This window comes from Engraulis encrasicolus, chromosome 17, assembly GCF_034702125.1.
Source record: "Engraulis encrasicolus isolate BLACKSEA-1 chromosome 17, IST_EnEncr_1.0, whole genome shotgun sequence".
NCBI classification, from domain to species: domain Eukaryota; kingdom Metazoa; phylum Chordata; class Actinopteri; order Clupeiformes; family Engraulidae; genus Engraulis; species Engraulis encrasicolus.
Genome location: NC_085873.1, coordinates 52,302,027 through 52,374,115, shown reverse-complemented (window position 1 = coordinate 52,374,115; position 72,089 = coordinate 52,302,027). Strand labels below are relative to the sequence as shown.

The window sequence follows — 72,089 nt, the reverse complement described above, 5'->3', positions numbered from 1 at the left end:
GAGACATTAGAGAATCGGTAAGAAGACACACACACACACACACACACACACACACACACACACACACACACAGACACACACAGACACACACAGACACACACAGACACACACAGACACACACAGACACACACAGACACACACAGACACACACAGACACACACACACACACACACACACACACACACACACACACACACACTATATGCACAATATGCATTTGTGATGCAGCAGTGTACAAATGTTTTGAGCCCCTTCTGCTCTCGTTCTTCCTCTTGCCCCAACAGGTTAAAGTCCCTCATCAACAAGCACTCTGTCATGTTGTTCATGAAGGGCAACAAAGAGGTAAGTACATATTACACACAAAATGTACAGTATATACGGCCAAAGATACTGTATACCACTGGACCAAAGCTTGTGTTTAGAAAAATGTAAATGTTCTATTGCCTGCTGCCGCCGAGCTCATTACATATTTTTTGTTAAGTTCAACTTCTCTTTTAACGCCCTATGCGTTAGAACAACTTTTGCCACTTGCTCTTCCATATAAAGTCAATTACTTCAGTCACTTTCCACGTCTTCAAGTCCAGCTCTCTGTCCCTACACTAATCAAATACAAGCTGAGTTCACAAACTTTTTAATCGAACTTAGAAAATAAGCCATTGATGCACAAGGGGCAAACTGACATTATGTATGTATACATGGGCACTTCCGATCAGGAATCCCCTTGTATACGGCCCGATCGGAGTAGATTTCTTTTATCGGATCAGAATTCTAATAGGACTGGAAGAGGTGGTGTAGTCTGAGCAGATGGTCCATGTATACACTCTATTCCACTTGGTTGTTTGTGACGCTATCGTGTCACATATTTTAACAAATGAAGCTCTGGTTATCCTAACATTTTCACGCCACATTGGTCACAGAATTCCTGTAGAACAACTCTCTCCCACCAATCCTGGCTTCGTACTCTCATCCACCGACTTCTTTCTTGTTTGTGAGGTGTTTTAAGTGAACCGGTGACAACAGCACGTCGGAGTGCCGCTGTTACGCACCTCCCCATAATCCCAAGATTAAGTACAGCAGTGTCGCTTCCCACTACACTTTCAGAAAGGCTAAAAATATAAATAAAGCAAGCGATACTTTCATGTTTATTGCAGTTTCAACCATATAGCCCGGCCTGTTTCTAAGCACGGTCCCTGGTAACCGCGCGTGGCAGGTATTCGAACGTTCTAGGTCAATGTAATGTATACACTTCATTCCGATCAGACTAATCGGGTCAGATCTATTCCAATCTGCGAAAAAAGCGCCATATATACACAGCTATTATGGCAAATGTAAGAATTAGCCCTCTGCCAAAGTGGCTAATGGCAGTGGAATTATTACAAGCCACAGCCAAGTTTTATCAGTATTTGGCTGGTTGGTAGTTTCCCCTGTCAATGGCAAGCCCTGTATACTGCCAAACAGGGCTATAAATTAACTTTTTTCATCACCAGCCAAAATGGCAAGTAGATGTTACACATTCACTAATGCGCACAAAGTTGACAGGTAGCCTGTGATGATCAGCAGGGGGAAATAGACGCGTGATGCGACATGTGTCGATTCAGCATGTAGAAATGCTTCGCAAGTTTTTGTTTTTAAACCATCCCGCCGTGGTATTTGCCTGGTTAACACCAGACCTAATCACAAGTGAGATCGAAACGATTGTGTAGAACTAAAGGCAGTGTGGGAGTTCCCAGGCTACCGTGGTATTAGGGCCAAAGGAAAATTAAATAATCACAGCGTCGGCAGGCTACCAAACGAAGATTCTAGGCACGTCAAGTTGGACGCCCGCACAGCAACATTCTATCTTGATAGAGCATGGTTCCTACAACTTTACAGACAATAATAGATTAAAAAAGTACCCCACCATAACGGCAGGTAAGCGGGATAACGGCCTTCGAGGTCGACCGGTTATAGAAATTAATGGTTTGGCGGAGGCTGCGCGCGTCGCCGAAGTTCGGAGCCGCAGCCTCGCCATTAATTTCTTATAACCGGTCACCTTGTCGGCCGCTATCCCTTACATATTTACCTTTATATAGCCTAGTCATTAAAATAGTAAGAAGTCATTTTCAACAACAATGCCGTTATTGCGTTCTTACTTTGTAGCCCTGTATAGAGCTGAGATGTGTGGCACACTAATGCAAACTTGGGAGTGGAGTAGTTTCTAGACATGGAGAACTAGAAAAGAAATATGGACAGTCATGCTGGTGCATGAAAGAGCTGTCCTTGTCAGAGATGGGCTGTGTGTGTGCGTGCGTGCGTGCGTGTGTGTGTGTTTGGAATGAGAAGCACGGTACCCATGCCTGGCGTGCGCATCCCACATCCCGCCTTCCATTTTTGTTGAGTGACTCACTCAAGCATAGAAAGCCATTGTACTTCATGAGCTTACATTGAAGTGTGTGCATGTGTGTGTGTTTATTGGTTCACAGGCGGCCAGATGTGGCTTCAGTCGACAGATTCTGGAGCTCATGAATGGCGCAGGGTGAGTCTGCACCACACACAAACACACACACACACACACACACACACACACACACACACACACACACACACACACACACACACACACACACACACACACACACACACCTCATCTCTACGTTGGGGTGCTCATGTGAACAGGGGTGGGACTGGGGAGGTTCTAGTCTGCACCGCGCACGCAGGCACGGACAGACAGACAGACAGACAGACAGACAGACAGACAGACAGACAGACAGACAGACAGACAGACAGACAGACAGACAGACAGACAGAGACAGACACACACACAGACAGACAGACACACAGACAGACACACAGACACACAGACACGTGTCATCCCCATGCTGGGGTGCTCATATGGATATTTGGGGGGAGGGGGGACTGGGGGGTTCTTGTTCAGCAGATTTAAATGATTCTCTTTCCATATTTCTCTTCCTGTGTACAGAGTGGATTACGATACATTTGACATTCTATCGGATGAAGAGGTAAGATAATGAGATAATGTTTCACTTACTTGGCATGTAGCTTGGTTTTCATGTGAGGATTTTAAAGATGCACTGTGTAATATTTTTAGTAGTTTCTCCAGAATTCATGCTGCCCATTCACAAATGTTACTTTTTCCATGAATACACCATCAAATTCAAAGTATTTTATTAGGGGAAAATTGCACTTTTCATACATGAAGACGGGGACCTTCTCTTTGGTCCGCCATTTTGAATTTCCAGAAATAGACATTTCTAGCTGCAAAACTAGTAAATGTTAGTTTATCACTTAGTAAATATTCATGACAAGTTTTTAGCTATAGGTAGCAGTTTCAATGAGCAGCATAGCTGCAATACCTACTCTGGCCACCATCCTACACAGTGAACCTTTAAGTCGTTTATGACTCCGTTTCGGACATGTGGGCTGATTACGACTCCCTATTTGAAACACCCCATACAATAACAGCTAGTCTTCCATTTTGTTGTAAGGAGAAGTGCTTTCCAAGGACATATTTGATCTTTGAAGTGAATCATAATTGCCTGTTAATGTTTTTTTTTATTACTATAATGGTGTTGTAATTGATTTGTATTGTAATGGTATTACAATATAAACATGACATGCTGCAAATGTTAGAATATCCAGTAAATGTGATATGCTGGTTCCCCTGCCAGGTTAGACAAGGACTCAAGACCTTTTCCAATTGGCCGACGTATCCACAGCTGTATGTGAAAGGGGAGCTCATTGGAGGGTTGGACATTGTGAAGGTAAGAGTCTCCTGTTAGAATGTTGCATGAATTTTTCACAGCTCTTGTAGTTCTCAGCAATGACAGTAGAGGGTTCTGGTGTATTGTATACATTTTTTGATTTGGCATCAATTCTTTGGATGCATTGACCCGAGGTGTGTGTGTCTGACTGTTTGTGTGTTTGGGTGTGTGTGCGTGCGTGTGTGTGCGTGCGTGTGCGTGCGTGTGCGTGCGTGTGTGCGTGCGTGTGTGTGTGCGTGTGCGTGCGTGTGTGCGTGCGTGTGTGTGTGTGTGTGTGTGTTTGTGTGCGCGTGTGTCTCTGTGTGTGTGTGTGTGTTGTCGTGTTTCCTCTATCTCTACGTCCCCCAGGAACTGAAAGAGAGCGGTGAGCTGGCGTCTGTGCTGAAAGGAGAGTGATGATAAGTCCAATGTAGCCCATCAATCAGTTTGGAAAACACACAAAAAACACACACATTGGTATCCACAAATGTTTCCCGGTTGGGTGGCACAAGTACCTTTTTCCCCATTCCGGCCAATAGTGGGTATCTGTGATTTTCCACTTAGAGCCGTAAGTCTTACCCTACCAATATTACGGACCAGGAAGTGAAGGAGATGCAATATCCAGGTTGACGCCAGGGATCAACGTCCAGCTGATGCTGAGGAGCAAAGCTGCAGCTGAAATAAAATCGTCCATGTTACACCCTACAGTATGTGTGCTGCGTCTTTGCTTGAGTCCTTTGATATTTGCATTGTTTTGCAGGGGAGCAGACATGGGTGGACAAAAGGAGTCAGTTGTCCTGGGCCCAGGGAGAGAAGGGCTACATAATTGTGTCAAAAGGAGAAAAAATATTCACACTCCGTAAAAGCTCCCTTATCATGATTTTAATGTGAGAAATGGCACAACGTTTCAACCAGCAAGGTCTTCGTCAGTTGTGTTGACATTAAAATCACGACAAGGGAGCTTTTGGGGTGTGCGAATATTTTTTTCTCCTTATACGTTTTTTGATATTCTGCACGCTAGTTGTTATTTATTGGATGGGCGAGCACCTTGCACTTTTTGATCTACATAATTGGGTCCTCATTACATTTTATGTATTGGCCCTTTCAGATGACTTTGTCCTGGGCCCAGCCAAAAGCTCTCAGCGGCCCTGATTCAATACCAAGCGCTATGTTTTTTAAAAAATTATTCTTATTATTTTAATATACATTATATATTTTCATATATATATATATATGTTTAAATCTATTTATATTTTGGGCCTTACCAAGCCTGTATTAGTTATTATACAGGACGGTGAAGGAGAGCCAGGAAGTTAATTGGGAGAGAGACACGGGGACCCGGGCCGGAAATCGAACCTGGGTTGGCCGCATAGCAGACGAGTGCCCTACCGCTAGTGCCACGGTAGGGCCCCAAAGTTAAGTTCTGTGGAGATTATAAAGTATAACTCCTAAAACTTGCAAGGCAACCAACTATACGTGTGATAAATATTTATGCTAGTGTGTATTAAGCTAAACATCAGGGTTGCTGGCAGAAGGCCAGGTGCCTGCTACCTGTAATGGAGAGAGTGATGCTGAGAGGAGAAATGGACCACCTGAAGCTCTGAAGGTAATTATCACTCTTCTCTACCCAGATGGGAACGCTGCCCTTGGATCAAGACTGCTGGACTGGCATTTTCCCGGTGGACTGGTAGTCTGGCATACAGGGCATTTTCCCGGTGGACTGGTAGTCTGGCATACAGGGCATTTTCCCGGTGGACTGGTAGTCTGGCATACAGGGCATTTTCCCGGTGGACTGGTAGTCTGGCATACAGGGCATTTTCCCTGTGGACTGGACTGCTAGTCTGGCATACAGGGCATTTTCCTCGCCTTAAATACCGCAGGTGATGCTCTGGACCATTCTCTTCTCATCCATCCTAGTTGGGCTGCTCAGCTCATGCTTGGTTACGTACTGTATACAAGTGGCTCTTGGCTATGGATGTTTTATATACATTGGTATATACGGCACCACTACTACATCCTTCTTATGGTCGCCTGCAAATCTGTTTGTGCACAAATTGGAACTGTTTGCACAGCCTAGAGGTGTGTATGATTGAACTGGGGAATTCTCATTTATCACACATCGAAAATAAATAGGTTAACACGTCGCTCACAAACATGGGCTGAGCTATTTAGTATATTGCGCTCACAGACATGGGCTGAGCTGTTTAATATGTCATTCTTTAAGGCAGGTGTAATGGGGTCAAAATCTTTGGATGTACATGGATGGCGTCGCCAGGCTAAGTTGGCCCCTATTTTTACTGACATTTTTAACCTTTCTCTTACTGTAACTTGTGTAAAGCCCTTTGGAAGACATCCAAGTTCCCGTTCTAAAAACAATCAGAACCCAATGACTTCAGACCTATGGGAGCATGCCTATGTTTCCCCGGATCCTATTCCCCTGTCTTTGTATGGGACCGGGGAACTTAGGACCCTTTTTCTAAAAAAGGGTTCTATGTTCCCCGCATTGTATTTTTTCCAAGTTTTCAAATTGTGCCCTTCCCAAAACCTAACCTGTCAATAATGCAATGTTTCTGAGTTGTAAATGTGTGCCCTGACCGAAACTATCCCTAAACCTAACCTACAACAACAACCCCAGACCTATAGCGCTGATATCCCTTGTCATGAAGTGCCAGGGCCGTCTGGTGAAGCGGCACATTGTCTGCCAAAGCCACAAGCTCATGGACCCCCTGCAATTTGCCTACCAAGCCTCCAGGGGGGTTGATGATGCTATTTTAACACATACTTTTGCACACACATCTTGAGAACCCCACGCTAAGATTTTATTTGTTGACTTTCCTACTGTAACACCATGCTACCAAAGACTCTTTCAGTGATTCTAAACCCTGCTTTCGAACAAGGGGTTTTCAAGGTACTCATGACACACTGAAATGTGTAAAATAAAACTGTTATTATAAAATCACATTTTATTGTACAAAAAAAATATTTTTTCTTCTTTCATTCCAATTAATTTTGTAAAAGGATCAGAAAAAAACCTTAATATTTGTCAGAGTGAAGTGTTTTCCAATAAATGGTCACTGCTCTCATACAGACCTTTCAGGACCAGCTAAAAGATGGGAACCTGCAGTATTTTGTGTGACCACAGGAGGGCAGTGTTACTCCAGTCTTAAGAAGCACAGAGTAGCACAGCGCTGTGATGAAGTGTTCTCTGCCACCATACAGGGGTGCCCAGATTTTTTGGGACTTTGGATTCTTTTGGACTTAAGTTAGGGTGACCAGATTTTTGTAGTCTGAAACCGGGACACTTTGTGCGTGACTGAAGGACAATATTTGGCGGGCGGGTCTGGGGGTCCTCCCCCAGGAAAATTTGTACTTTTTAGATGCCATTTCCTGTATTCTAATCAATTTTAGAGGGAGGAATGACAAATCGCAACTGACTCCTTCAGACTTTCTATACACGCGCTGGCTGCCATTAATTGTGGCCGGTAAACATGTCATCTTTTCCATATATTTACCCTGATAGACATGGCGCAATGTAGTGGGTGGCCAAAACCGGGACATATTTGTGTCCCGAGAGGGTTTGCTCGGGACCTGGGACACACAACTCCAAACCGGGACTGTCCCGGTCAAACCGGGACGTCTGGTCACCCTAACTTAAGAATATTTCCTTAACCCCCCACCCACCATAGTCTTAGCCTAGTAATACATTTCTAGCAATATTAGAGGCCAAAAACTAGCAACATTAATGGACATCAATACTCCATTCTTTATTTTTCCGTAAATAGTTTGTTAGCTAATATTGCTAGAAATCCACAGTACAGCAAATACATCTATTAACCCTTAACCATACAAGTGGATACAAGTCCCTTTTGTCCGCACCCTGTCCCCCGACACCATACATTAACCCATTGTGTCCTGAAGCGACATATATGCTGCATTCAAGTTCTTGAGATTTGGGCTGTTTCATTCAAATCGTGGGTATGTTAGAGCTGAATGAACACATTCTAGTGCAAAATGAAGGTTCTAGCTTTTAAATGCAACTCATTTCGTGTTTTTATGTGCTTCGGAGGCTGAGATATTTAGGTTTTAATAGGGAGAGGGCACCTTTTCCCAAAAAGGGCTTAGGCTAAAATGGGTTAAGGATGTCCCTAATGCTGTAATTCCTGAAGTATATATTATCTTGGAATTTATTACGAACTGTCCAATATTGAACCATGTTGTGTTGTCTTGTTTCGACTAAGCCCTGATGAAGACCAATCATGCGGTCGAAACATGTTGGCTCTTTTAATCATGTTTTAGCCATTAGTTAGTAATAATAAAGGCTTTTCACTTTCTAATTTATTCACTCGGAGTTGCCTGGATTCTCCTTTTTGTTGTCCATGTCTTGTGTTGTGTGTTGTGAGATAGAAGGGTTCAGCTTTGTGTTTCTGAAGACACACCCCCCCTTCTGCTGCGTTATCCAGACAGTGTTGTCTCCAGTCAGGGCTGCTGCTAAGGTTTTGGAGGCATAACTGGTCAGGAGCCCCCTCCCCCTCATAATAAGGTTGTGGAGGCCCTAAGCATAATTGGTCAGGAGCCCCAGTGCTTAATTTGAGGGGGAGCAAGGGGGAGCTAGCTCCGGAACCTCAAATGAGAGCTCCGGAACCTTGGATGGAACCTCAGGGAAAGACATCACAGACCCTCCCTCGGGGGGGAGCCACCCATCCTCTGGGCTCCGGGACCTCCCACTTGACAAATTAAGCACTGAGGAGCCCCCCCTCATAATAAGGTTGTGGAGGCCCTCAGCATAACTGGTCAGGAGCCCCTGGCCACAGTGACTCTGACAGTTAAAGGGACACTGTGTGAGATTTTTAGTTGTTTATTTCTAGAATCAATGCTGCCCATTCACTAATGTTACCTTTTTCATGAATACTTACCACCAGCATCAAATTCTAAGTATTCATTATGACTGGAAATATTGCACTTTTCTTACATGAAAAGGGGGATCTTCTCCATGGTCCGCCATTTTGAATTTCCAGAAATAGCCATTTTTAGCTTAAGAAATGACTGTACTTGGGCCATGCTAGAAAATATTAGTTTATTACTCAGCAAGCTTTCATGAAAAGATCAAATTTTGCAATAGGCAGCCCGGTTTCAGTGAGCAGCATAGTTGCAGTACCTTTTTGACCTGCACAGTGTACCTTTAAGGCCCTTTCTCCTCTCTCTGGTCACTCTCACATCTCAACATTCAGCCCATCCGGCCCTACCGTGGCTGATATGGTAGGGCACACATTTACCACTCGGCCGACCCGGGTTCGATTCCCAGTCCGGGTCCTTTGCCGATCCTTCCCCATCTCTCTCTTCCTGTCTCACAAAAACCAATAAAGGCTGAAAAGCCCCCAAAAAAATACTTAAAAAAAAAAAACATTCAGCCCATCCCCCGTTGTTTGTGAGATGTATTGCATTGTTGTTGTACTGTATTATGTCATGTCTGTTTAATGTATTGTCATTTGTCTGTATAGCGCAGTAGCTCTGTAGTATGTTCACTCATTCTCATCTGTATGCAGCATTTCCATCACACAGTACATTTGTTCAGTAATGTGCTACTTTGGCGGTGTAGCGTTTACATTTCAGTTTAATGCATGCTCTGTGTGCCATGCCCCAGCTCCACACAGCTACTGTAGATAGCTGTGTCATGTTCCCCCCTTGCTTAGGATCTCTGCTGTAGGCAGTTATCCTCATGTTTCTCCCTTCACCCCATGTGTATATATGTATATAATCTGTATGTGTATCTTTTACCTTTTAATTTTCAGTAAAACCACAGTTTACAGTGGTTTACCTTCAACTTGTGTGTGTGTGTGTGACTTCTTGGGGAGATCTATTTTTGTTCTGGCCGGACAACCTGTGTAGCTTACTGTATTCCTGGACCAGCCCTTATTATGCAGTCCTTTTCCGGGTGCACCACTTAGCCCCATTTTTTTTTTTTTTTACATTATTCAATATTTTTTTCCATGTTGTTTTTTAGTCAATCGCAATTTAAGAGGCCCCAATTTTGGGGGCAAAGTGGTTGGTGCCCCAAGCACAGGTTGGTGCCCTAAGCCCTCTGCGTACTCAGGTTATGTCTAGCGGCAGCCCTTTCTCCAGTGTCAAATATCAGGTAACATTTCCACACAGATCAATCATGCCCATGAAATCACAGCTTCATTGCTTGGATGGAGAGGTGGCGTGCAGTGCACTCATAATTCCAAGCAGCTTTTAGATCGTCTGGGGAGCAAATTCCCCTCTCCATGCACTAGCACCAGAGAGACTGGATAAGGTCATGAAAGTGAAAAAGTGAAAGCCCATTGGGAAACTCCAACTCCCATTGTCATTGTGACACAGCACTCCACAGCACACAAGTGAACACTGCACACTGCACACAACGAAATTGCATTTATGCCTCACCCGTGCAAGGGGGCAGCCCTCAGTGGCGCCCCATGGGGAGCAGTGCGGTGGGACGGTACCATGCTCAGGGTACCTCAGTCATGGAGGAGGATGGGGGAGAGCACTGGTTGATTACTCCCCCCACCAACCTGGCGGGTCGGGAGTCGAACCGGCAACCTCTGGGATGCAAGTCTGACGCCCTAACCGCTCACCCATGACTGCCCTATAATACTCCTGCAGTCTCTGCTAACACTCCACGCCTGTCTTTCCATACAAAACGACCATCAGGGCTGGACTGGCATAGCAGGCATTTCCCGTTTGGGCCCTCCCATATGAAAAAGAATGATATGATTCATATACTGCAAACATGCATGTTCCTTACATGAAATCGTATAGAAAAAATGTGCCAGATTTGCAAGAGTCACTTATGCGTTTTCTAATATATGTCTATCATGATAGTCGATTATGGCCCCTTTTCTAAAAGAAATACTATATGGAACTTATATGCATGCCGTATAACATGACTGCATGCAGTATAAATTCTTATAAGAGTTTGACATGCCAACAATGCATAATACTATATTATATTGACTAAAACATAGGAGAAAACTACTATATTCCTATAGAAATAATGCACGTTTTATGTTAAAATCATATTGAAGTCTTATTCACAAACACCATCATTAAATTTGCTGACGACACAACCGTGATTGGCCTGATCTCTGACAACAACGAGACGGCCTACAGAGAGGAGGTGGAGCAGCTGGCACGCTGGAGCCAAGACAACCACCTGGCCCTGAACTCCAAGAAAACGAAGGAGGTGATCCTGGACTTCAGGCGGTGTGGCCAGGGCAACCACTACCACCAACCCATCAACATCGGAGGGGAGCCAGTGGAGGTTGTACAGAGCTTCAGATTCCTGGGTGTGCACATCAGCGAGGACTTGTCATGGAGCGCCAACACCTCTGCAATGGCTAAAAAGGGATCCCAAAGGCTATATTTCCTTCGCACTCTAAAGAAGGCCCAGCTACCACGAGATCTGCTCACTAACTTCTACAGGTGTACAATTGAATCAGTAATTACATACAGCATTACATCCTGGTACACCAGCTGCACACACGACAACAAGAAGATGTTACAGCGCATCATTAAAGCAGCAGAGAGAATAATTGGATGCCAACTACCCACACTTGAGGAGATCCACCATACACGCTGCACAAACAGAGCATTAAACATCCTTAAAGATCACACACACCCTGGTCACAGGCTCTTCACCATGCTACCATCTGGCAGGCGCTTTAGGACTCTGCGTGCCCGCACTACAAGAATGAAGGACAGCTTTTACCCTACTGCCATTAGACTCTTGAACTCAATTCGTCACCTGCCCCCCCTCAATACTTCAGGACTATCGATACTGTGAGATGCACATGGATTTTTATGGATTTTATTTATTTATTGTTAATATATTTTTTATTTTGTGGGCATTTGTGGGTTGCTACTAAACATAATCTCGCTATATTTATATAGTGACAAAGTCTACTCTACTCTACTCTACCTTATTCAATTTACGTATTGTAGCGAAGGGGAGTAGAGTTGCCCAGCTGGGACTTGAACCCAGACCTTCTGGGGTAGTAAACCGGGGCTCTGACCGCTCGTTGGCATGTTTGTCAGAACACACCCACAACCCTAGTGATGGTCACTCCATCACATTGCACCCGTGCGCTTCACACACTCATGGTGTCCCTCACGCAACTGCCCATCATGCTTCTCCCATCCAGTGTGCACCATCACCTATGCTTGACTCATCACTGGAGTCCCTCACACGGGGGTCACTCATCCTGGGGGTCCCTCACATGGAATTACGGCTCATACACCATGGGTACGCTTCCGATGGCCTCACGGTACCATCCCACTTCTGACACCATTTGTAGCGAAGGGGAGTAGAGTTGCCCAGCTGGGACTTGAACCCAGACCTTCTGGGGTAGTAAACCGGGGCTCTGACCGCTACACCAAAGAGCCCGGCTCGTTGGCATGTTAGTCAGAACACACCCACAACCCTAGTGATGGTCACTCCATCACACCTATGTTCCGTACATGTTCAGTAGTTGGATTTTACAGACTTTCTATATTAAGTTTATATGAAGTTTACAACTTGAAATGTAATATTCGTATATAAATTTTATAAAGTTTATACATTTAATTATATGCAAACCTTATTTAATTTGTACATTTCTTAAACAGTTTCTGACACCAATATTTATATGAATTCTGCACATTTCTCATATGAAGCATGAGACTTTAAATGTAATATTTGTATATAACACAGGCCTAGACAGTCTAAATAAGCTTCCCGGAAAAAAAAACAACCTGACGAAGAACTTCACTCATGATTTTTTATTTGTCTTTCTTGACTGTCATGTTGAACAATCGCGTGCCGTGGCTGCCTTCCTCCCCTCATCAGTCGACGGGGAAACATCACACCAGCGCTTCGATCTGAAAAGGCAACAAGTGTAGAGCTAAACTTACAGCTTTCATGTAAATTTCGTAGGATGACAGTCAGACATTGCATCACGACATGGAATGGACAACGCTCTCTTTCACATCTCTATCCCGTGACAGTAATGATGTTGAATATTATAAGATGTACAATGTCCTACTTACTCTTGGTCCGTAAAAGCCGGGACTGAAGGCAGCAGCCAGGCAGGCATCACCGTAGCAGGGTGGGTAGCTGGCTAGCCCTGTCCGACCCAGAGGTAATTCCACAACATGGCACAAATACAGCACACATCTGATTGGCATTCATCCAAAAACAGCACTATTTTCCAATCTTTTTACTTATACGAAATATATAAGCCCTTAGTAACATAAATTGTGTATGGCATATATGACTGAAAATGAATAAAAAAATAGTTAGATTTGTATATGTGGGTTTGTGCCTTGTATGACCCTTATAATATTCTTATGGAACATATATAATCCATATGCGTTTTTAATNAGACTTTTTCATATGGGCTGCACCCTCGTGGGTCCCTATTTTCAGAAATGTCAACAAAAACAAAATCTTAAAATAGGGGCCCACGAGGGTGTTGGCCCCAACGGTGAGTCAGTTCTGTGCTGCTAATTATTAGTGGCCCCTTTTAGCCAAATTTGTGAAAGAATAGGCCACTCTCAGGAGCCCAGTGAATTCCAGCATGGAACTGTCATAGGATGCCAGCTGAGCAGCAAATTGAGTAATGGAATTCCCTTGCTCCTAAATATTCCACATTCAGCCGGCAGCATTATGATAAGAAAATGGAAGCGTTTGGGAGCAACAGCAACTCAGCATGAAGTGGTAGTAGCCATGTAAACTGATGGGGAGGGGTGGAGAGGTGCGTAGTGCAAATAGGTGGTCGAATGTCTGCACTGTCAATTGCCACAGAGCTTTAAACTTTATGTGACCTTCAGATTACTCCAAGTACAGTATGCAGACAGTAAGCAGCTGCATCCAAGCCATAGCCATACATCACTAAGTGTAATGAAAAGTGTATGATGCAGTGGTGTAAAGCATGCCTCCACTGGACTCTAGAGCAGTGGAGATGAGTCATCTGGATTGAGGAATCATGCCTTTCCATCTGACAATCTGATGAGGAATCTGGGTTTGGAGGTTGCCAGGAGAACGGTCAGCCTGATCTCCAAAAATTCTGTGCTCCTGGACACGGATGTTAAGGACACGAAATCCGTGTCCAGGAGCACGGATTTTGCCAAAATTCCGTGCTCCTGGACACGGAATTGTTTTCCGTGCTCCTGGACACGGAATTGTTTTCCGTGCTCCTGGACACGGAATTGCTTTCTATAGGCTATTACCACAGCACTGTGTAACTCTATCATTAGAAAATACATACCAAATGCCAACTCTAAACAAAATAATGCTATAGCAATTGAAGTTGTGCCCTGACCAAAACACTACCTAACCTTAACCTGTCATTAAAGACATATTTTTGAGAAATACCTTTTCCAGTTGGTTGCTAGGCTATAAAATTCATATAATGAATGAAAGAAAACTAGCTGTGCCCAGACCAAAACAATCCCTAACCCTAACCTGTCAGTAGGAAATGTTTTTTTTTTAGAAAAAATATTTGAAATAAAAAAAATCCTGAGAAAACACAAGACTGTGGAAACATAGAGCTGTGGGAGTAGCTTATAGAGAGAGCACTTCTCTGTATCACGGAAACAGTTCCGTGTCCAGGAGCACGGAAAACAATTCCGTGTCCAGGAGCACGGAATTTTGGCAAAATCCGTGCTCCTGGACACGGATTTTGTGCCCTTAACATCCGTGTCCAGGAGCACAGAATTTTTGGAGATCATGTTGGAACGGTACATTTTGGACTTTGGATTTTGGTGTGACATTTGGTGGAGGCGGAATGATGGTGTTTTTAACGAGTTGAGATTGGCCCTTTACCAGCCTCCAGGATACCAAAACATTTTGGACAATTCGCTCCCAACCTTGTGAGTCCAGTAGTTTGGAACAAGCCCCTTCATCCCACAACTGAATGTGCACAAAGCAAGGTCCATAAATAATGATAATGTGAATGGTAAAATATTCCCTAAACACACTCCTTCCCAGATGAGATGAAGCTCTAATAGCTGTGGACTGATAACATATTGAAGCCTATGGGTTAGGAATGGTAGGATTAGGATAGGATAGCAGTTAAGTTCATGTGAGTTAAGACAGGTTGACAACTCTTCTCATTTCAAGTACTACATTACCCATGATGCCACATAGAAACACATCTAGCAGGATGGAAGTGAAACACATCTGGAGAGTCAGACGCGTAACGCAGAATACCAACTAGAAGTCTGCGCAGACAGTTGAGCTTTTCAGTTGAGATCATTAAGCTTGTTATAATTTATAGAAAACCACGAGGTACACGTTCGCTTCGCACAGCCAACGTTGCATTGTAACAGCAGCTTTTTCCAGCAGACAATTAATTGTTGCAGACCTGGGCATTCAAGTTAATGACGCATCTCTGAACTGTATCTGACACCTGTGGGTATCTGAGGTCTGAACAGATACAAAGTCTTGGTACCGGTAAGTAAAGATGTTAAATGCGACATGATAACTGATTGCGCACACAATTTAAGTAAACAATCAGTTCTGAAAGCGAATAGACTACAGTGAGCTGAAAGAGGAAGTATAGTTTGTCGCCCACGCAACGGAAATGTGGCACAGTGCAGCGTTGGTGCACAGTGAAGCAGATGGGGCTGTGTTGCTGTTGTTGCTGAAAGGGTTTGGTCGGGTTGGTTCTTTGCTGATCTTGAAACTCTTGGGTGGGTGCATGGGGCATCTTGGCATCTGTGCTTTATCAAGAGCTTACTGTTATTATCAACAGTGTGACTTTGTGTGATTTCTTCCTCCCTCAGTGTCCAGCTGCGTGCATGAAGAGCCCATGGATAAACCAGAGATCGGAGAGACGGACCCTCCTCCTGAGGAGAGGTGAGCGCACATGACTATTCTTCTAGGCCTACTCAGAGCCATACAGTGAACAGAGTTACGCGATTGGAGGACCAGGAATTAAATTGCAGCCCCGCCTTTCAGCGAGATAAGGGAGTTCCTAAAGCTGCTGTCTTCCCATAGACTCAACATAGAACCACCACATTAACAGCCAAAAATAAAGACTAACGAACTATACTGCGGGGTAATCACCACAAATATGTAAACTATCAACTGTCTCGGTGGTGATAATCACAACACTTTTAGCACCTGTGATGCTTATCTGAAGTTATTACTACGAACAGCAAGTCTTGTCATATTCCCTGCATTGAGTGCTGTGTGCTACGCCCACTACTAGGAACTAACATTCGCAACGCTGAGCAGTACTGAGAAGCTAAAACAGCTAATTTTGCTAATGAGGAAGTCGGCCTTAGGGCACAGCGGAGATCGCCTGACTCTGTTCACTGTATGGCTCTAGGCCTACTTATCATACATGAAAAGTAGCATAATGAAAAACGTAAATACTAGATAAAAGTAAATACTAATAAAATGTACACAACATAAAATGGAGGAAATGTAACTGGACAAAATTATTTTTGAAGATCAAGTTCACAAAACAATATTTACACATTTCTTGAACATTTGCTGAAAAAGTCTTTGAAAACCTTGAGGAGATGCATATCTGCCTCCAGATCACGCCAGTCTGGTCTGTAGTTGAGATTGTCAATAGCTTGCTTTCCAATTTTTACTTATTATTACCATAGGGTGACCAGACGTCCCGGTTTGACCGGGACAGTCCCGGTTTGGAGTTGTGTGTCCCAGTTCCCGAGTAAACCCTCTCGGGACACAAATATGTCCCGGTTTTGGCCACCCACTACATTGCGCCATGTCTATCGGGGTAAATGTATGGAAAAGATTACATGTTTACCGGCCACAATTAATGGCAGCCAGCGCGTGCACAGAAAGTCTGAAGGAGTCAGTTGCTATTTGTTATTCTTCCCTCTAAAATTGATTAGAATGCAGGAAATGGCATCTAAAAAGTACAAATTTTCCTGGGGGAGGACCCCCAGACCCGCCCGCCAAATATTGTCCTTCAGTCACGCACGAAGTGTCCCGGTTTCAGACTACAAAAATCTGGTCACCCTATATTACCATTCTGAAGCTGGCTGTTGGGGGACTTAAGTCTACAGCATTTAGGGGTGTGACAAGATGTGTGTTAACCCCAACAGCTGGTTAAATATTTCATGTACATATCATATTGCTGCCTGTTGAAAACGAATGCAGTATAGTCTAAGCTGAAAGACAAAGTTTTCTTTTTTTTCTAAACAGGAAGTGGCTGAGATAATAATAATAATAATAATAATTGTATTTGTATAGCACTGTGTCATACAAGGCATGTAACTCAAAGTGCTTAACAAATGGGAAAAAACATTGTTAGAGATGGATTTAAAAGGAGAGGTATAGAGGAGAGGCAGAAAAAGCAGGAAGGCAGAGGAAGAAGAGATAGACAGAGAATGTAGAGTCATAAGGTCAACGTAGGTTAGGACCAGGATTCTTAGATGTGTAAGGTCCATAGTGGCTGGGCCTATCATAAGTCATAGATAGTCACACAGAGATTGGGCGTTCAGGTGCGGCCCCTGGTGGCATCAGGGGTGAGGAAAAACTCCCTTTCGCTTGATTCATAGTTAGGAAGTGGTTTATCACACACAGAGCAGAAATGTGCTGCCTCTTGTAGTGCATAGTCAGCTGATTGGGTTGTAACAGCCTTTTGCTAACAAAGTAAAAAGTTATAAGTTAATCTTACTGTGGTAGGTTACTGCCCCCCCTTATGATAGAATGGTGAGTATTGGGCCTTTATTACTGTTCCCCACTCAACCGTACATGGCTGTCTCCAGATTTCTGCCTTGCTCCAAAGACTATGCCATATGCTTAGGTCTGCGAAGGTGAATGGGTTCCAGAGCGGGTTAATCTGGAACTGTGCGCCATATGCTTAGGTCTGCGAAGGTGAATGGGTTCCAGAGCAGGTTAATCTGGAGCTATGCCATATGTGTAGGTCTGCTTAGGTGAGGATCTATCAAGAATCCCTGTACGCAGTGCCAGCCCCAGTCTTTATGGGGCCCTAAGCACTACATTTCAGTAGCTCCCCCCCCATACCACCACCTCCTCAGCCTAAAGCCCCCATAGCAGTACATTTCAGTAGCTCCATCCATAGTTGGGTGCCTTGTGTAATTCAGATGGATGTTACTGTAAAAAAAAATTTTTGTTGTTGTTGCTCAAATTGATAGAAAAGGGGTAGAGAAAGACATTCCACATTCCCCCCATTTTTACCTTTTTATGACATAATCTTTGTGGCGGAGCCTAATTGTCAGTATAGACTTAGACTTAGACTTCTTTATTGTCCATTAAACGTACATAAAATGAACAAAAATGCTTTGGTGGTGGCATAAGGACACACAAGACAAACACACATCACAGTCAACACAGCAAAGAATATATATATATATGTGTGTGTGTGTGTGTGTGTGTGTGTGTGTGTGTGTGTGTGTGTGTGTGTGTGTGTGTGTGTGTGTGTGTGTGTGTGTGTGAGACAAAAGATAGATAAAACCTGTGGAATAAAATTCAATCTCCTTACTCAATTAAAAATTAAGAAACAGTCTATTCAAATTTACCATATTACTTACTGCTAGAGCAGCACACCGAGCTTCCTACGCTGAATTACGAAGCACTGTGTTACTGTATACAATTTTTAAATTAACAGAATACTACTACTAAAATACTATTGAGGAGCATAGAGCTTATCTACTCTCTGTTATTATAACCAGTTCTTTGTTAAGAATAGCCACAGCTGATGGTACAAATGACCGCTTGTAGCCATTCTTCCTTGCCATTGGAATTTTCAGTCTACGTCCAGATGGCAGCATCTGGAAAGCACCGTGAGGAGGGTGAGTAGGATCCAGATAGAATTGATGAGCCTTCTTTGTTATGGCCTGCGTGTGCAGGTGTGAAAGTTGCAGCTGTTTGTATCCAATGATCTTTCCAGTCTGGCTGACGATCTGTGCCAATTTGTTCTTTTGCTTGACAGAGAGGTATACCATGACACGATGTTGAATGTCAGTACACTCTGTCAGGTACGGAAGCCGAGAGCGGCCTCAGTATCATCTTTTTAATTCACTTCGTTATCCCGAGATAACGGTATAATTAATTGGAGATCTCGATAAAACAATAATGTCGTGTCACCAGGCGGAACTGCATTCACTTACGTTGTTTCCGAGGGGAACAATAGTTACAGCGACACTTGAGGTGCAGGTAAACAACAGCTCATTGGTAAACGCTGGCATGCCAATTCAGTTTGTTAATCAATGTAAAGCAAAGCCATGAGAGCCACTTTAGTAATTAACCACTCTAGCGATAGGCAAGAGTGCAATTTAAAAGCATCAGCTATCCGGAGAGGAACATAGCCGAGAGGGAACAGTGAAGAACTGGAGGAGTTGTAAACTGTGAAATCGCTGTGGAGGACCCCATCACGGACGGGAAACGGTGGACGGAGCCCCCCTTCTGCCCTTTGGGCACGGTAAGTGTCTCTTTGTGCGATATACCCCCCTTGCCACTGCCTGCCTAATGCTCTGTTGGCCCTTGCTCGCTACACCGCCACCGTAGGCTTACCATTGTGCTTGCAATTGCCTCCTTGCCTTCGCTTGCCCCTGGTAACCCATCGTTGTGTTGCTGTCGCTACCCCCGATACCTGCCAGCATTATAATAATGTTGCTGGCCCATGGCCACCTGAACTGCTGTGCTCGCCCTGTTAACTCCTTTCTGTGTGTGCTGCTATCAAGTCAAGTCAACTGTAGGCCTACTTAATTGTCAAAAATCTATGTAACAGTGTTGGCACAGAACCAGTTTGAAATTGCGTTTGACCAGTCTCCAATGTGCAGTCTCCAATGTGCAATACACACACACACACACACACACACACACACACACACTCTAACCTACTCATACATGAATTTACTAAGCTTATTCTTTCTCTGACACATTCATTCACAGCATGTGCAGTACACAGACAATACACACTCACACATGTGCAATTTTCAAACTCTGTCATACTGATATAGACATGTAGGCTACAATACAATACACGCACACACACACCCAATCGCTTCCCCCAACCCCTGCTTGCGTTAATGCTGCTACTCCCCTAGCCACCTGAGCTGCTAAAACTCTGAAGCGCTTGCCCACTGCATGTGCTACTGTTACTATTCCCGACCCTTGCCTGTATGACTGTTGCTATAGTTCCCCAACATGGCTGTAAATTGTGCTGTGCTTACCATTACTGTCCCCTTATTGCAAGAGCTGCTGCTATCCCCCGGGCCCCTCCCTTTGCATGGGCTACTAACCTAGTCACCTGAACTACTGCAACCGTGCTGTGCTTACCCCTCTTGCCCCTCTGGCGTAACTACCTTGCTAACCTCCCCATCTCTTTTTCTCTAGCCCCAGCCCACAGGAAACCAGGCGGCTCCGACCTACTGTACCCCGCCCACTCCTGCCGGAACGCCACCACATCTCCCCAACGTTGGTCTGTCTTCACGTGTGAGTCTGTAGTGTTATTATGCTCCCTCTCCCCACCTTAGCCTATCAGCTGTGCTGCTTGAGCTAAAGCAGGGGTGGGGAACCTTTTTCATTCGAGGGGCCACTTCAAATTCCTCCAAGGGCCGTAGAAGTTCTCAGAGGGCTGTACTATGAACACAAACCAGCATATTCCCCTGAACTTCATGTCTATATTGAATGCAGCAAACTTTAAAAGAGACCACACCTTCTCTAGGCCCCCTTAATATAACATGATTGTATTGCCAATGCAGTTTTACAATGTCATATTTCATGTGAAGGATGCACAACATTAAAATTATATCGGGGGCCGGATAAAACGCTTCAAGGGCTGCAAACGGTCCTCAACACATAGGTTACCCACCCCTGACCTTAAGTGTGCCATGTTTATACATGCGGGTAGCTGACCAGGAGACCCCAGCCCTACTTGGACAGTGACTGGAGCCGGCCTGATCCATGCTGCTGTTGCTGCCCCGATCTCTTCCAGTGCAATTGTTGCTATCCCCCAAGTGCCAATCCCTGCCCCTATGCATGCTGTTAACCCTTTAACCACCTGAACTGCTGCAACAGTGCTGTGCTTGTCTCTGTTGCTCCATCAATGCATATTCTTTCACTACCCCTGAGCCCTACCTGTATGCATGCTGGAAATAGGAACGGCAACCTGCCCTGGCCCGTTGTACTTGCCCTACTCTGCTGCTGCCCAGGCTTTGTCCCTCTCCTGGCGTGGGTTTGTCATCATGCGTAAGTTTGTAATCATGCGTAAGTTTGTAATGACACTTGTGCATAACCTGATTACAGTGTATAGGCCATGGGACATTATTTCAGCTTGGCACCTGGCAGATTCTGGAAGTAGACACTCTAAAGATACAAAAAAATCAGGTGGCGTAAAAAAAGCCGGGGGGTGCGCGTGGACCCCCCTTTCCAACCCTACTAATACTTTTGTTTGTTTTTGTTTCAAAGTTTCCCTTAGAAACAGCACCACAATTTAGATGGTGTGGCCCATCGGTGCATCATTACAGCAATATACAGAGGACTGAGCCCATCATAGGTGTAGTATGGGGGTGGGGAGTGCCTGGGCCATTTAGTAGTGGTCCCAGGCCAGCCCTGCTTGTTACTTACTTCTCCATGGCTGAGACGTGTTTGGTTTCGATGGTCCCCCGGGTCAGCAGCTCGGCGGTGATGCGTCCCTCGAACAGCAGCCCCTCCTTGGCCATCTTGACGGGACCTAACAGATCAGACTAAGCTGCTTTCCCCTCCCCCAAAGACGGGGACCTCATCGGGCTCCCATCCACCCCCTGACCTGTGGACTAGTGCTGTTCTCTCCTGCCCCTTCCAACCAGCTCGCCCAAGTTGATTGACCTACAGTGTGCTGTGTATACCGGTAGTTATTCACCCTACTTACATGGATTGCTGTGTTCTCATTGTGTGGTCTCATTTTAAATAAAAAAAAATCAACCCTTTAATTCTGTAGTCCCGTGTGTCTTATTGGTGGTGTGTCCCAACTCCTCAAGGTTGCTAGGGTAAATTCCAAGTAGGCATTTTTGCCTGGTGACACAGCAGTGCTTTCCAATATGCGACCCTGCGTCCTCCACTTTTCCCCGCTGTCAGCCTAGCCAAAACAATTTTTGGGGGACTATTCTTCATTTACCATCCTGTTTGAAAATGAGAAAATGACTTTACAATTGAGTTTTGCGAGATATTGAAATATAATGCTGTTGTTTTTGATGTCATTACAATGTATTACTTCCTGGTACGAGGCCACAAGCACAAGTGGAGGACACAAGGTCACATATTGGAACGCACCTATAGACCCTAGAATATCAACATTTGCCAGTATATGCCACTTTAGTACTGAGAATAACCACTGAAGTATGCAAGCATGAGGCACTAGAGATGTCAGAGTAACAAGGTGGAAGTAGTAGGCTACTACAATACAGTGTCTGAACTTTTGGGGTAGTGTTTACACCCATTTCCACTTTCATATGATGAAATAACTACTTGATAAGGACAGTTAAAAGACAAATCTGAGTAAGTTAACCTGGAGGCAGTGGTTAACTGTTTGAGATCCCTTTGCCTTGATGGCAATTGTGCATCAGGGCTGTTTTATTACTTCTTAACTTTTCCTTTCAGTAGTAGAGTTTTTCTTTAATATTTAAAGACGCACTGTGTAACATTTCCAGTTCATTTCCAGAATTCATGCTGCCCATTCACAAATTACCTTTTTCACGAACAAGCCTGCGTATCACAATCTCGCATTGTCAGCCTTATTCATTATGATTGGGAAAGAGCACTTTTCATTCTTGAAAAGATGGATATGCTCCATGTCTGCCATTTTGAATTTCCAGACATTTTCGCTGCAAAACTTATTTTTATATAGTGCTTGTTGTACTTCTTCTCCAGTCCTGTGCTCCAGTAGTACTACATTTAAATTACGGTATACAATAATATGTACAATGATACATTTTCAGCCCTGACCCTGTGATTCAGTAGCACAAAATGCTGTGTGACTGTATGATGGTAGCCTAGAGCAAGTAAGGCAGTGTAGTGATTAAGGCAAGAGTCTAGCATTAGGAACAATGAACCCAGATGATAACAGTAATATGTTTGATCAGTCATCCGCTTCTTCCAGGAGTGCCCTTATCAATGGCCTCAGGTCTTTGTAGAGTTTAATGGCTCCTTCAGCTCCAGGGCGGTGAGTCAAGTTGTGTTCCTCCATCACCATCAAGCACAAGTCATGTAGGTCAATGTCACATGAAATATCTGTTTTCCACTGGCAAATGTCTTCACCTAGGATTGTGCTTATTTTGTCCAGTTCAACTGGATGCAGATAATTCTGTGCATGATACAGCTCAGGTACGTTGTACATCATCACTGGCTTGCCATGGTAGACATCACGTCCATTCCTTCCCGGACGAATGCGATGGTTGTCCCACATTTGCACCACTGTGTCCAGCTCGTCCTGTAAGGCAGGCAATTAGTGAGAAGCATTGTTTACAACTATAATTAACGGCTTTAACCCTTGTAAGGTGTTTGTGTTTTTGTTGAAGGTGTTGGTCATTTTGACCCGGGCCTATGGAAAATAATGTTAGGGGGGGCATAGCTCGTATTCACCATGTTCCCTTCATCATGCTTGTGAATTTCTGTGTAAATATATTTTTGAGTGAGAGATTCAGAGAGCGAAAGATAAGGAAATGGTGAAGAAAGTGAGTCACTGTCCAGGCTCTCAGACTGAGCCAACATTGATCCACAACCCAAAAATATTGGCGCTCATTTTCCCACATAATTCACCCCCTGCCTTGTCGACTCAACATGGGATCACTATTATATCAGACAGTTTAGACAATATTGCTCTATAACCCCCCCAAATGATACTGGTCAAAATGACCCAGCAACACCTCCGGTGTAATAGAAATATGTAATGGGGTTAGCAAGGGGGGTCTCTCGTTTTGCTTTCAGATTATATGTTCCCCTGAGAAAATGAACCAAAGTCAGTGAATGTCAATGTGAAACAATAATAACTGATATTTCTTTTCTCAAGCAAAATGGGTCACCCAAACACCTTGCAATGGTTGCAAATTGGTAGTCAGACTTTGCCCCCCTAGTGACGCAACACCCTCAAGAGATTTGAATGTCGATGATAATCAGGCTAGCAAATTGGGCTAGTTGCGCACAATGGCCAAACCGTTACGCACAATATTATGCACACACCCACCACTTTATTTCAACCGTTTTACTCTCAAAATAAATAGCATATTGCGTATTGATTCCTTACCTGTATAATCTTCAGGAAACAGAATTGCACAAGACCCTTGTCGACGAAATCACCGCTGAAATCACCCGTAGCTTGGAACTCTCTGAAGACGTCTCGCCAGTAGTCCACGTTCTGTCTCCTGTACATCCCCCACCAACATTCGATTCTCTGGTTTGCCGTGCTCCTTCCTTGTATAACACAAGGGGGCCCAGGGGCCTCTCCAGTGTCATCTTCCCTGAAAAAAGTCTGTAGTCTGTTGGCATGGACATTTTCTGTTCCATGATCTCAGGATTTTGGGGCAGCCTCCGAGTTTAGAGACAGTTTGCGTAAAATAGGCTGCGATTACGCACGGGTTGCTGTTGGTAGAGTTTGCTTCCATCCAAATTATATACCTCGAAAATCCATCGATGCACCCGTTCATCCCAATGCCAAAGGGGGTGAGCTTGTCATATGAATCCATGTGCCATACGTAATTAGGCCCCGGAACACTGTAGCCTATGATCTTCGCCGCTGCACGGCCACGGGATCAAGGGTGGTCTGGATCTCCGCAACGACATCCCGACTGACACGGAATCCAGCTAAAAGGCACCTTGCGTGCATCATACGGTAGCCATGAAGCCGTCCTGGTCCGTTCATAAGACTCGAGATGAACTCTACGACCTCAGCTGGATCGCTATATCTCCGTCGATAGACGAAGCCGGGCCAGTCTTCTGCGGAGGTGCCGCGGACTAATTTTGAAATTATTCCTTATTAAAAGACTTAATGCAATCTCTGCCTGTGTCATCCCCTGATCAAAATATTGCCTTATTAGGTTATCCATTATTCCAGACATTGTAAAGACAAGCGTTGCAACTATGAGAGCCCCGAAGTCATCAAAAGCTCTTCCCGTGGTGCCTATGAATGACCCATTTGTCAGCTGTTTACTGATCATAAAAAAATGTTTCGTTTTCCCGAGATCACGGTATAATTGTTGTGTTTTCCCGAGATCACGGAATAATTATTGTGTTTTCTCGAGATCACGGAATAATTGTTGCGTTTTCTCGAGGTCTCGAATTAATTATATCGTTATCTCGGGATAACAAGGTGAATTAAAAGAGTACTACAAGATGGGCCGCTCTCGTCTTCCGTAGTCAGGGACTTATAGACCATGGACATAGTGCGCTGACTGGTGTTGAGGCCCCTGAGTTTCCGCAGGAGAGCCAGGCGCTGTCGGCCTTTTTTGAATGTGTAGTCCACATGGTCTTGGAACTGTAACTGACTATCTATAACTGTCCCGAGGTATTTGAACTGAGACACCTGCTTCACCTCCTGACCCTTCATGCTGATTGGCCTGAAGGTTTGCCCAGAGTCTGTATTGCCTCCCTTCTTGCTGGTTCCAAGCCACATCTCCTTGATTATGGAGACATTGAAATCCAGGAAGCTGCTGTCAAACCATGCAGATAGGGTGTTGATGTACTGCAGGTAGGGGGAGCTGTCTGTCTCCGAAAGGCAGGCAATTAGGGCCATGTCATCTGCATACTTGATGAGGGAGAGGTCATTGGTGTTGCACTGTAGCTCATTGGTGTATATGGAGAAGAGCAGGGGTGATAGCACACATCCTTGAGGAACACCGGTGTTGAGGACCAGAGACTCAGAGAGGCAGTTCTTGATGCACACCCGCTGAGGTCGGTCCTTCAAAAAGTTCCTGAGGAGGAGGAGGACCAGGTCAGAACTGACTTTTAGGTCACGGAGGCGATGTAGAAGGAGGTGTGGTTGCACCGTGTTAAAGGCAGAGGAGAAATCCATGAAAAGCGTGACAGTGACAGTGCAGGTTATTCATCCACATTCCCATAGCATTTATAGAGAATTTTTATTTGTAAAGAATAGGCAAATTGTCATGTACTGTCAGAAATCCCAGAGGCTCCTATTTCAAATGACATTTGTGACTGAAGTTGAGTGCATATTAGGTTTCGAACGAGCAGGGTGGAAGGTAGGCGAAAGGGGAGGTGGTGGGTGCGAGCGAGAAAGGAAAATTCTGACTGGAGACAGGTGAGTGGAGAATAATTGCTGTATAGTTGGGGCGTTCCAAATTCCGGTGCTCTGAAATTCCACCAAATGATGGCAGACCGGAGAATGAGATGCAGCTGGTTAAATAGGCGTGCCTATCTTTTCGCGCTGAATTCAGGCGAATGAGAGTTAAGTGGAGAATAGAATGCATGTGGTAAATTAGGCATGCCAAATTTCATTTCGCTTCTCTCGAAGTTTCATTTTAACAAAACGTGCATTAAAATATTAGAATTGGATGCTGAAGTCACGCCTTTCTACTTCCGGTTTATGGGGCCTTCACTTGCAAAAAATGTAAATAGAAATGAATGGAGTCAAGTCCAGATCCTGATACCATTTGACATTTGCTCTGGATTTCACATATGAGTGCAGTCAACACAACTAGAGTGGCTGCATATAAGACATGTGACTTCTCTTGTGCAGTCCAAATAATTACATATTTTTGCACACAACTCACATATCAGTTGACAATTCAAGTTGACCACCACAGCACTGATAACTAGACGCACTCAGACAGCACGGACCTCTGCCAAGGAAGCTGTTAAATAGAACATTTCACTATGTTACACCCTGTCTTTCTGTCTTCTTTTGTGGAGTTAGAAACTAGACTGTTTTGCCCTAGCCCGCAATTCAATTGGCAGTCACTAGGGGCATCTATATTTATAGGCCAGCAATGGTGAATAATCTTTAAAAAGTTCCTGCTTCCGGTTCGTGATCCGGATCATGACCAGAATTTAATCACTTGTTCCTTGGGTCATTACCGACAACGCCACAAAGTTTCATCGAAATCCGTTGAGTTATCCTGCTGACAAACAAACAGACAAACAGATGGACAGACAAACAGACAGACAAACCAATGCGACCGAAAGCATTACCTCCTTGGCGGAGGTAATAATTGTTAATTCCCAGGTACAGTACAACATTGGTTTCTATGATCTAGGGGGAAAGATTAGTTGGATCGGATAATGGGTTTGATCAGTTCATTTGAGCCCAGTCCAGTTTTTGTCTGAGCTGTCTGGAAGGGGCAGAGACTTATTTCAGGTCATTATCATTGAAGAAGTGTTCATATTGTTCACATATGTGTGTACCCAAACAAATAGTTACAGTAAGCAACATTGCATTCACGTGTGTGCACGAATATAACTGAAACAACAGCACTTAACATTGTGTGTGTTATACGTAGGATGGCGCACGATGCTAGCCCCATGAGCTCTCTGGAAAAGAAGAGACTTAGGCTGGCCATAGTTCAGTTCATTTTGATTGAAGAAGTGTTCACATATGCAATGTGTGTACCTGAGCTACAGTACGCAACATAGTGTGTGTGTGTGTGTGTTTGTGTGCATGAATATACCTGAAACAAGGGCACTTAATATTGTTTGTGTTGTTGTGTGCGTGTCTGCGTGCGTGCATTCATGTGTGCGTGCGTGCGTCCGTCCGTCCGTCCGCCTGTCCGTGCATGAGTGCATCCCACTGTGGTCTTGCATTGTATAAAACTGACTGGAGACTCATGTTGTGTTAACAGTGTCCAGCAGGGGGCATCAGACACATACAAAAAGAAAACAGACAAGACCCAGCGGGGCACTGCAAAACACAGGTGTGTGTATGCGTGTGTGTGTGCCTGCGTGTGTGTGTGCGTACGTGCTTGTGTATAGACTGTAAGATGTGTTGTTGGCAGCATTGCTTCTAGTTATAATATGGTGAGTTAAATGTAACATGATCTTCTGTTGTTGATCCAGATTGAAACCAGAGGAGGCAGAGCTCAGGTCATTTCTGAAGGAGAAGTGTCAACATCTGGTTGAAGGAGCATCACACCAGGGAGACGCCAGACTCCTCCAGGACATTTACACAGATCTCTACATCACAAACGGGGGGAGTGGAGGGGTCAATGAAGAACATGAGGTCAGACAGATAGACAGAGCATCCATGTTCTATAGCAAATACAGTTATATGAGTGATAATGAGGAAGGAGAGGAGTCTGATGGGGGAGAGGAGGGTACTGATGACAGACCAATCAAATGCAGTGACATCTTTAAACCCTTACATCCACAAATGGCTCTTTGGCAACAAAAACCCATCAGAGTAGTACTGACAAAGGGAGTGGCAGGCATCGGAAAAACCATCTCCGTGCAGAAGTTCATTCTGGACTGGACTGAAGGAGAAACCAATCAGGACATTCACTTCATTTTACCTCTTCCTTTCCGAGAGCTGAACCTGATGAAGAATACAAAACTCAGTCTGGTGGAGCTTGTTCAATGCTTTTTCACACAAATGAAAGATCTGAAAGTGCTCTCCACTTCTGAAAGCAAAACTCTGTTCATCTTTGATGGTCTGGATGAGTGCAGACTACCTCTAGATTTCTGCTCCAACCCAAGGTGTTGTGAAGTGTCAGAGACAGCCTCGGTAGATGTACTTCTGACCAACCTCATCACTGGGAATCTACTTCCCTCCGCTCTCGTCTGGATCACCACCCGACCAGCAGCAGCTGGTCAGATCCCTCCTGAGTGTGTGGACCAGGTGACAGAAATTAGGGGGTTCAACGACCCACAAAAAGATGACTACTTCAAGAAGAGAATCAGTGATGAGAACCTGGCCATGCGAGTCATCAGACATCTGAAGTCATCCAGAAGCCTTTACATCATGTGCCACATTCCAGTTTTCGCCGGGATTTTGGCCACTGTTGCAGAGAAAACATCAAAGAGAGGAGAAATGCCGAGGACTCTCGCTCAGATGTACACTCGCTTCCTGAACATTCATATTTGCATCAAGAAAGAGAAGTACACAGAGAGAAGAGAGACAGATGAAGAGATGGTTTTCAAACTGGGGAAACTGGCTTTCCAACAGCTGGAGAAGGGAAATCTGATCTTCTATGAGGAAGACCTGAGGGAGAGGGGCATTGATGTCACAGAAGCATCTCTGTACTCAGGAGTGTGTACACAGATCTTCAGAGTGGAGGCTGGTCTGTGCCATGGGAGAGTGTTCTGCTTTGTGCATCTGACCATCCAGGAATTCCTTGCAGCATTATATGTGTTCCTCTGCTTCTGCAACAGTGCCGGAAACATACCACACCAACATGAACCCTCTCATCTCTCTGCTCTGTTCCGAGCCGCCACACTTGAAGACCTACACAAGACTGCAGTGGATCTGGCCTTGCAGAGTGAGAACGGACACCTAGACCTTTTCCTCCGCTTCCTTCTGGGCCTCTCACTGGAGTCCAATCAGAGGCTCTTAAGACATTTAAAGTCACAGACCAATAGCCAACCACAGAGCTTAGAGCAAACAGTCCAGCATGTCAAGCATAAGATTAGACATGAGTCAAAGTCTGATAGAAAGATCAACCTGTTCTACTGTCTGAATGAGCTTAATCAGCATGCTGTAGTGGAGCACATTTACAGGCGCTCAGGAGAGCTGACTGTAGAGATGCTCTTACCAGGTCAGTGGGAGACTAAAAAGTTTAGGTTTGAGTTATCAGAAGGGCAGCTGGATAGCTTTGACCTGCAGAAGTACATAAAGACACCAGAAGAGGATCTGACTGACCTCCTCAGCCCAGATGACGTCCTTAAGAAGCTGGTGCCAGTCGTCATGTCAAAGGCCACATCAGCATCGTAAGTTTGTGTTTGTGTGTGTGTGCTTTTGAGTTAGGTCAGTCTCTGTGTGTGTGTGTGTGTCTGTGTGTATGTGTGTCTGTTTAGTTGAGTTAGTGTAAGTAGAATGTGCAATCACGATATAGTGTTGGGAGGGGGGCCATCAGTGATGGAAGGGTGGGTTAAGAGTGTTTCAGCATTCTGACTGCTTGGTGTATGAAGCTCTTTGCTAGCTTGGTGGTACCGGAGCAGAGGCACCTGTACCTCTTTCCAGAGGGCAGCAGACTGAACAGTTTGTGTGCCAGGTGGCTTGTGTCCTTGATAATCATCAGTGCTTTGCGGGTGAGGCGGGTGGTGTAAATGTCCTGTAGGGAGGGGAGTGGTGCTCCAATGATCTTCTTTGCTGTGTTCATAACAATCATACTTAATCACTAGGGTGCAGTGTTAGGTTAGGAGCCTTACTCAACGGCACATCACAAGGGAGCTGTGTTGGGTTAGGAGCCTTGCTCAATAACACAGTAGCCATAATCCAGTTAGCTACTAGTCCTCAGCTGTGTCCTTTTCAACACCCCCCTAGGGGCCTGTAGAGCTCCTGTTGAGAAAAAAATAATCATATGTGTGTGTGTGTGTGTGTGTGTGTGCACATTTGTGTGAAGGCTGCTGTTGCAGACACACACACACACACACACACACACACACACACACACACACACACACACACACACACACACACACACACACACACACACACACACACGCTCACACACACAGCTACAGCTGCTGTTGCAGATCTAATTCAGGCTAGTGGAGCAGGGGTCCCGTCCCCCAGTTTGGGAACCATTGCAGTATGAGATCCATCTCTCGGTCTCGCTCTCTTTTCACGGGAAGACCATGTATCCACTCATAGATAATGTTGAACTCTGTGTGTGTGTGTGTGTGTGTGTGCGTGTGTGTGTGTTTGTTTTCATGGGAAGACCGTGTGTTTGTCAGCCACTCATGGCCAGTGTACAGTGTGCATGTCTGTTAATGAGAGTGAGTGTGTGTTATGTAGAGGTAAGTGTGTGTAATAATCACATGTGTCTCTATGTTTCTCCCAGGCTGTGGAATTGTTCCCTCACAGAGAAGAGTTGTGCTGCAATAGCAGCTGCTGCCAGATCAACCTCTTGCAGTTTGAAGACACTAGAGCTCAGTCAGAATAGGATTCATGATACAGGAGTTCAGTATCTCTCAGAACTCCTCAAAGATCCTCAATGCAAACTGGAGACACTAGTGTGAGTGTTAACACACAACAACAGACCTGTGGGGAGAGGCAGTGATAGTACACACACACACACACACACACACACACACACACACACACACACACACACACACACACACACACACACACACACACACACACACACACACACACACACACACACACACACACACACACACACAGTTCACTACTGTGTATTCCTGTGTTTGAATTGCTTGAAGAAGGTGAGTAGACCGAAACATTGCATTGTGAACAGTGTGCGGGAGCTTTCTTTGCTTTTTCATCTTGGAATACCAGCAGTTCATCCAAATCTGAATACGGTATGTAAAGCGATGTTTCAAGACTGTGGAAGTCATCACGAGAGGCATTGTTCACTTACTAAAGACTCGCATAAGCGTCGACTGACTTGGGACCGTGATTAATTAAACTTTTAATCCTACCTGAAGCCCCTTTAAAATGATTGAATTCCTCATCCAGTATTAGCAATGACAAGACCTCTCTCCACTACTGTTGCACTGCTGTTGCCCAAACAAACGAAGGTGTCCCCTCCTCCTCTCCACGAACACTGTCACCCACCCCCTCTCCACTTCCTTTCTATTTATTCGTCCACAGACTAATCCTCTGCCTAGAGACAGTTACTGTAGTAAAGCAGGCTGTAGAACAATGAATGACAGTTCTTTTTTTGCCTCACTGCCTATTCGAGTAGATGCTGTCCGCTTCAGACAACGCGTCCTCCTCTGATTGTCTCATTTGCGCCATCGTCAAAAAGTTTGGATTTCGGCCGAAGTCCACCGCTTCCTACCGGGTCCATCCATGATGTAAATTGACAACAGTCAACACGCAGAAAGCACACACAACTCACAGAAAGTACACATTTGTAGCGGGCACAAATGTCTCCAAAATCTCTGACTAGAACTGTTGGTCCATGACGCGTAAAGCAAGCATGAGAAGGGGCCTCGAATGTTGTTGTGACAATAAAAAACATGCGGTTAGTTACGCATGCTGACAGAAACGTGACGGATTCACCAATCAGGATGAATGACCAACCTACATTTTCAGAATAAGGTATACAATTGGCTGGAATAGATGTCACTCAAGTTTTGTTGACCTTCTGTGACCTGTCAGACTATCTTGTCAACTCCAAAATAAAGGTGATCATTACGAGACACATACAAGACCACTGTCGTTAGGTGAAACAGGCATCTGTCTATGTGTACAAGTTACTCCACACTAGGGCTGTCCACGACCAAGGATTTCGTTGGTCGACCAGAGGCTGTCATTTACTCCGACTAATCGATTAATCGCCCCAAACCCCCCCCCCCCCCCAAAAAAAAATGTTTTTTTTTTTAATGCCCGGCTTTTTATTTTATTTTATTTTTTTATTATTATTTTTAATGCCCGGCTGCCAGTATCTATGTGCATTTACCACTAGCCTCGTGACTGAATGATAAAATGTTTTCTGATTCTGATCTAGCATACATATCTGATATAGCTGATATAGCAAACAATTGACAGCTTAGTTCTTCTCTCAGACGGAGAGTGAAAAAACCCGACGTCAGTGACATTATGACAAGCGCACAGCAGACAAGCGCACAGCAGGATCATAATCCTAAACCTGTCCCCTTTACAAATTATTTCAGATTTTGAAATTCTGAATGTGTCACAAAAATAATCAGAAAAGACAGACGAACTTTGAACATTCTGAATATTTATTTAAAGTAGGCCTACGTGCCACACACCTCCTGTTCATGGTGAACAGAACAAATAGGCCAGCAGGCCTGAAATAATAATAATAATAAAAAAAAACATTTTTGTTTCTTTAAGAAATGTACATAACGAAAAAAATATGATTGCTTCCAAAGATAAATGTTTTAAGTAGGCTACCTTAGTTTTAAAACTTAACAACCGGCAATAATCGGCCGAACGGAAACACTTGAAATTCTTAGTGTTAGTTTAACCAGTCACAGAGACCGAGGGCAACTCTGCTAAAAGAATAACTTAATGAATATAAAATGGGCAAACATAGCTCTCTTAACAACTAATACCTAGCGCCTAGGCCTAATTTAAACAGTGCAAATTAACAGACCAACGTAGCCTTGCATAATAAAAGAAACTCACAGTGATTTGTCCTCGGCTCTAAGTTTTCTCAAATTGTGAGAAAGGAAGACCAATTTGTCCACATTGTCCGGGAGAAGTGAACTCCGCGTCTTGTTCACAATGAAGCCGGCCTTGGAAAAGATGCGCTCCGATGATGTGGACGTGGAAGGGATGGAGTGAACACGCATGGCTGCTCTGGCCAGCTTCGGGTAGCGCTCCTCATTTCTTTGCCACCATGCTAGTGGTCCTCCAGACTCAACTTTTGTTTTATCCTCCAAATACCGTTTCATTTCACTGTTCTGCTCCTCTGCCTGCTGCTCTTCATCTGTGCCCATCAGCATGGATATTTCATCCTGCTTCCTTTTCTTCTGTAGAGGCATGGGCTCGTTGTCGTCCTCATCTAGCGGTCTTTGTGCAGGCTCTTCTGCTGGAGTTAGACGCTCAGCTAACTCAAACACCGTAGTGTATGCCTCATCGCGTTTCTCTTCCTCCATGAATGACAAGCTTTTGAAGCGCGGATCCAGCACAGCATCTTTGATGTATATGCTGGTCTGCAGCTCCCCGTTTAGCTCCCACCTCTTGTCGATTTCTTCACGAAGTGTGTTCTTCATTGCTGTCGCGGCCGCACTGTCATCCTCGCGCAGCAACAGGTGACGCCTTTTCATGTTTATGAGCATGGGCAGCGTGGCAGAGAGCGATACATTGTCATCTTGTGAAAGCAATTTGGTAAGAGTAACCATCGGCTTCAGTACCGACACGATGTCCTCTGCTATCCTCCACTGGACTGCGGTAAGATCCAAATCGCGGTCAGATCGCTGTGTGGTATTAGTTTGGACCTTACCCCATGACGGGTTGCGAGACAACTGCTCGGCACACAGCACAATGTTCGCAGCATTGTCATGTACAATAGCGACCCTTTTTTCCGCGGGGATTCTAAAGTCTGCCATGACTTCGCTGAGTCGCTCGCCTATGTTGGCAGCTGTGTGGCTCACTCCCAGCTCCTTGGTTTCCAGCACGAACGAATGCAGTAGCCAGTTATCGGAAATGAAATGTGCTGTGACCGTCATGTAGCTTTCCATCTGGTTAGATGTCCAGATGTCCGTCGTTAAGCTGAGGGCTTTGCAGTTTTCTATTTTGGTCTGAAGTGTTTGCTTTGTTGTGGTGTATTTGCTCTTAACCGCATGCATCACCGTCTCACGTCTTGGCAGACTGTAGGCTGGCTCGAGGCATTGAATCAGACTTTTAAATCCCTCACCGCTGACGATATTGACAGGTCTCATGTCCAGCGCTACGAAGTCGGCAATTTTGTCGGTTATCTCTCTCTTCCTTTTTTCAGTCAGAGTGGTTTTCAATACGAGCTTCTGCTGCGTTAATGATGGCGAGGAGGAGGATGATGCCGATGTGGAGGGGGCAAGGTTGCAATAAAGTGGATGCGCCTGTAAATAGATTAAGATTTACTAAGTTAAACAGTGAACTGGATACTTCAGCATTAGCCTACCAATATTAGCAAAAAACAAAATGTAGGCTACTTAATTAATCTTTTTATTGCATTCAAACTTCAGATCAACATAGCTAGGCTAGCAGGCAACGCTACTTACAGTATTGAGGTGGTAATGCATGTTCGTCGTGGACGAGTGATAGGCAAATGATTTACTGCAAATTTTGCAAATAATCCTCTTTGGGTCATCTTTGTCCTTTTGGAAATGTTCCCATATTTTAGATAGTCTTCCAGACATGGTCAAATAAGTGGATGCCTTCTGTTCTTGTCGTGTCACGTCTTCCTTGTCACAACGACTCACGCCCTTCAAATTAAAAGTTGACGCATTTTTTTTCCTACAACCAATCGACCAACGGAATTCGGTCAAATATTTTTTTTTTTGGTCGACCATCGATTGGTCGATTATTTGCAGACAGCCCTACTCCACACCAAAAAAAACAACAACTGGAATATTGTCAGAGAAGATGATGCAGCTTGGATGTAAACAAGGCACTATTCTTCGCGTCACATTGAGCAAGCAAATAAATATCCTTTTGGACTATGGAAGCTGACTGAATGGCTTATTTGCACGGTTTGAATGGCAGTGACTTTATTTGTACCGTTTCTGTGTGGAAAATATACATTTAAATGTGTCTCCAGAGATCGTTTTTAACACTTAGCAACTTCCCATTCAAATGACTTGGAAATGCTAAGCTAGGTTCTTGCTAAAAACTAAAGCCTGTTCTTGCTAACAACGGCATCAAAGTTGCCCAAATTTGATGGGCACAGAGTTGAAGCGATACTAATAACGGGTAGTTGGTCGATTTGGCTGGAAATTGATCATAATAAAATATAACAACATGTGACATGTTGCAACTTGCTTTTTGTAAAACTGGGCCCATCGACGGTCCCGGAAAGGGGCATGTCAGGGTAAGAGGTTAAAGACCTGCAGGATCGTGTGGTGGAGACAGAGGAATGTGGAATGTATAGCCGCAGCAAAACTTGAGAGACCACTTCTAAATCTTCCGTTTTTCTGATTTTGTTATGGATAGGTATGGGTTTGACTAAAACATACATTGTCATTACATTCTATCAACTACCGACAAAATTTCTTACGAATTTCGAAAGAAAATATTGTCATTTAGATAATTTATTTGTAGAAAATCTGAAAATGGTCAAAATAACACATAAGATGCAATATTTCCAAATCTCAAAAAAGGCAAAGAAAACAAGATGATATTAACTTTAAGCTTAAGCTTTTTAAACTTCAAATTAAAACACAGATAATTAAGACACATTGATAACATATTATTGACTGAAGTGGAAAAGAAGGCTAGATTTGTTAAATTAACTTACTATGAGGGAGGTTCTAAAGCCAGCAGATTACTGGCTAGACGTATAAGGAAACAACAAGCATTGAACACCATGTACAAAATTAGAGATCCTCAGACGAATGACCTGATAACAGATCCAGGTGGAAAAGAGAGAGTGTTCAGGGATTATTATCAAAATGTATATACACAACCAACAATGGCAGATGAAAAGGATATGAGAAACTTCCTAGACGGGTTGGATTTACCATCAATAGGAGAGGAGCAAAATAACCTACTGACTGCATAAATAACTTAGGAGGAAATGGAATGGGCAATCTCTAGGATGAAGGCCAATAAATCCCCTCAGAATTGTATAACATGTTCAGACAGGAGTTATCCCCAGTACTCATTTAGATACAATTGAAAAAAGGAAAGATTCTGACTTCATGGAGAGAGGCCATTAAAGCAACTATACCAAAAGAGGGTAAGGATAAAGAACAATGCAGTAGTTATAGACCCATTTCAGTACTAAATACAACACAAGATGTACACCTCAATAATCTCTAAAAGATTTGAGACATTCATGACTGATATTATAGACGAAGACCGGACTGGCTTTATTAAAGGACGACAGACACAGGACAATATTAGGAAGATGATACACATAATAGAAGAGACCCAACCTACAAGAAAGGGAGCCACTTTAGTTAGTGTCGATGCAAAATCAGCTTTTGACTTCGTAAGCTGGATTTATTTGTATATGGTGCTAGAGAGGTTTGGTTTTGATGAAAAATCTGTCAACTGTATAAATGTGTTATATTAAGAACCAACTGCCACAATTAAGGTGAACGGTAGTCTCACAAAACCATTCTATCTGAAAAGGTCCAAGAGACCTAGGGTAGCCCACTACAAGTATTTATAAATGACGATAGGGAACTATTCAAGCGAGAAGAGATCATGCTGGGATCAATAAGCAAATTCACATTGGAGATCTGGCATTTGGCATCTGGCATATGCCTATTGATGGATGAATAGACTTGATTGTTTACACTCATAAAAGAATGAAGGTGATGAACCCATGAGCTGTTCTTTTTTATTATGTTGATTCTGTTTTATTATTATGATGCTGTTTGTCTCTTTTCATGCTTGTAACTTTGTATCTGGATGTAAATAATTAGTAAAAAAGAAAGTAAAAAAGAAAAGAGAACAACCCATTGTCTTTCAAACCGTGTCTGTGCCCACAGGCCAACGCTCTGACCAATCAGCGCAACTGACAATTACTACCATCAAAGAACGTGGATCCAAATTTTATAGCCTGTTGGTAAAACGGCGAAAAAGTCTGTCTTAAAAATGAGCAAGTTTCAACGAAAACCTTGAGTATAATTCTTCCAAAACTGACGTCAAACAACAGCAGTTCAATCATTCTTGTTGTTGTGCTATCCCCAGCCTCGCAAGCTTCGTCGACACTCCCTCAAAACCCTGCCCGCTTTGAATTTTTTTTTTTAAACTCTGCGCTGTGATTGGTTTGCCAGATTCAGGGCAATGTGGCAGACCACCTCTACGGATCGAGGCTAGACCAATCGCAGGCAAACAAAAAATACTGTCCAGCGGGTGGCGCTAGTTTACTAGGCTAGAAGTAGCCTATTATTCATTGCACATTACACAGGAGGAGTGTCATTTATCAGTAGCCACATTTCAATGTCTTCCACAATAAACAATACTTTAGAAACTCTACATGTTGTAGTTACCAGTCAGTTAGTCTAAACAAAGCTTTCCGGCAACAACACCACACTTTTACACCTCTAATGTCACAATAATAACTAACTCAAGAAAAGACTCCCATTACATACAGTATATAGGTTACAATTATGTGCTATAGAAGTAGCAGTCCTAAGTACAACAATTAATTTATTCATTCATATTACTAGCACATGGCAGTCTATGTCAATTGGATTTCACCACAAACAGAAAGGCAACTAATTGCAATACATTTCCCAGAATGCACCCGCGGCATACGTGGTGCACCCAACAGCACGAGAAAACGCTGGAATCAAACATTTCCACAACAGCGTTGCGTAGGCTACTCAGTTTTCAAACTTCGGGCCACAATTTTTTTAAAAATAAACGTGACCTGCGCAGACTTTAGTCAAGCATACAACCAGGTTCAAACAGTTGCAGCAACTTAAACTGCAGTGATATCTAAAATGAATGGAAATAGAGACAGCTTACCGTTGGCATATGACCCTCTTGACGTGACAGCATGTTAAGCAAGCTAGCGCACTCCTGTTTATTGTTTGAGAGAGAGTACCTTATTGGACGAAATAATACCGTCATCGGAACCATGTGTGTATTGGCCACTCAAAGACAATGTACTGTGTGTATGTCTGTTAATTAGAGCTTGTTTATTATATGTAGAGGTAATAATCATTGTAATAATCAGATGCGTCATTGTGTTTCTCTCAGGCTGGCGGGTTGTGACCTCACAGAGAAGAGTTGTGCAGCAATAGCAGCTGCTGCCAGATCAACCTCCAGCTGTTTGAAGACTCTAGACGTCAGTTTCAATAGTATTAATGATACAGAAGTTCAGTATCTCTCAGAACTCCTCAAGGATCCTCGATGCAAACTGGAAGCACTAAAGTGAGTGTTAACACACAACAACAGACCTGTGGGGGGAAACCAGTGATGGGTTTTGGGGTGTGTGATCGGAGGGATGTACATGAGGGGTGAGGAATCATGGGTCCCTGGAATGAAACTTTTGTTACAGTGATGTGTGTATGTGTTAAGATGTAGCCTATGCGTGTTGTTTCTGACTGTGTGTGTGTGTGTGTGTGTGTGTGTGTGTGTGTGTGTGTGTGTGTGTGTGTGTGTGTGTGTGTGTGTGCGCGCGCATGCATTTGTAACTCTTGTAACTCATGCAATTTGTAACATAGCAAGTGTACTGGTGAAAGCAAGTGTGTGTATTGTTTTGATTGTGTATCGGGTTTAATCCCGGGACCCGGGATTTCCGGGAAATCTGATCAAAACAATTTCCCCTTTCCCGGGAAAGCCATGACGGGAAACCGGGAAAAAAATGCACTTCTTTTCAGTTACTGTAGGCCTACTTAAAACGGGTGCGTGGACTAACGTTTTCCTGCACTGTTGTTCTCTGTCTCATGCGCAAAATTTGCCATCCTGCAACATGCCAGCAGGCAGCTTTCTCTTGTTGTTGGTGCTGTGCGCGGCGCATTTTAACTTAAATAGTGAAGCAAGAGCACTCCACACTTATTCCGAACGCCCAGAAGACGGCCGCTAGAGGCGTTAATCTAAAAAGTCACCGGAAATCAGAAAACTCGCACACTGCTGGCTGGTTGCTGGCCGCTCTGATTTTAAGTAGAGCGATGCCTGCTGTTTGCTTGGTCCCGCCTCTTTGCACGAGACTAAAGACAGTCGGAGAGAATTGGTGTCTGACGCTGTCAGAGAGAATGGATAAGACATAATATTAGACTCTCTGACATTGTGTTTAGTCGCGGTTTCTGCAGGAATATTAATGAAATCTGGTAACTACGGAATGAACGGAATGAAGAACTAATGAACGTGTCGTTCATGGGCTCCAGAATGAACGCATTCATAGTTCATTCATCATATTGTAAATAGTGTACGTTCAGTTCACGTTCGCTCAAAATATGAACTCGTTCATGAACTTGAACTTGAACATGAACGCGTTCGGGTACATCACTGGACTATACCATATTTCGTTTTCATAACAGTGTCCTACTTTTATGTAAGGGCTGCTTAGGTTTTTTCTTTTTTTTAGAAGACGAGTCACCGTCACCAACAATCCACCCGTCATGGATAAGCGCTGCATGCTGCGCACAGGCTATCATCTTACACTTCATTATTATTGTGTTGGTGGATAGTAGAGCTTAATCTTAATTCTTTTCTCCCAATAATGATACAAACAGTAACAACTTGATACAAAATGCCAGTTTGGGAGGGACAATTGAATTATAGCCTCTACATGAATAGATAAAAAAATGGGAGGAAAAAAAAACCAAAAAAAGGGGATTTCCCGGGATTCCCAGGAAATGGGTCGTCCGATCCCGGGATTTGATTCATGCCATTTTCGGAAAAAATATTAAACCCTATTGTGTATGTGTTTTCATGGGAAACCTTGGAAGCACTGTGTGTGTGTGTGTGTGTGTGTGTGTGTGTGTGTGTGTGTGTGTGTGTGTGTGTGTGTGTGTGTGTGTGTGTGTGTGTGTGTGTGTGTGTGTGTGTGTGTGTCAGGGATGTAATGAATTTTACCAGCATTGTGAACGTAGGCCTAGACCTACAATCATTAATTATTTTAGCGACGGTAGCCTAATTAATTCGACAGGATTGTGAACCTAAATCACAGTCCACAACAACGTTGTGAACTTACATGATCACATATTCCATATTTTTTTGACAACGTAATTAATTTGACAGCATTGTGAACCTAAACGATCTGCGGGGGTGGTCACTGTCCTTCTCGCAACAGCAATGATAGCATAGCCTAGGCCACCCATCACAAATTGAATATTTTTGGTAGCGGTGGTAATTCATTTGACAAGACTGATTACTGCCTGCGGATGAAGGCTGCCTGCAGATGAACAACTTTTTAAGTGAAATGCACTAGGTGTTGGAGCTGGCAGCGAAGGCCTCTGCTCAGTGCTCACCGTGCGCACCTTGTGTCAGGCAGTGGAATAGCAGCGAACTAACAAACACAGACAACACAGACAACACAGACAACACACACACAAACTCAGGCGATCTCATAACCTCCTTGGCGGAGGTAATTAAATATCTTGCAAAAGTGCAATTCTAATGTAATTTTCTCATTTGCAATCAGAGTGGTGAATGAAAAACCTGGCTGGGCAGACAGCGGGGAAAGTTTATTGTTTTCTCCACGGAGGTGGAGCGAGGCCACAAGCACAAGTGGAGGACGGGAGACTGCATAATGGAATGTACCCGCAGTCTATCTCCCGTGCCCCATGTTGGCTTGCTTTGCTTCGCGTGTGAGTGCACATGCGCATGCGCTGTTGTGTAATTTGTTAATTATATCTGATATCTTCAGAGAAAGATGGAGATAAGATGTAATGATGAGCTTTAGTATTCAATCTTTAACCTGATTATCTGTGTGAATCTTTCTGTGAATCTTTTTGCCGTTGGCTGATGTATTCCCTGGTTCACATCGTGCATTCGCACAGAGAAGGGAGAATTCCAGCAGATGTAGAGGTCACTGTATACATTGTAGATGTGTGTGTGTGTGTGTGTGTGTGTGTGTGTGTGTGTGTGTGTGTGTGTGTGTGTGTGTGTGTGTGTGTGTGTGTGTGTCTCTGTGTGTGTGTGTGTGTGTGTGTGTGTGTGTGTGTGTGTGTGTGTGTGTGTGTGTGTGTGTGTGTGTGTGTGTGTGTGTGTGTGTGTGTGTGTGTGTGTGTGTGTGTTAGGGTGAGAGAGATAGCGATAGAGATAACTCTAATATCTCTTGTTCTCTACTCTAAACTGGGTCCTTGGAGAGGGGATATTCCAGAAGCAGCAGCAGCAGCAGCCTCAAGTAGCAGAGAAGGACAGATATAAGATGTAGTGAAGAGTTTTAGTATTCCTGATTATCCTGTTCTCTGTGTGTATCTATGCTTTAGAGTGGGCTGTGATTTGGATGGATCATATCGTACCTTGAGAAGGGAGATTCCAGCAGCAGCAGCAGCAGCCTCCAGTAGCAGCTCCCACTCCTCAGATGCTGCAGAGCTGCACCTCACACACAACACCCAGCAGCATCCAGGAGCACAGCTGCTCTCTACTCACACTCACACGTCAGTCTACACACACACACACAGAAAGAAAGCCATATACTGCAGGTACACAGACACAGAACTGCAGTACACATACACATACACATTACATCAGTACTATCCAGACTGGTGTGTAACATGACACATTACATCAGTACTCTACAGACTGGTGTGTAACGTGACACATTACATCAGTACTATACAGACTGGTGTGTAACGTGACACATTACATCAGTACTATACAGACTGGTGTGTAATGAGACACATTACATCAGTACTATACAGACTGGTGTGTAACGTGACACATTACATCAGTACTATCCAGACTGGTGTGTTACATGACACATTACATCAGTACTCTACAGACTGGTGTGTTATCTGAGACATTACATTAGTACTATATTACATCACATTACATTTCACTTAGCTGACGCTTTCATTTTATTCAAAGTAACTTACAGATATTATTTTTCAGGGTATTGGTTACAGTCCCTGGAGCAATGCACGGTTAGGTGCCTTGCTCAAGGGCACTTCAGCCATGGATATGTAGGGAGAGGTCAGCGGGGATTTGAACCTGCAACCCCCAGATTGAAAGATCAACTCTCTAACCACTAGGTCACGGCTGCCACATTTTTACATTACATTACACTTGGCTGACAGTTTAAAAAAAAAAAAAAATCCAAAGCGGCTTACAGCAATAAGAGGTTTGGTGCCTTGCTCAAGGGCACTTCAGCCATGGGTGAAGATGCTGGTAAGGATAGGATTTGAACCCGCAACCCTCTGATTTAAAGACCGGAACCATTGACCCACGGCTGTCCTTACTTTACAGACTAGCGCAGGGTTTTCCCCAGCACTTTTATTCTGAAGGTGCCCTCCTTGACAACAAATACCTACCACCTTGACTAAGTTCCCTGAAAAGATAGTTTTTGTGTTGTTAATGTAATTTGCTTCATCATAACAGTATACCCTTGGGGTTTTCATAGCCTACTTCATATGAAACTGCACAACATAGCCTTTCTAATGATAATGGGCATGTGTCATTGATACAGGCTAACCCCACACCATCTTGTCAAACGAAATTTCTCAGGGAAACACTTGTATGAAACACTTAAGTGTGTAAAGTATCATGCAGACTGGTGTTTAAACTAGCACAGTGCAGTTACAGTATTATAAAGACTGGTGTTTAAACTAACACAGTGATATATCTGTAGTATATACAATATATATAGGAGTGCATGAAGTGACATTGCAGCAGCTCTCCAGACTGGTTTGCTTGTTGAGGTTATTTTAAGTGGTTCTCAGCCTCTTTTGAAGAAACGTCCCCTTGACTTCATCATAAGCCTATCATAAGCCTGCCAACGCCCCCCTTAGTATTGAAAAATAAAATAGACTAATGCCCCTCAATATATACTAAGACACCCCCCCCTAATCTGTCTCCTTCTCAACACCAGTGTGTGTGTGTGTGTGTGTGTGTGTGTGTCTGTGTGTGTGTCTGTCTGTCTGTCTGTCTGTCTGTCCGTCTGTCTGTCTGTCTTATAGGGTCGATGGCCTGGGTGATGACACACAGAGGGGCTGTGAATGCTGTGCTGAAGTTCCAGACACCAGCCACTGGGTCCTGGTGGAGCCTGAGGTCTCCACAGAGAAGAGTATCTCAACCTACAGTCTGAGGTCTGCTGCAGGGAGCTATGAGTGCTCAGAGTCCAGCCTGCGCTGGTCGTGTGGTGGTCCAGTCACCCTGCAGTATCGCTTCATGGACTGGTACATGTTTACTGAAGAGCTGGCCCGTATGCAGTGCAGTCCAGCTGGTCCTCTGATGGACATCAAGCTCATGTCGGGAAAGCTGGAGGAGATCCACCTGCCTCATTTCCTGTGTTTGGGAGGGTGTCAGCCTGCTCTGAAGGATGCTGTGAAGGTTCTGCATCAGCAGGATGGTGGAGTGTATCTGGAGACGTGTGAGCTGAGTCGCTCCCATGCCAGGCTGGTGAACCCCTCCTTCTCCATTTTTGGTAATGTTCTTCCTGACATCACCTCCTGGCTATTTGCGGTGCATGCCATGGTGTTTGTGTACCACCAGAGCAGCATTTCTCACCAATTCCGCTGCTACCTGCTGCCTGAGGATCCCAAACTGATAGAGAAGGTGAAGGAAGAAGAGAAGGAGTTCAGGGGTGTGAGACAGGCTTGTCCACAACCAAACAACTCTCTTCGGATTAATGAATTCTACAGACTGTGTGCAGATCAGTCTACTGATTGCGTCCCTAAAATCAACCCAAATGAGCTGATGCTGAGGTACTGTCGGGCTCTCCCCGAATTCTTCCAGGTGAAGCTTCCTGATCCAGCACCCATCTCCCTCCACCTGCAGCTCTTCAGTTCAGCCAGCAGGGGGCAGCAGGCCGTGTGGAGCGCAGAGTTCCAGACTGGCACACACGATAGGCAGACCAGGAGCAGAGGCCTGACAGAAGGTGTACACACGCACAGACATTGGGTCTTTCTCAAAACCTAGGCCAGTGTCCTTCCAAGTGTATCAGCCTAATTAGTCACGCCCAGTGATTGGATACTTTTTGGTGAACTCTACAGAATATCCAATCACTGGGTGTGACTAATAAAGGGTATCCAATCACTAATTAGGCTGATAGACTTAGAAGGACACTGGCCTAGGCTTTGAGAAAGACCCATAGACACAGACACAGACAGACAGACAGACACACACACACACACACACACACACACACACACACACACACACACACACACACACACACACACACACACACACACACACACACACAGCTAGAGGCCACGACCTGTGAGACCACTCCAGTTGCACAACTATTATTCCTTAGAGACTAACTTTGACTTCGACTAAGACCATGACACACATTTACTCCATATTGCATGTAGTTTAAGCTGGTAGTAACTTCTAATAAATTACCCTTTTGATCTCAGCTCAACGGGCAGTTTGGGAAGCAGAGATCGAGGAGACGGAATACTTGCCCCCTCATCAGGGCACCGCACATGCCTCCAGCCGAGGTCCCCTCTCCACCCTCCCCCGTGGAGCTGAGCCTGTTGACACTCACACTGCTGTGGACCAGGCCATGGGCTGTCAAGACGTTCAGACACCTGAGTGCTCAAGCAGAGGTCTGAGGGTCAGTATGAGCCCAACAGATGTTTGGTGTTTATGCTCATTCTATTTATTTCCTTTACCTGTAGGAGGCTTTTACCTGTAGAGGTGTATAAATAAGGTATGGGATTGTGATCAAGATGAGATTGTGAATATCTACATTAAAATCTGTGACTGTGACATAGTGACTATGAAACCACCTCAGCACCTTGTCTAGATCTTATAGATACTAAATACTAACCATCACATCAAATAAATAGCATACCTGTATGTGTGTGTCATATAAAGACGGATAAGCAGAGTTCCAGGACTAACAAGACCTACCATATTCTTCATGTCAGTTGAGTGCCAGAACACAGACTGTGGACCTCTTCAGTACGTTTGATGAGTTGCGGTGTAAGGAGCTGAAGCGGTTCAAGGCATACCTGTCTGAAAAGATCATGGAGGGCTTTGAGCCCATTCCCAGAGGACAGCTGGAGCAGTGTGATGAGACAGACCTGGCCTCTAAGATGAAGGAGAGGTATGGGGAAGAAGGGGCTGTGAGAATGACTCTGACCATCTTGAGGATAATGGAGCTCAACGACCTTGCCAACAGACTAGAGGTAACATGCACATTTTTACACACACATAGACAGATTTGTATTATAGGCTTTTATAGACCGCCCAATCAGCAGGCCTCCGATGGCTCAGAGCTTCCGTAAACCGGCTCCGACAAAGTGCGGCGCACTTTTGCTTCCGACATAATTCGGACCCCCATACCAAATTTCACATGAACATTGCATTGATAGTCAATGGGCGGCGCCGACAAAATAGAACTTGTCTCTAATTGCTATCCGACATCGGCCAATGTCCCCGGACATCGGCGCCAGTGTGCGTGGTTCTATTGAAAACAATGGAATCGAATTTTAGCTGAGCAGTGCTCAGCACTTTGTCAGAGCCTGTATGCGGAAGCCCTCAGAGTCTCCTGTCACAGCTCCACCATGGGGCAGAGAACAAACAACAACCCACCAGCAGAGCCGGGCCTGTCAGTAATAGTCAAGTGCAGATATGAGTTGACCCCAAATTCTAACAAAAGGTTTCTCAGTGGTTTCCAGTTGTATCAGATGTACTTAAAAACATACTCAAAGTCTACCAAAATCAAACTTCAGGAAAGGCCTCATTTTCAAGATGGTTGCCGCCAGGCCCTTAAAAGGCCTGCGGCATGAGAATTAACTTGAAATAACAAAGAATAGTGGTGTTTCAAACATGTTTTGACCATGTGATATTGTAATTAGTAAGTTTGCTTAATAAGTATGTGATTAGGAGTACAATTTAATATAAAAACTAATTAATTAGGACAGTGTGGTACTGTGCAATTGGTCAAAACAGGGCCACCATGTGTACGCTCAAACCCTTGTGTGTGTGTTCTTCTGTTGTTTTGTTTTTTTGTTTTTATTTTTGTTTGTTTAATGTTTTTTTCTTGTTTTGTTTTGGTATTTGTTTATAAAAACATTTACATTTTGACCTGAATGTTGAACAGAGACATTTTTATGTATATTCTGCAGCTCATTCCTATCATTTCTTTTTTGTTTCAATGACCTTGAAAAGATGCGCTAGTCATCACATTCTTCCTCCCACTGAGGCTTATTACAATTGACAACTTGACATGGTCCACAAGCAGTAGTCCATATGCCTTACAACTGCACCGTTGGGTTTGTGCAGTTACAGTGGATCATCTTCATGAGACTATTAGGGGCAGCAGGCTTGCTGGTCATAGCTGGCAGGAAGTGGTTGTCCACAAGTTTCCATCCCCAGTTCACTGGATTCAGCTGGGGTTCTATGTTCCCCACTGCTTCCAAGTAGACTGCTGCCGCATGGCAAAGCACAGGTTGTTGTTGCACCTCTGACAGGTTAGGTTTAGGGATAGTTTTGGTCAGGGCACAAATGTACAACTCAGAAACATTGCATTACTGACAGGTTAGGTTCAGGGGTAGTTTTGGGAAGGGCACAATTTGAAAAGTCGGAAACATACAATGTGGGGAACATAGAACCCTTTTTTAGAAAAATGGTCCTTTGTTCCCCGGTCTCTAACAAAGACAGGAGAACATTGGACACGGGGAACATAGGACCGGGGGAACATAGATACGCTCCCATTCAGCTCACCTTCTTTTCCAAGTCAAGTCATGACCTGAAAGTAAGTTCTGAGTGAGTGGAATTTGGTGGAACATTCAGTCGGGGGCAGTCGTTCTGGGGTAAGAACAGATTTTGTGGTAACAAGCTTCCTGCTGAAGATGTGATAACGCAGAGAAGCAAGTGAATCCGTATTCTTACCTCCAAACAGCACTGCCATTGCCGTAGACCCATGGTCCTGTATTGTGGTGCTGTCTTGATTTGTCATCAAAAACAAATTGGCACATGACTTGAGGGTAGAGTCCCCATCGACAAGTTTGTGAAAAGCTGTCTGTTTGCCAACACCAAAAATGTGTGATGTTGAATTACCTGTTACCAGAATGGCGATGAACAAAGTCATCCTGTACGTGTATTACTAAAGGCCATTTGCACTGTCATAGTGGAGCAGTACTATGGATGTGAAGTTTTCAGTAACTATTCCAGCATTGCACTGGTGGAACGGCGTGCGTTAAGGGTCTACAGGAAACACATGGAATCTGTGGCCAAGTCAATTAACTAATTTAAGAGCTTCATGGCCATTTTAGGCGCCATCTTGAAAATTACACCTTTGTAATATTCAGATTTTGGTAGACTTTTACTATGCTATTAAGGGCACCCTATAGTACACAAAACAGCTAATAGAAAGCTTTTGTTTCAAATACTGTTTCGGATTAGGGTGTTTTGTCATACACACTCTTATTTTAAGAGCATGCAGTTGTAATGTTTCTGTAAAAACAAAACCAACAAAAACCATCCAATTGTACTTAGAACCACTTATCTATCAAGGTAATATTGTAATTAGAATATTACATGGTCAAAACATGTATAAAAACACTTTTCCTGATCATTTCACAGTAATCTTATGTCACACAGTCATCTTACAGTAATTTGAAGGGCCCGGTGGCGGCCATCTTGAAAATGAGGCCTTTCCTGAAGTCAGACTTGAGTAGACTTTTAGTATGTTATTAAGGACATCTAATACCACACAAAACAGCTGAGAAACCTTTTGTTAGAATTTTTTTAGGGTTGGGTGGTATTTTCCCATAAATGCACTCGACTATAATATAATCACAGCAATCTGGCCAAACATCAACCTTGTATATCTTGTCCTATTATTGGTGTAATACATTTATGACCAAATGATGCTGCTAGAAATGCTTCAACAATAATGAGATCTGTCCAGCATTGAAACTTTTTTATTATTGACCATGATGCTCTGTATTACAGGAGTCCATCACCTCAGCAGGCCACTGAGAAGAGATTCAGGAGCTGCAGCCTTCCTCTCGGAGGCAGACTTGATGTGTGCAGCCTTCCTCTTATAGGGCTTTCAGGCCAACCAGAACGGAGCTGGAGCGGGTGCCCGCACCAGTTACGTTCAGCACTAAAGTGCTATTCTGCGAACCGCCCGTGTTCATACCGGGCTCTGAACTTTTCCTGCATTTGACTGCGTTACCCGGATGAACCTGCTGACGGCCACGCTGTCGTCACGGTTTGCGGAGAAAAACCTAGTAATTTGCGGTTCGCATTGCGAACCAACTTTCCGGTTCGTGAACGCAAATATCTGTGGCATGAACACGACGGCCGGTTAGCGATTAGGTGCGGGAACGGGCTCCAGGACGGTTCTCAGTCGGCCTGAACGCGCTATTGGTGACCCCTGCTGGCTTCAGACCAGATGGCTGCAGCCGTCCTGTTGGTGGCAGACCAGATTACTTCAGCCTTCATCTTGGTAGCTGACTAGATGTGTGCAGCCTTCGTCTTGGTGACCCTGCTGGCTTCGGACTCCCTATTGGGGACACAGCAGATGGCTGCAGCCAATGGCGATTCTACAATGAGTTACGCCCCTTTTTACTGTCCCACCCAGACAAAAAAATGGCAAAACAATGCTCATAATAGCTGACAAAAACCACTCAAAGTAAAGTGTGGTATTAATGGGGAAATAATGTGTTAATGTCTTCAGAATTATTTTAATATGTTTATAGTGATTTTCACAATGTTATTGGGGCGGTGTTTTGCAATGGTGCTGCCCCGTCTCGGGTGCCTCTCCTGAGGACAAGTGTCACTGCACACCACAGGCTTTATGCCTCACCATCAAGGTGACAGCTGAAGGGGTCCCCTGCTGGTGCATCATACTCAGGGTACCCCAGTCATGGAGGAGGATGGAGGGCTGTAGAGTGCCGTGCTCAGGGTACCCCAGTCATGGAAGAGGATGGAGGGCAGTAGAGTACCATGCTCAGGGTACCCCAGTCATGGAGGAGGATGGAGGGCAGTAGAGTACCATGCTCAGGGAACCCCAGTCATGGAGGAGGATGGAGGGCAGTAGAGTACCATGCTCAGGGAACCCCAGTCATGGAGGAGGATAGGGGAGAGCACCATACTCAGGGTACCCCAGTCATGGAGGAGGATGGGGGAGAGCACCATGCTCAGGGAACCCCAGTCATGGAGGAGGATGGGGGAGAGCACCATGCCCAGGGAACCCCAGTCATGGAGGAGGATGGGGTAGTGCTGGCATTTCTCTCCACCCTAACTGTAGATGTTGGATATTTAACTGGCAACTGTTGGGCTACAAACTTGACTCCTTAAATGCTTATCCATGATTTCCCACTCAGGAAAAAATATGTTAAGAATTTACTTTACAGATTGTATTATTTACTATACAGATATTATTTGAGTGCTTTTGGAAATGTTACAACAGACTGTACAGTATATTTTTACATTTTTATTATGAGATCGATATCATTAGGACATGCTTATGTCCCTGGTTCTCTGAAGGAGATGAGTGAGGCATCTCTAAGGTGAGTGCACTCTCAGTGTGTGAAGATTAGTTGCCAGATTTGGGCGAAACAAATCGGTTTTGACTAATGGTTGTCCCCCCCCCCCCCCCCCCACAGTTCAGTTCATTGGCCTATGGCATGATTGAAAAGAGCTTCGGCAAACGTTCACTGAAAGCATACTCCGCATAGAGATGTCCAATGAGAGATTAAGAGAGAACCATGTTTTATACTTGTGTTTAATGACATTTTTCATTGGCATAATTTTGATATGCTTGACGAAAGTGAGATACATTAATGTTGTCATATCTGTTTTAAAGAATAAAATGTGTATGCCATGTGTCGTATCCCTCTTTGTTATGTGCATATAATACATTACATCATTCTTACCTAGACCCATAGTTTAGCATTTTAAATGTTGGTATTTACTTCCTAGGATGTAAATGCCAGGTGGTGTGACTGTGATATTGAACTAAATGGATATGTGCTCTACAGTTATACGTTTTGGGATTAATGTGTTTCAGACAGATGTTCTCCTTGTAGAGATACCAACAGCAGAGAGGCTGAGCACATTAGGTGTGTGTAATACACATTGGGGGCATTCCAATATGCATGCTCCCGTCCTCCCCTTGTGCTTGTGGCCTTACGTTTTGCTGACGCCCCGCCTCCATGGAGAAAACAATAAAGTTTCCCCTGCTGCTGTCAGCCTAGCCACCAAAACATTTGGGGGACTGTTCGATGTAATGTCTAGCCCTTTTGAGTAGGCCTATGTACCTTTAAGGATGTTGGGAGTTGTGGGATAGGATGATAAAAGTAGAGCTACGGGGCGGGAGCGGGATCAGTGTTTGGGCAACGCTATGTTTGTGAACATGCCATGCACTTTATGCCTGTGAAATAAACTATGCCGAACCTGCACGGCTAAAGAGAGAAGCTGACTCGAGTGTGGATATTACATTCGTCATTCACCATCCCGATTACATTAGCTTTCTTTCATGGATGACGTCATCGTGAGGTCACAAGCAGGCAAGTGAACAAGGGACGATGGACGTCACGTCTGCATATTGGAAGGCACCCATTGTGTCCAATAAGCCATTGAGTCCAATCAATGACAAACACAGCAAACTATATATAAAAGAATCAAATAATAATGAGTTACAAACGAGGATCACGGCAACACACACTGGCATGGGTGCCACGAGGGGGGGTAAGGTGATACAGATTCTAAGGGCCCAACAGCTCTGACTGGGCCCTGGAAGGATGCTGATAACATAATTTGTCATTTTGGGGGCCCAAAATTTGAATCTTTCATGGGGCCCAACATTTTTATCAGCGCCCCTGCACACTGGTGCCAAACGGACACTCTACTACAGCACTGCAAGTGAGGTAATATGGAGTCGGTGGGTTTTGGTACTGGTTACATTAGCCTTTTCCCCAGTGTGGTGTAAAACAAAACAGTTAATAAACCAAAACAAAGACAAACATAAGCAACATTCCCAATTCACTGTTTACCACAGAAAATAAAGTAAACAAAAAGGAAACATTGCCCCCAGGCCCTCACTCACAACACGGACTGTTCATCATTCCAGCATTCATTCATCCACATGCGCATCTCACATGCCAAGAACCACACAGCTCAGCTATTCTACGCACAAACACGCACATTCATTCTTACATGAATTCTTACATGTTCCTTTGGGATTGCATGGCTGCATTGGTAGCTGCATGTAGCTTAATTGGGTAAAGGGCAGGGAATAAATTGTCTGTGAATATACTCCTCTTAGTGACCAGCACATTGCACACCTGCCCCTGGAAGACCCATCTACTCAAGAGTACAGTCCCTCTGTTGAAAGATAAGTGGCATTTGTTCAGCATAGTGGAAGTGCATGTGTTTTAGAATACCTGTGTAACATTGTAGAATTGTACTAATCACAGTGTTTGTGGGTTTGCTCCCTCTCTTTTCAGCCAGGTGCTCTGGGCCTACGCGAGTGGCAGGACGAGTCCCCGGGTGGTGGATCTACTTCGGGTTGGTTCACATTTCGGGTGCCCCTCCCCCTTTCAGTTTCCAGCATTGGCTGATCACTTGTGGTGTAATCAAATATACTGCTACTGTCCCCCCTTTTGCTGCCCTGCCAGTCGTGGTAAGTCACTGCCCTAGGCTAGTCCCCTTAATCCCCCCCCCCCTTTATCGTACATTGTGAAGACATAGTTTGGCTACCAAAGCCAGCCTTGTAATAGCAGGTGTGCAGTGTTGCTGGTGTGTGCATGTGTGTGTGTGTGTGTTTGTCCTGTTGTGTCATTGGTGAGGACCAGAGTTGGCCATCTTGGCCTCCGGGTAGTGACCCGAGTATTGTCTATGTCCTTTTGTTTGTCCAAAGTTTAATAAATATCTCTTGGTGGAACTCACGTCTCTGTCATATCTAATGTATACGAACCTGTGTTGCCTGATTGGTACTTTTTAAGGGTTTACTTCTTTCTCCCTGTGGGCCAACCCCCCATAGGTGGCGTAGTCTGCTTAATTCTAATTGTACAAACCTCCATTCTAACAAATTCTAACAAATTCTAACAAAACAGCACCCCGTCTATAGCAGTTTGCTTCGATAAATTGGAGATCCTCACCACCTGCACAGATATTACAGGAAAACACATGAATAAAACAATCAATACACAACTCAGAAGGGGAAAACGATACGGATGTACCGCAAGTTATGAGGCACAGGGTGCATTCCTATGCACACTCCCATACTCCATGTGTGCTTGTGACCTCGCCCCTCCTCCTGGCCCTGACACCGTCAAGAAAACAATAAAGTTTCCCAGCTGTCAACCTAGCCATAATAAGTTTTGGGGCAATGTTTTTCAGTTTTTTTTAACAGATCAGGAGGCCGAGGAGAGACTGTGATAAATACAACGGAATAGGCCATCCCAAATCAGGACAACATCAAGGAATAGGTCATCCCAAATAGGGTGACCAGATGTCCCGAAAAATTCGGGACAGTCCCGAATTATAAGCTTTTGTCCCGAATCCCGAATCCGACTGTGCATGTCCCGAAATTTAGACTTACCTACTAATAATAATGTTTAAACCAGGTACACATCTCAAACTTTTGGCTACTGCCGCCTGTGCCCCTGAGAGGCTGCTTGTGCAGCCCAAAATACATGAAGTGGCTGCGTTCCGCCCCTCAGCAATGTATGTATTTTATCTCGCTGAGTGAGCAGTGAGCGCGAGCAATTACCGGCGCGCATTTTCACTTTCATCGACAAAATGACAGTAGTAGCGACATGGCAGATGAAGAGCCCCACCATGCGAGTAAAAAACAGAAGCGACAGTGCAGGTAGATGAAGGAATGGGGAGGGGAACTATATTCTGGTTTTAGACCGTTCTGTCAGCGTGCATCCTCGCATTGTATTGTTTATTTTTTGACGTTCCGAGTTCAGGCACACGAGTGCACTGACAAGCTAACTTGCAGTGACCGCAAGCTAATCCATTCGGTGTTCAAGTGTACAACAACCTCGCAGCTCAGATGCCAAAGCATCGATGCCGGTAAGCGTCACAGAAAGCGTTAAAAAATGAAGGAGAAAAATGAGAGGTCAACAGCAGCTGCGGGATTGACATGGCATCGAGGGGGAAACAATGCAGGCATCGCAGCTGCGGGGAAAAGAAGTTTCACAAGTAGGCTACTACTGTAATAATCAATATATTTCTTGCCTTTCAATTAATCATGTTGTCAGGGCTTGTTATTAGGCTATTATAATCGAAAGGTCTGAATTGCATCACTAGCCTATAGGCCTAGTTAATTTTCAAAATTTTCTTTTTTTTCAACGACAACATCAAGGAATAGGCCATCCCAAATCAAATATACATCAAGGAATAGGCCATCCCAAATCAAATATACATCAAGGAATAGGCCATCCCAAATCAGGATAACATAAAGCAATAGGCCATCCCAAATCAGGACAACATCAAGGAATAGACCATCCCAAATCAGCTCACCCATAAAGGAATAGACCATCCCAAATCAGAACAGCATCAAGGAATAAGCCATCCCAAATCAGCTCACCCATCAAGCAATAGGCCATCCCAAATCAGAACAGCATCAAGGAATAGGCCATCCCAAATCAGGTCTACATCAAGGGGATCATAAGTATGAGAAGTTCATAAACACCGCACACTGGATACTGTTCTGTTTTTCTTTTATTTTTTTTGGCGAAAAACGCATTTCGTCTAGTGCGTATCCAGTATCCAGTGTGCGGTGTTTATGCACTTTTCATATTGATCACCTTTTCCCGCCCTACACCTGTACCTGGACAGCTGCAGGGTTGTGCACAAGGACTCTTGCACTGTGATCAAAAGCATATCCAATGGTCATCATTGTTCTATGTTGCCATGGCCGTCCTAGATAGTGCATTGCAGTAGTCCATGTTAGTGAAAAATGGTGGGGTAGAGTCTCTATTGAAAAAAAAAACCCGTTGCATCCTTGATCCTAATACAAATACCGTCTATGAGCATTGTGTAATGAATTGCCCAGAAATGACCAGAAGGAAGTGAGACTACAACAAAAACAATGGACAAGGCTTCCCCAAATCAGGTCAACATCAAGGTGGGCATACATTTTAAAACATTCATGAATACAAATGACAAAATGAATACTATCTCAGTCTGTGTACATTGTGCAATGAATTGTCCAGAAATGTCAGCTGCACCCAAAATGCGGCTGCATAGTGATCCTCCTTTGCTATTTTTCTCAGGTCATGTAAATATGATCAAATCTGAATAATTAATTCAACATTGAGGAATTAGGCTTTATTATGAGACCATGTTGTTGTGCTACCCTTCATAACCTCGTATGGTGGACCATCAGATCTCATAAGAAACGAAATTCACACTTAGATGAAATTTTACTCGGAAAGTAAAAGAAAACAAACAAAACCCAGAATTCTCCATTTTGTATGATCCAGGCTCACGAATCAAACTGTGGACAGACAGACTTGACTCTGCGAGCCCTATCTCACGCCTTTCGTAAAGTCTTCACGAAAAAAATAGATTAATTTTCGTGGTGCATTCACGTTATTGCCCGTTTTTCGTGGTAGGGCAACGAAACGCTGCCTATTCACTTGAATTGCCCCACTGCTGCCTAGCGTCTGCAGGGGTGGGGAGGGGGTGCTGACAGAAAACTGCTGATACACTAACCCTAACCCTAACCCACTAATTCGACGCCCTTTCGGTACTTACGCCTTATGTCCCCTAAACCTAAACCTAACCCTAACCTTAACCCTACTTAACCCTAAACCTAACCCTAACCCTAACCTTAACCCTAACCTTAACCCTAAACCTAACCCTAATTGCTTGTTTGAAATGTTTGATTACCATGTGACGGTAGGCTACCGAAAGGGCATCAAACTAGTGGGTCGCTAGGCAACAGTCGGGCAATTCAAGTGAATGGGCAGCGTTTCGTTGCTCTGCCCCATGTCTTCTCCAAAAGGTGACTGCTACATTCTATGAGTTTACATGAGACACTTAAGTCCGATTTACTGTTACTCACTTTTAATCTTAATTCCACTCTAAAAATATCATGTAAACACCTACCGAACAGGATTTAAGTTTATTCCGATTTAAACTTAAGTCCGATTAAAGTGGGTGGTTTAATCCTCTTTTAAATCCGATTAAACACGTTCCTCTGTCATGTAACCTTTTATTCGGAATTACAATAAATCCAGTCATTCCACGTATGCTTGTTGACCACATGATGGCGCCAAGAGACTGTGCTCTTTGCCAGAGAGAAAAACATGGCGGCACTTCCTGTTGATTTTCACATGAAAGTTTTGCTTAATTTAAAGTCCCTAAGCGACTATAAATGTTGTGGCTTCCATATATTGATGTAAAAGTGCCCCACGAAGTAATGAAGCACAACAAAGTTACTCCACATTACTATTTGACCACTCGTTTTTCTATGCTAACAGGGTAGCTAATGTAGCATTGTAAATGATCCAGGGAGAAAGGGGGAAATGTTGTGATTTCAGTCCGCCTGAGGCAACGATTTTCGTGGGGAAGATGACCTGCATCTCGGTGGCATTGGACCACGCCCCCGTGCCTTATTTTGCTCGCTCAGCACGTGCGTCCTCAGTCCAATCGCAATGCTTTATTTTCCCCAGACGTTTAATCGCATTTAAGTGAAAGTGCCATGTATACACATCGCAAAATAACTCTTAATCCGATCTATTTAAATCGCATTTATTAAATCGGACTTAAAAACATCATGTACACTTAGCCAGTGAGATCTGAGGAGGGGAAGTTTCCCCACTAACAGCTGTTTGCTTCCCCCTAGTGGAGAATTACAAGGTTGCAAGTATTCAAGGGTAGTTTATTGGTCACAGTCAGTCACTTTTGTGCAGCACGTTGTGAAATGAATTGGCCGATGTGCAGACGACACTCTAGGTCTCTGGGTTCAGCTGCATGGGGCCCCAAGCGATATGTCGAAGGAGCGAACATTCAAAAGAAACAGCAGAGTGCAGTTACGTGAATACATCATGCACAGCAACCGATGTAACACAAGTGGACTTTCACTGCCCGTAAGCGTGATGACTTGTCACCACCTAGTGTCTGAAGTATGAAAATGTACAAATGTAAAAGTGACATTTCAAGGATTTCTGCCAAATCATAATCTGTCTCTCGCCAGATCACTCTATCTCAATTTCAGAATTTGTGGTTGAGTGTAAAGTTAGTTGCATAACATGGACCACTGCGCTGTGTGTAGTACAGCATAGCCTTGACTTATTGTTGTATTTTACAATTATTTTTTACATTATTGTTGTTATTATGTCTTCTACTATACTTTCCCCCCTATATTATGTTAAATGTTGAATGTTTAAATTGTTATTTATTTCTCTATCACTTGATTGTTACTGGTTTATCACTGGTCCATCGCTGTCACTCACAAATGTTAAATCCTCAGTTATTATTTATTAGGCTACTTCATCAATTTATTGTTATTGGTACATCACTGTTTCTTGTCCTGTCTTGCACTTTGCACAGTCAGTAAATGTCAGCATGGCATGTAGCTCTAACCAGATTAAAAAGAAGCAGCATGCAGCCATTCAGCAACACTGAAAGAAATCCATAAATAACCCATAACTGATTAAAAACAACAGCAAACAATAAAATCACATAACACAATTAATTACTGTAAAAGAACTGGCTTGAAAAGATGGATAAAATAAAAATAAAAACATAAATACGTGGATGACACAAAGACATGGATGACAGACTGACATAACCTGAACATGATTGATAGAACACCTTTGGGATTGCTGTAAATGGAGACTGAGAGCCAGGCCTTCTGAACCAACATCAGTGTGTGACCTCATTAATGCACTTTTGGACAAAATGGTCAAATATAAACACTCCTCAACCTTGTGGACAGCCTTCCCAGATCAACACACTCCTCAACCTTGTGGACAGCCTTCCACACACTCCTCAACCTTGTGGACAGCCTTCTCACATGAACACACTCCTCAACCTTGTGGACAGCCTTCCACACACTCCCCAACCTTGTGGACAGCCTTCTCACATGAACACACTCCTCAACCTTGTGGACAGCCTTCCCATATAAACACACTCCTCAACCTTGTGGACAGCAGCCTTCCCAGATGAACACACTCCTCAATCCTGTGGACAGCAGCCTTCCCAGATCAACACACTCCTCAACCTTGTGGACAGCCTTCCCAGATGAACACACTCCTCAACCTTGTGGACAGCCTTCCCAGATGAACACACTCCTCAACCTTGTGGACAGCCTTCCCAGATGAACACACTCCTCAACCTTGTGGACAGCCTTCCACACACTCCTCAACCTTGTGGACAGCAGCCTTCCCAGATGAACACACTCCTCAACCTTGTGGACAGCCTTCCCAGATGGACACACTCCTCAACCATGTGGACAGCAGCCTTCCCAGATGAACACACTCCCCAACCTTGTGGACAGCCTTCTCACATGAACACACTCCTCAACCTTGTGGACAGCCTTCCCATATAAACACACTCCTCAACCTTGTGGACAGCCTTCTCACATGAACACACTCCTCAACCTTGTGGACAGCCTTCCACACACTCCCCAACCTTGTGGACAGCAGCCTTCCCAGCTGAACACACTCCTCAACCTTGTGGACAGCCTTCCCAGATGAACACACTCCTCAACCTTGTGGACAGCAGCCTTCCCAGATGAACACACTCCTCAACCTTGTGGACAGCCTTCCCAGATAAACACACTCCTCAACCTTGTGGACAGCCTTCCCAGATAAACACACTCCTCAACCTTGTGGACAGCCTTCCCAGATGAACACACTCCTCAACCTTGTGGACAGCCTTCCACACACTCCTCAACCTTGTGGACAGCCTTCCCAGATGAACACACTCCTCAACCTTGTGGACAGCAGCCTTCCCAGATGAACACACTCCTCAACCTTGTGGACAGCAGCCTTCTCAGATGAACACACTCCTCAACCTTGTGGACAGCCTTCCCAGATGATCACACTCCTCAACCTTGTGGACAGCCTTCCCAGATGAACACACTCCTCAGCCTTGTGGACAGCCTTCCCAGATGAACACACTCCTCACCCTTGTGGACAGCCTTCCACACACTCCCCAACCTTGTGGACAGCAGCCTTCCCAGCTGAACACACTCCTCAACCTTGTGGACAGCCTTCCCAGATGAACACACTCCTCAACCTTGTGGACAACCTTCCCAGATGAACACACTCCTCAACCATGTGGACAGCAGCCTTCCCAGATGAACACACTCCTCAACCTTGTGGACAGCCTTCTCACATGAACACACTCCTCAACCTTGTGGACAGCCTTCCCAGATCAACACACTCCTCAACCTTGTGGACAGCCTTCGCAGAAGAACACACTCCTCAACCTTGTGGACAGCCTTCCCAGATGATCACACTCCTCAACCTTGTGGACAGCCTTCGCAGAAGAACACACTCCTCAACCTTGTGGACAGCCTTCCCAGATGAACACACTCCTCAACCTTGTGGACAGCCTTCCCAGATGATCACACTCCTCAACCTTGTGGACAGCCTTCCCAGATGAACACACTCCTCAGCCTTGTGGACAGCCTTCCCAGATGAACACACTCCTCAACCTTGTGGACAGCCTTCCCAGATAAAAACACTCCTCAACCTTGTGGACAGCCTTCCACACACTCCTCAACCTTGTGGACAGCCTTCCACACACTCCTCAACCTTGTGGACAGCCTTCCCAAATGACTTGACTCTGTAATAGCTGCAAAAGGTGGACTGATATTGAACACTATGGGTAAGGATTGGTAGGATTAGGATGGGATTTGCATATGTGAGTCAAATCAGGATAGATAGATAGATAGATAGATAGATAGATAGATAGATAGATAGATAGATAGATAGATAGATAGATAGATAGATAGACAGACAGACAGACAGACAGACAGACAGACAGACAGACAGACAGACAGACAGACAGACAGACAGACAGATATACAGATAGACAGATAGACAGATAGGTTAGGATTGGTAGGATTAGGATAGGATTGGCAGTTAAATTAATATCTGTGTCAAGACAGGTGAGCAAAAACTTTTGGATAGATGGGTGAGCGGTTAGGGCGTCAGACTTGCATCCCAGAGGTTGCCGGTTCGACTCCCGACCCACCAGGTTGGTGGGGGGAGTAATCAACCAGTGCTCTCCCCCATCCTCCTCCATTACTGAGGTACCCTGAGCATGGTACCGTCCCACCGCACTGCTCCCCATGGGGCGCCACTGAGGGCTGCCCCCTTGCACGGGTGAGGCATAAATGCAATTTCGTTGTGTGCAGTGCACAGTGTTCACTTGTGTGCTGTGGAGTGCTGTGTCACAATGACAATGGGAGTTGGAGTTTCCCAGTTGGGCTTTCACTTTCAGATAGATAGATAGATAGATAGATAGATAGATAGATAGATAGATAGATAGATAGATAGATAGATAGATAGATAGATAGATAGATAGATAGATAGATAGATAGATAGATAGATAGATAGATAGATAGATAGATAGATGGATAGATGGGTTATGATTGGTAGAATTAGGATAGGATTAAAAGTTAAATTCATACATGAGTCAAGGCAGGTTAGCAAGTTACTTACATTAACACTACATTACCCATGATGCCACACATAAACACTACTACATTACCCATGATGCCACACATAAACCTCACATTACCCATGATGCCACACATTAACACGTCTCCTTACTCTAACCAGAGCCGTCTAATAAGAGTTGCGCAAACCGGGGACCAGGAAGTCGGTTGGTGATGTGATTCGCGTAGATTAAAATGTTTCTTAACAGTAAACTTCTGTTCATTGGAAACTAACACAGAACCATCACATACCAAACAAAGATTAAATACAAACAAATGACATTACCTTTACCACATTTTCTGTGTTCTACGGCCACCTCCTAGAACTAAGTAACTTCTAATAGAACTAAAGTCAATGGGGATTTCCATGTTAACGCTCCGTGAGGCTCCATGAGAGCCGCCATTGCTGTGGAAAGATTGGTCCATAGAGGTCTATGGGAGTGACGTAACTCTGTTATTAGATGGCTCTGACTCTGACTGGATGAATGAAACTGAAACACATCTGGAGAGTCAAACGCAGAACGAGGAACTACTAGCCAGACGTCCACACAGACAGTTGTTTAAGTTGAGGTCATTAAGCTCGTTATAGTTTATAGAAAAACAGAAAGTAGACTTTCACTTTGCACAGCCAGCTTTGCATTGTAAGCCGGCTTTTTCCAGCAGAAAAGGGACTGGTGTGGACCTGAGCATCCAAGTCAATGGCGTCTCTGAAGTGTATCTGACACCTGTAGGGATCTGTGAAGTCTGAACAGATACAATCTCTTGGTAAGTAAAGAAGTTAAATGTGACATGATAACTGATTGTGCACATACATGTAATTCAAGTTAGCAATCAGCCCTGAAAATGAACAGACTACAGTGAGCTGAAAGAGGAAGTATAGTTTGTCGCCCACGCAACGGAAATGTGGCACATTGCAGCGCTAGAGCACAGTGAAGCGGATGGGGTTGTGTTGCTGTTTTGCTGAAAAGGTTTGGTCGATTTTGTCCTTTGTTGAAAAATTTGATGGGTGGATGCATAGGCTATCTGTGTGTGTAAGGATTATTTTTTAAAGAGCTTACTGTTATTATCAACAGTGTGACATTGTGATTTCTGTGCTCATCTTCCCTCAGTGTCCAGCTGTGTGTGCATGAAGAGTCCATGGATGAACCAGAGATCAGAAAGACGGATCCTCCTCCTGAGAGGTGAGATCACATGACTATTAATTTACTATCATATGTGAAAAGTAATGTGTGTGTGTGTGTGTGTGTGTGTGTGTGTGTGTGTGTGTGTGTGTGTGTGTGTGTGTGTGTGTGTGTGTGTATGTGTGTGTGTGTGTGTGTGCACGTGCGTGTGTTTCACAACAGTAGCCTAGTTCATTTCAAAGGCTTCCAGAACAAAATGAAAGTAAATAAATACTAATAAAATGTACACAACATAAAATGGAGGAAATGTAACTGGATAAAATAATGTGTGAAGACTAAGAAGACAAAACAATATTTACACATTTATTGAAGCTTTGCTGAAAAAGTCTTTGAAACCTTTGAGGAGATGCATATCTGCCTCCAGATCATATCTGCCTCCAGATCACAGCAGTCTGGTCTGTAGTTGAGATTGTCAATAGCTTACTTTCTTATTTTTTAGTTATTATAATAACCATTTTGAAGCTGGCTGTTGGGGGACTTAAGCCTACAGTACAGCATTTAGGAGTGTGGAAAGACGACGTAACCCCAACCAGCCTGATCTCCAAAAATGCTCCTGGACACGGATGTTAAGGACACGAAATCCGTGTCCAGGAGCATGGATTTTGCCAAAATTCCGTGCTCCTGGACACGAAATTATTTTCCGTGCTCCTGGACAAAGAATTGTTTTCGGTGATGGGCACACGGAAGTGCTTTTTATAGGCTATTACCACAGCACTGTGTAACTCTATCATTAGAAAACACATACCAAATGCTAATCCTAAACAAAATAATGCTATAGCAATTTAAGTTGTGCCCTGACCAAAACATTCCCTAACCTTAACCTGTCATTAACCCTTGTGTTGTGTTCGGGTCATTTTTGACCCGTTTTCAAGTTTTAGTGTGAAAAAAACACACTTTCCTTTATTTTCTTGGAATGAGGGTTCATCTAATCCTCAGTCACAATCATTTCAACACAAAAAAATATGTTTTATCATTTCAGTATATTTTAAAGGTTCAAAAAAAAAAAGTTACATCTGTGGTGTTCGGGTCAAAATTGACCCGGGCATAGATTTTTGGTTGTTGTATGCATTTCTGAAAAGCTGTTGGTTGCCCTTTTTCTTCAGTTTGGTGATTCATGGTGAGGAAAATATATTTCTTGCCTAAAAAAATGTTTTGCCAGCTTTTTCATATTACAAATCCAATATGGCCGCCGGACAGTCCCATACAATACAATACGTCATATCTCCTGTTGTGAAAGGAGTACAGATGTATTTTTGGTGTCTACTCATATGTTTTCATGGTCAGGGAATCCATTTCTGCATTATATAATGAGATTTTTTGCACATTTGTTTGCAAAATAATTTTTTGCACATTATTTTGTCCAAAAAACGTATCAAAAATTCATAATGGCACCCAGACATGTAGAACTGGTCTTATACTTTCCATAAAGTTGATGTGGCAATGAGATAAGGGTCCATGTTCATAGCATAGTGGATTCAGATGAATAGTGTGGTTTTTTTCATGTTCATTGAGGTGTTCATTTCCTATATCTTTGCATTAGATTGGCGAAATAGCTGTGACTGACAAAATTGTTATTTTGTATATTTACCACACTAAAATCATATAAATATTGAAAAACACCAAGTCAACATATTTAAGCATTGATTTTATGCACTGAAAACATTTGGTCTTTATCCTGCTATAAATCTCTTTGGGTTGGTTTGGACCCAAACACCACAAATGTCACTATTGATGATATTTTTCAATATTAGAGAAAAACTAATAAAAGAAATTTGGGGGTTGTTGTACTCTCATATCAGCTGTAATACATGGACAACATAGTCACTAATTGTATCACTTTAGAAGGTATTAATAGTGAATTTATGCAGGTTTTGGTAGTTTAGTCATCAAAAACGATTTGCATAATGTAAGATAAAAGTGACCCGAACACCACAGGTGTGTGCAGCTTATGAACACAACACAAGGGTTAAATACATATTTTTGAGAAATACCTTTTCCAGTTGGTTGCTAGGCTATCACATTCATATAATGAATGAAAGAAAACTAGCTGTGCCCAGACCAAAACAATCCCTAACCCTAACCTGTCAGTAGGAAATGTTTTTTTTTTAGAAAAAAATATTTGAAATTAGAAAAATCCTGAGAAAACACAAGACTGTGGAAACATAGAGCTGTGGTAGTAGTCTATAGAGAGAGCACTTCTCTGTGTACATCACGGAAAACAATTCTGTGTCCAGGAGCACGGAAAACAATTCCGTGTCCAGGAGCACGGAATTTTGGCAAAATCCGTGCTCCTGGACACGGATTTTGTGCCCTTAACATCCGTGTCCAGGAGCACGGAATTTTTGGAGATCATGTTGCCCCAACAGCTGATTAAAATATGTAATGTACATGTCATACGGCTGCCTTTTGGTGCAGAAAACTAATGCAGTATTGCTCAAGCTGAAAGACATTTTTTTCTTTTTTTCTTTTTATTTTTTTAAATAGGAAGTGACTGAGATAGGAAGTGGTTCCTCACACACAGGGTAGACATGTGTTGCTCCTTGTAGTGCATAGTCAGCTGATTGGATTGTAATGGTATTTTGTTATTTTATAAGTTAATCTTACCGGGGTAGGTTACTGACCCCATTATGATAGAATGGTGAGTAATGGGCCTTTACAACTGTTCCCCACTCAACCTTACCTGGCTGTCTCCAGGTGAATGGGTTCCAGAAAGGGTTCATCTGGAGCTATGATGTATGCTAAGGTCTGCTTAGGTGAGGTTCTATCTAGAATCCCTGTACGCAGTGCCAGCCCCAGCCGAGAGAGAGAGAGAGAGGGGCACATACGCACACAGTGATCGGCAGTGTGTTGACTATCTTTGCTTGTTTGTATTTTCTGTTGGTTGGAAGTGTGTGTGAGTGTATATTTTTGTAGTACTGCTACAAACCAATTTCCCAAGCCGGGACAAATAAAGCAACTTGACTTAATGGTACCCTAAGCAGTACATTTCAGTAAACAATGTTTTTTTTTAAATTATTGTTAGTAATTATTAATGTATTTCTGTCAGATCCACTCTAGTCAAAAATGAGACAGGAAACAGAGATATATTTCAGAAGCTTTATTTCTGAATGCATACATTTGTGTTTGGGGGTATGGCTCTGTTTGGAGGAAGTTCCCCGGCTTCTCCATGAGCTCCATGGAAGTCGATACAGGGAACAGCAGCATCCTCAGATGGTGTGCCTTCCATTTAGCTGGAAAGGCGAAATACCCTCTAGAACAGAGCAAGCAACAACAACAACATTACATTGTTTGACAATTATTAGTCTGGTGGAGCAGGGGATGTGGTGGGAGCAAAACAAGCAGCAAAAAGCAATGATAGGAACACAAATTCGGTAGTTTAAATAAAGCGCGCCAAATGTCAGCATCCAATTGTTAATCCTTGTCATATTTTGAAATGTTTTCCTTTCCGTAGTGCTTACAGTATAACAGGTCTTGACCAAAAGCCTGCCATTTTATGTCCTGCTGGTCCTTATGTTGGAGTTAAACTGTTAAAACATAGTAGAGAATACAATTTGTCCTTACTATGTGGCAGTAATCGAAGATCTCCCTTCAAAATATATTGCACGAGTGGCTTTTCATGCTGTTTAAAACCCATTTATTTCATTCAGTACTGTATTCAATTCTACAGGTGAGTTAGAACAGCTTAACCAATGTACTACTGCACCCCCATGCCATCATGGAGGCTGACTTTTGAAGCTAGCACTAACACAAGCTGGATGGTCCATTTTCACTGTAGCACAAGATGTGCAAGACTCTATTATTTTCAAAAAGAATTGACTCCTGTAACTTCTGCTGACTTCTGTAAGTAAAGGACAGTTTCCCATGTCTTCTGGGTCTATTTCAAGTGAGCTCGGGTGGATAGGGGAATGTTAAACCCCTCTATCATTTGCACACATGAAGCGTCCTTAATATGGTCAAGTTTTAACTAGGCTAGAGTGAGACTACAGCCAATATATATTTCATGATGTTATGAACCTATACAATGATTTTAATGACAAAAATATGTCTTATATACACTCAATCACGGTAAATCAAGGGAATTCAAAACTTGATGTAATAACTATGGTAATTGTTCCCTCTGCATCTTTAATTCTGAGTGACTCAGCCTCTCTGTGATTGTCTTATACCTGGACACTCAAATTGTACATCAGTACAATTAATTTTGAAATCCTTTTTGTCCTTTCTTTTTGTTTTATCTTATTTGGATGTTTATAACATTTCACTGATCCCCGTCCCAACTTATTTGAGACGTGTTGCAGTTATCAAATTAGAAATGAGTACATATGTCCCCTAAAACAATATTTTTTCTCGGTTTTACAGTTTTTCTCGATTGCCTACACACAATTTTCGGAATCGGTCTTCGAATTCTCAAAACTCTACACACAAATCTCCAAACCTCAAACACAACGGGCCAAACTCTTCACTACCTCTGAAAAATGCACGTCTTGTCTCAAAACAATGTACTCTCTTCTAAAAACCTCATTTTGTCGTCAAATGACACACACAGACAGTCACTACAATACACATTTGCAGACCCATTAAAACACTGTTGGGCACAGGGTAAAACTAATTTCTCCCATTAACTTGGGCTTTTTTTTCTGGATTGCATGGATACTGTGACATAAGTTGGAAAAACTTCATTCCCACAACACACAAACAGAAACAGAAAGATTTCTTTTTCACAAAAACAACACAAAGATAAACCCCACTGCCTATTTGGCAGTACAAAAAAACCTATTACATTACTGTATAGCCTATTGCTATGAAAAAAAACCACACACACACTCACATCTACTGTGCTTCGTCCTGCCTTCTATTGTGGTCTGGCCACAGGACCTCATCCACATCACATGCAATAGTTTCCCTGGCCAGGCAACGAGGGAAATACCATCTTGCATGGCGCATCCACCCAGAGAAGGCATCAACAGCAATATCGCCACATGCCTCCTCCATTGAGTACACAGATGTGTGGCAAAAAGATATATTTTACATATTTTTCTGACATTTACAGTTTTTCTCGATTGCCTACACACAATTTTCGGAATCGGTCTTCGAATTCTCAAAACTCACAAATCTCCAAACCTCACACACAACGGGCCAAACTCTTCACTACCTCTGAAAAATGCACGTCTTGTCTCAAAACAATGTACTCTCTTCTAAAAACCTCATTTTGTCGTCAAATGACACACACAGACAGTCACTACAATACACATTTGCAGACGAATTCGAGACGATTCGTCTAATGAATTGTTGAGAGGGGACCATTCGAACAAAACGTTGGACCATTCGTAGAAGGCATGGGGCGTTTCGTGCAGTACCTGAGGATTTTTCGTCGAAGACCTAAGGACGTTACGTTCAATCCATGCAGACCTTTCGTGTAACTGGGCAGATGTTTAGTTTAGTCTGCCTATTTTATTAGCCTATTATTTTTTATATTTTATCAAACTTGTGTGCCTACCACCACAATGCAATGAAAACAAAAATCGAACCATGTAGAAAGTGCGTGCGTCTCTATTTTTTTTAATTAATTATTAATTTTAGTTCAGGCTGCTTTTTTTATCATTAGGCCTATTTTATAGCCTATTTTATATATACTATATTGTAACGGACTGCCTCTGCCTCCTCCGGAGTGAGATAACAGCGTTACCCCCTGTGAACTACACGCGCAGCCTATAAAATGGAGTTAATTTCAAATGGCGGGTGAGACTGTCAGGAAGCAACAAGCCGAGAGAGCAAGAGAGAGGGAACCATGAAGTGTGCGCCGAGAAGATCACCATTCGCAAGAATCGCTAAAGCCAGACATTGATGTGAGCTGTTCCAAATTGAGAGGGTTTTGCAAAAGTGCACTACTAAACGTAAGAAAAGATATTCGTTGTGTTGATATGAATTATTTCTAGTGTGTTGGTCACTGATTTTTATTCATTTTTGGAAAGGTAACGGCAGTCTTGCTGCCTGGCTGGCGCCCATCTCATAACTACAGTCGTTTGCACCACTACAATATCAACGAAATGTTTTAAAATGTACGACATCAATTTAAAGGTAGGCCTAAGGGATAATGTATTGTCCACACATGAATAAGAAAATGTTTCCCTACGGGGCGAATAACACCCCCGACGCCGAAGGCGGAGTGCTGTTATCTCTGAAGGGAAATGTATTTTCCGTAGTCACGTGTGGACAATACATTATCCCGCTTATCCCGCCTTTACCAACATTAGACTATAAAGCATACATAGTTAACCATAGTTTATAGCGTGCGCAAAGAAAGATAGTTCGTGGAACGCTCATAATTTAAACAGGTTAACAAGCAACATGGTTTGGCTACTTTCTAACTTGTTACAGCCACATTGCGCTTCAAACTGTTTGCAGGCTGCCTCGTTCACCGCGCGATATCTACTAAACTCGGGTTCATAACATGATCATTTCTATCTAATCGGCACAGTATTCCAGAAAAAAGCATAGACAACCCAAACACTGATGTGCGCCCTGACCACCATCATTAGCCTATCGACCCTGATACAGGCAGAGCCTATCAAAGGGCGTTGAACACAATGGCTATGGACCTTTTCAGTAGGCTATGGTTGGGGAAGTAGGGCCTGCGTCGTGATTCACCGTTGGTGTTTGTATCAGCACGCCAAAAGTTACCTCACTAACGTTAATGATGTTCTTTGCTGAGTAACCTAGCCAAATATATCCAGATAATCGTGAATTATGCAAAATAAAGTCTGCCAACATGTATTGCCATTCTAGGAGCGATAAGGAGAATGCCGCACAGGCGCGGAGAAAGGGTTCCTTTGACACAGAGAATGCTCTGTGTGGCTGCGCGCATGCAGTGTTTAGTTTGCAGGTTTCAGGCAAATAATGGTGATCGATACGCCCTAGGTCCATAAGACTAACAGTAAAACAGGGACAATGACAAAAGGGATGAATTGCTTGAGGAAATCAAAAGGGACAGAGCGAAGTTATGACAACAAATTGACGTGCACCATTATGCAAGGCTAGGGCCTACATGTAGCTATGATGGGTTAACCACTCAGTTACCGTTGCATTCATAATATGTAGCCTATGATAAAGATGACTTCAGCGCAGGATATCAGAAATAAACAAGACAGCGCAGATGGCTTTTAATTTTTAACATGGCCACATTATGCGTCAATACGCCAATGCGTATTAGGCTATTTATCATGAAACCTCAAATCGGAAGTAGCCTTATCTTGTACCCAGCACTTTTCAAACCTTACTGGGGTTTATGGTAATTGTCCGGGAGTCGCACACTGGAGCTGAATGCAGAATCAAAAGCTGCCATTTACAATTGTCCTAAGACGTCAAACTGGTCCTGGATTAACGCATCACACGTTATTTGTTCTACTGTACGCATCTAGGCCTATATTCGTTATAAAAACAGATATCTTAGAATGAAGTCTTATGAATGGTCCACCATGCTTAATTCCATAAAGCATGCCAAATGAACTTGAAAGAAATGCGAAATGAAAACAGCGTGTCAATGCAAGCTCTTTAAAAAAAAATCATAAATACAGTATGAAATAGTGATGTGAGCTGTTCCAAATTGAGAACAAGCGCACAAGTCTGCAAACAAGGGTTTTGCAAAAGTGCACTACTAAAAATAAGACAAGATATTCGTTGTGATGATCTGAGTTATTTCTAATGTGTTGGTCACTGATTTGTATTCATTTTTGGAAAGGTAACGGCAGTCTTATTGCTGCCTGACTGGCGCCCATCTCATAACTTAAAACTAAAGTCGGTTGCACCGCTACAATATCGACGATTTTTTTTTAAATGTAGGCCTACAACAGCTTTAAAGGTAAGGGATAATGTATTGTCCACACGCAGTGGTAGAACGCAGGTATATGGAGTATACCCACTTCTACATTTTAGGGGATTCAGTATACCAACTTAAAATTGATTGATCCATTATTTAGAATGGCATAAATATATACAGTATACCCACTTCAAAAAATGCGAGAATATACAGTATACCCACTTCAAAAAAGTAGACTACACCTAGACTACAAATATTTTCCTACGGGGCGAATAACACCCCCAATGCCGAAGGCGGAGTGCTGTTATTCCGCTTCGAAGGAAATATATTTTCCGTAGTCACGTGTGGACAATACATTATCCCGCTTATGCCGCCTTTACCAACATTAGAAAGCATACATAGTAAACCAGTAGTTTATAGTAACATGTTTATTGCCATTTTATAGCGTGCGCAAAGAAAGATAGTTCGTGGAACGCTCATAATTTAAAAAGAAAGAAAGGAGTAGCACACTGGAGCTGAATGCAGAATCAAAAACTGTATTAAACAAAGCCGAAAAAAGTAAATAAAACCGACAGACAGGGGACAAACGTTTCGGTCAGCCCATCATCTTCCTTTTCTTCCTTTTCATAGGCCTACTGCTCTTGGAATTACGCACCGAGCAATACGCTCAGGATATGACATTGGCGCGAACGCCACCCCACCATTACGCGCATAATTTAAAAAGGTTAACAAGCAACAGAGTTTGGCTACTTTCTAACTTGTTACAGCCACATTGCGCTTCAAACTGTTTGCAGGCTGCCTCGTTCACTGCGCGATATCTACTAAACTCGGGTTCATAACAGGATCATTTCTGGATGGTTGGCTGGAGGAGGCAACGCTAGCCTAAAGAGTAGGCTACTTCACCCTTAAGGAAACTATCAAGGAACTCCTCACTTGTTACTCACATACTAGTGTTAATAAAATATGTCACGACAGCGGCCGGCGGACAGTGACAGTTTGCTTTCTTGAAATAACAACATTCGGACAATAGTGTAGACTTGTGCGCTACACGCTGGGGTGGGGCAGGGTTGCTGTAGGTATCCATTGCGCGCGGCCGGTCGCTTTGGGAAATGTGTGTAAGTTGCATTTGGGTAGGCTATTGCGCGTGTTATAGTTGATTAAGTAATTGACGGGCCAACGTCCGGCAGCAGTGGCTGAGTGTGTAACTTAACTTAACTTAACTTTTGTAGGCTACTATCGTCCGAGTGTCTCCAGATTGTGATTATTTATTCATTTATTCAAAGACGATAGCAGTTTACAGACGCTGCTGGTTGCATGGATATTGTGGTGGTTTTCCCTCCTAATTGTATTTTATGAAATTGTAAAAATAAAACTACCATAACCTTTACTCCCGTTGTCTGTCGTTCCTGAATCGTGGTCTAAATTTCACCTCTTACAATAGTGTCCAGTCCAGTGAATGATCCTGCATCCATGGATAAAGCATACTAAGTGGATTTATCACATGTGAAACGAGAAGGCAGAAAGTGCAATTAGTTAATAAATGAAACAGTGTACAGGTCAGTGCTGGTAAAAAAAAAGAGTTTTAATGACTTGCACAAAGTTGATGCTCGTTTGGTGAACTTCAAAACCTGCGCTGTATTCAATAAAAGCTGGGCATAAAAGCTGCATTTTTGTCGAGTAATGTCCATTTGAACCTCACGTGAAAGTAACGGGGATTGTGCTGCATTTGATGGATGGAGCTGATATTACGCACATAATTCTACTGAATAAACATCCAACTGCGACCCAAACGGTAACTTGTCGTGGTAGTCTATGTCGAATATGCCTTAATTTGGCTGTTTGCTATTCGCCTCTGGCATCATCCGAGCATGTGTAGTGCGAGATGCCATTATGACCGTTGCGCGTAAATATTTGCAAGAAGATGGGGCCGTCAAACACAGTAGGCTATGGATACTTATTTAACGACTTTAATGAAGATGTCATGTAGACTGTTTGACGGCCCCTTCCATAGACAGCATTCATCCATCTATCCATCCCTTCCTCATCTTTACGCGCAACGGTAATAATAGCCATTACTTTTCTTGTAGACGTTGCGGTAATATTTTATTCATTATCGACTTATTTCAAGCAGCATTCCACTGTCCACTCTGCGTGGCCCTGTTGAAAGGGTTGCGGGAAGGGGGATCCACTGAACACGGCAGGTCATTTGCATGACAAGACTTCATGCCCATTAGCGAACACTTTGTTCTCAAGAACTTCCCATTAAGAAATGTGTATTCTGAATGTGTTTGTCGCCGTTTTCAGCAAGCCTGGCGTCGCCATGAGGACCTGATGTTTTCCACAGAAAACATGCATGGTTGCCACCACTTAAAAAGGTGCTTGGAGAGGAGGCAAAACTGGTACAATTTAGGCTGCATTAAAGCATACACGTTAGCTTTCACGTTGTGCGATGGATGGAGACAAGTTTGGAATCGCTCCCTCTCTCTCCCTCTCTCGCTCACACACACACGCGCGACGTAATTCTCTGCACTCTTTGCAAGACTCTACTGTCACTTGACTCCTCTTATTGGATACCAGCCAAAATTGTAAGCTAGATAGCCAATAGTTTCGATTGTGCTGCTTGGACTGGAGGTATTTAAACTGCTAAAATTTAGGCTGCATTAAAGCATCCGCACGTTTCAACTTTCACGTTGTGCGATGGGTGGAGACAACTTGGGAATCGCTGTAAGTTAGAGATTTTTTTAAAACATAGGCTGGCAAGATGTAAATGACCTGCACTGCTTGAAAAAGACGATCGACTATGTGCCTCAGGCATCTTAAATACTAAAAACTAATAGGCGGATGGCGGGTGGATTCGGTTTTGGAAATTGGAGAAAAAACAGTAGGGCGGGTGGATAGCAGGTGGATTAGAATTTCTAAGAAGCGGTTGCGGATTAAATAATACATCCACCGCGCACCTCTAGGCCTACTCCACACGTAGGTATATTCCAGACCTACAGAAGACGGTAGCTAGAAGCGCTCATCTAAAAAGTTACCGGAAAGTCAGAAAACTCGCTGCATGACAACCAAATGTGCTCAGTAGACGCACGCTGCCCTGATTCAAAGCGACAAGGCTGTGCTTGGTCCCGCCTCTGTGCCCGCAGCTGGGGATACTCAAATACTGTTCCAGAAATGTAAGGAGTAGAAAGTAACATAGGCCTACAGATATTTGTCAAAAAATGTAACGGAGTAAAGTAACGGCGTAAAAGTGAAAAAAAGCTTCTCAAATATTGTTCCAGAAATGTAAGGAGTAGAAAGTAACCTAGATAATTGTCAAAAAATGTAACGGCATAAACGTAAAAAACCGACAACATACCAGTTAAAATGAGTAGGCCTAAGTACATT

General features: G+C 43.6%; 3 protein-coding genes across 4 annotated transcripts in view; all 3 read left to right on the top strand.

Moving 5' to 3' along the window:
• glrx3 (glutaredoxin 3) overlaps positions 1-4,445 on the top strand; it is a 24,244-nt gene extending 19,799 nt beyond the window's left edge. For both annotated transcript variants that reach the window (XM_063220852.1, XM_063220854.1), the window contains 6 exons: positions 1-17; positions 285-342; positions 2,463-2,515; positions 2,960-2,999; positions 3,669-3,761; positions 4,110-4,445. The exon at positions 1-17 is cut by the window's left edge and continues 45 nt beyond it. In XM_063220852.1, coding sequence (XP_063076922.1) covers positions 1-17; positions 285-342; positions 2,463-2,515; positions 2,960-2,999; positions 3,669-3,761; positions 4,110-4,157 — 309 coding nt within the window. In that variant the 3' untranslated portion in view covers positions 4,158-4,445. The remainder of the gene's footprint in view (positions 18-284; positions 343-2,462; positions 2,516-2,959; positions 3,000-3,668; positions 3,762-4,109) is intronic.
• Positions 4,446-15,337: 10,892 nt separating this feature from the next.
• Positions 15,338-38,375, top strand: LOC134467108 (protein NLRC3-like). The gene is made up of 5 exons (XM_063221028.1): positions 15,338-15,365; positions 15,540-15,612; positions 27,742-29,607; positions 30,684-30,857; positions 38,198-38,375. The coding sequence occupies exons 1-5, from the start codon at positions 15,338-15,340 to the stop codon at positions 38,373-38,375; spliced, it is 2,319 nt and encodes a 772-aa protein (XP_063077098.1).
• Positions 38,376-39,426: 1,051 nt separating this feature from the next.
• Positions 39,427-60,903, top strand: LOC134467107 (NACHT, LRR and PYD domains-containing protein 1 homolog). The gene is made up of 6 exons (XM_063221027.1): positions 39,427-39,440; positions 43,066-43,985; positions 44,470-44,669; positions 44,986-45,246; positions 51,523-51,583; positions 60,818-60,903. Exons 1-6 carry the CDS (start codon positions 39,427-39,429, stop codon positions 60,901-60,903), a joined length of 1,542 nt encoding a protein of 513 aa, XP_063077097.1.
• Positions 60,904-72,089: the final 11,186 nt, after the last annotated feature.

What these genes read in the sequence shown, in the direction of transcription:
- LOC134467108 (XM_063221028.1), top strand. Translation starts at nt 15,338, where the DNA reads ATGTGGCACAGTGCAGCGTTGGTGCACA. An exon ending in GACCCTCCTCCTGAGGAGAG is followed by an intron (nt 15,613 to 27,741) that starts GTGAGCGCACAT and finishes TTGTTGATCCAG; the next exon opens with ATTGAAACCAGAGGAGGCAG. An exon ending in TGCAAACTGGAGACACTAGT is followed by an intron (nt 30,858 to 38,197) that starts GTGAGTGTTAAC and finishes TGTTTCTCTCAG; the next exon opens with GCTGGCGGGTTGTGACCTCA.
- LOC134467107 (XM_063221027.1), top strand. An exon ending in GAGCAGAGGCCTGACAGAAG is followed by an intron (nt 43,986 to 44,469) that starts GTGTACACACGC and finishes TTTTGATCTCAG; the next exon opens with CTCAACGGGCAGTTTGGGAA. An exon ending in ACCTTGCCAACAGACTAGAG is followed by an intron (nt 45,247 to 51,522) that starts GTAACATGCACA and finishes CTCTCTTTTCAG; the next exon opens with CCAGGTGCTCTGGGCCTACG.